This window comes from Centroberyx affinis, unplaced genomic scaffold, assembly GCF_046629955.1.
Source record: "Centroberyx affinis isolate AG114_WGS23_722 - 3 ecotype Tasmania unplaced genomic scaffold, CSIRO-AGI_Caff_v1 ptg002963l_1, whole genome shotgun sequence".
NCBI lineage: Eukaryota > Metazoa > Chordata > Actinopteri > Beryciformes > Berycidae > Centroberyx > Centroberyx affinis.
In genome coordinates this window covers 185711-256701 of record NW_027281075.1, presented here as the reverse complement: position 1 = coordinate 256701, position 70991 = coordinate 185711, and the positions used below count along the sequence as shown (strand labels likewise).

General features: G+C 43.6%; 4 protein-coding genes across 7 annotated transcripts; all 4 read right to left on the bottom strand.

Moving 5' to 3' along the window:
• Nucleotides 1–11241: 11241 nt before the first annotated feature.
• Nucleotides 11242–20239, bottom strand: inhbb (inhibin subunit beta B). The gene is made up of 3 exons (XM_071536952.1): nt 19662–20239; nt 19168–19521; nt 11242–13808 (listed from the first exon to the last, which is right to left on the bottom strand). The coding sequence occupies exons 1-3, from the start codon at nt 19726–19728 to the stop codon at nt 12979–12981; spliced, it is 1251 nt and encodes a 416-aa protein (XP_071393053.1). The 5' UTR covers nt 19729–20239; the 3' UTR covers nt 11242–12978.
• Nucleotides 20240–22658: 2419 nt separating this feature from the next.
• klhdc3l (kelch domain containing 3-like) lies at nt 22659–34781 on the bottom strand. 3 transcript variants are annotated; one of them, XM_071536956.1, is made up of 8 exons: nt 34736–34781; nt 30168–30360; nt 29267–29349; nt 28995–29073; nt 28419–28465; nt 27742–27862; nt 25678–25870; nt 22659–24298 (listed from the first exon to the last, which is right to left on the bottom strand). In XM_071536956.1, the coding sequence occupies exons 2-8, from the start codon at nt 30334–30336 to the stop codon at nt 23650–23652; spliced, it is 1341 nt and encodes a 446-aa protein (XP_071393057.1). In that variant the 5' UTR covers nt 30337–30360; nt 34736–34781; the 3' UTR covers nt 22659–23649. The 3 variants fall into 3 exon arrangements, with proteins under 3 accessions (XP_071393057.1, XP_071393058.1, XP_071393059.1); XM_071536957.1 differs by having other exon boundaries at nt 30168–30357; nt 34736–34775; XM_071536958.1 differs by having other exon boundaries at nt 23743–24293.
• A 2307-nt stretch (nt 34782–37088) lies between these two features.
• On the bottom strand, nt 37089–44883 carry slc10a2 (solute carrier family 10 member 2). Its single transcript, XM_071536953.1, has 8 exons — nt 44750–44883; nt 44422–44473; nt 42990–43510; nt 41931–42049; nt 41191–41279; nt 40443–40618; nt 39082–39239; nt 37089–37977 (listed from the first exon to the last, which is right to left on the bottom strand). The coding sequence occupies exons 3-8, from the start codon at nt 43382–43384 to the stop codon at nt 37784–37786; spliced, it is 1131 nt and encodes a 376-aa protein (XP_071393054.1). The 5' UTR covers nt 43385–43510; nt 44422–44473; nt 44750–44883; the 3' UTR covers nt 37089–37783.
• On the bottom strand, nt 44570–57969 carry gtpbp8 (GTP binding protein 8). 2 transcript variants are annotated; one of them, XM_071536954.1, is made up of 8 exons: nt 57847–57969; nt 57021–57225; nt 56745–56898; nt 55106–55204; nt 53993–54123; nt 53329–53428; nt 51117–51235; nt 44570–45188 (listed from the first exon to the last, which is right to left on the bottom strand). In XM_071536954.1, the coding sequence occupies exons 2-8, from the start codon at nt 57188–57190 to the stop codon at nt 45101–45103; spliced, it is 861 nt and encodes a 286-aa protein (XP_071393055.1). In that variant the 5' UTR covers nt 57191–57225; nt 57847–57969; the 3' UTR covers nt 44570–45100. The 2 variants fall into 2 exon arrangements, with proteins under 2 accessions (XP_071393055.1, XP_071393056.1); XM_071536955.1 differs by having other exon boundaries at nt 56745–56886.
• Between the last annotated feature and the right edge of the window lie 13022 nt (nt 57970–70991).

Here is a 70991-nt window from a genome sequence, read left to right as displayed (position 1 = left end):
CCGGTCAAAGTTTCCAGCAGTCACGCAAGGTTACATCAGCGGGTAATCATAGCCACTGAAACCAGCTCACATGCAGGGACAGCACACAGTCGCTGCAGTGGGAATCCACCGATGAAGCGGTCACCACTGTTTCCTACAGGTGTGATTAAGCCACAGCTGTCTGGGTTATGAGCATCCGGCTGGTGCCAAAGGCGGCACACCTGTGTCTTGTGTCAGTCGTGTGTCAGTCTTGCGTCTCTTTACAGACTATAACCTTATAAGGGCTGCCTGGCTTGTGGCCTTGTGGTTATGAGGCTTGAGGTCCAGCCGCCCCCCCCCCCCCCGCATGCGTGAGTTATGAAATGACTGTGTGTCTGTGAGTCGCTGCTGTGGCTTTTATTCATCCTTCTTTTAAACCCCTCCCTTTCCCCTCTGGTGACTTTTTACTCAAGTCCATCTGAAAGTAGTTTCCACATCGCAGCTTCACCCTTACTGGTGTGTGTGTGTGTGTGTGTGTACTGCCAGACAAATGTCTGTGGCCTTGCCTCAGCCAGCTGGGCCCAGAGATGAGGTGGAGCACCTGTACACTGACTCACACACACACACACTAGATTGTCTGGCCTTGGGATTACAACTGGCTGTCTTCTTGGAATGATCTGAAAGTCAGGAGTTACACCATGGGTTTGTGATGTGTTGTCAGAATAACTGTGAATGAAAACACTGTCACATTCTATCAGAGACAGTATCAGTAATGAGACAGCACAGATCTTACAATGTGCAGAACCACAGAAAACTAAACTGGGCTGACATGGGGTTTCCTAAAAGCATTTAAAGGAAAAATCCACCCACAGTTACTCTTACACTGTAGATATCATCAATTTATTATGTGATGAAGTGTTGCAATTTTAGTTTTTTTTGTGTTTTTTCATCCTGCCTAATCTACTTAATTACATCAGTTAGTGATTTCCTACATTTTCCAGAATATCTTTTGACAAACATCATTGAAGGGATGTGAACTTGGCAGAGTAATAGTGATAGAGGAGTGAGAGGTTTTCCAGTAAAAAAAAAAAAGTGAGACTTACGTGGAGAAATTGGTCTCTCTACCTCAATGGATTTCTCCCTGTATGATTGCTTGCTCTTGGTGCAAGATGGTGGCTCTAGAAAGAAGCCCTCGCTCTTTGATTCTGAGGGACTGACACCAAAACTTGACGTTTACCGCTGATGTTTTAGATCGTTGAAACATTTTCTGTTATCAAATTCCATTGTAGCCGCACTGGAAATATCCATTTCCGTTGGCCAGTTATCAGCAGGAATATAGAAAATACACCACCTAACAACAAAATAGGCCCAGAATCGCCGGTAGCTATTTTAATAATGTTTATAACCGTAATGTTTTATGGTGGATCTTATCTTTAATGTCAGGATCATCTCAGTTCCATTACACTGTAAGCCCATGAATGAAGATGGGCTCAGTGCCTTTGGGAAAATGGGCCCACACTCTGCTTGTGCTTAGCTGGACTGGTTTTGCATGAGAGGAGTGGAATGTTGAAAGGAAATCCTCAGTACCAAGACAGCACAGTACAGTCCGTACAGGTCCACCGATATGGTGTGAAAAGCAGAGGGTAATAACTCATCGCTGCTGCTAAATATGTTGACGATACCCACGTTACCATGTGTGGATTTTCTGTTTAATCCCCAAGGCTTTACTACCGCTCGGTTCGACTTAAACACAACCCTTCCCTGTTATTGGAAGGGATTCCGTATCGAGCCGATCCACAGATAGAGCTACAGTTACCGCTGATCCCGCTGGTGTTGGGAAAGCATGCAAAGCATCTGGCTCAGTCCCTGCGAGAGCCCTATTACTCATGGTCGATAATCCTGCCGGTCCTATAAGGAACATCCAGATGAAACACACCCAGAAAACAGAGGGGAGGGGAGGGGAGGAGAAGAGAGGAGAGGAGAGGGCAGGACGGGACAGGAAAGGACAGGAAAGGACAGTAGAGGACATAAGGAAGGAGGGGGAAGGGGAGAGGAGAGGAGAGGAGAGGAGAGGGGGAAAAGGCAAGAGGTGCTGAGGGAAAGGAGAGGGGATGAAAGGTGGATGGATGGGAGAAGAGAAAAGAAAGGAGAGGGAGGGAGATGAGCACTGATAAGAAGAAGAAGTATTTGGCTTCTCCTTATTTTGATTCTATGACTTCTGGACCAACACTTGAGAGAAAAAAACTTGACTTTTTTTTTGTTTTTTGTTTGAGATAAAAGTGGAAAGCAGATGTGTGTGTTCTTTAACTGAAGGAGCAGAGACAAGCGTACAGTATCAGCCAAAAAAGCGATAGCGGGGTACTTGACCTGCTCTTCACCTGCAAAGAGAGAGAGAGAGAGAGGACATTTCATCATGACCACCTGTTTTTAAGGAAAGCTATTCTTGAGACGATTGCACCGCCTGCCTCACTCACCCACTCAGATCTCATAAGGTCCTCGAGATAAGGAGCCAAATGAGCGAACCCTTATTAAAATAGAACGGTGACTCTGGTCCACTTTGCCCCCTTGCGCCACCCGACTCCGGAGGCCCAATCTAATCAGGTCACTGCGGCTCGCTCGGCGCTGCGGGACGGGGGGGGGGGGGGGGCACTCCAGCCTTACCTCAGCTGATACGCATGTGGTCAAGAGAAGGAAGTGGCTGAGATAATTGAGGCGTTGCTCAACGAGACAGGCATGAGGTAAGGCAGCAGGAATCTCTCGCAGGGCATTACCTCAGCCTGCAGGCCTACGAGCGGCTGCTACGGTGGCTGTCTGGAAAAAAAAAGAAAAAAGAAAAACAATGAAAATAACCCACAACTCTGGAGGCGGCACCTATTTTAGGCAGCCGTCCCCGGTTCATCATCGTCGTCATTGTCTGTTGTGGCAGGAGAAAACACCATGTGACGACAATATCGCATTATGAGGCTGGAAAGTTTCACAGGTAATTAAAGGCCCATGCCTGTTCTTGTTCGAGCAGAGAGTGTGTGTCAATTTGTAAAGTGATTTCATGCTGGGTTTGTCTCCAAGAAGCTGAAATGGATAGCAGATTCATTCGGGAGAACGTGTTTGCAGGCTTAGACGCCGCGTTTGTGTTTTTTTTCGCACGCGTCCCTGTCCTCACCCTGCTGTCCCCCCCCCCCCCCCCCCGAAGGCAATAATCTTTTTCTTCTTAAAACAGTAACCTGTGCGGTCCCCTGGCACGGCCACAAGGAATGTTCAGAATGCACCTGAAAATGTCAACAATAAAAGTATTTAGGAGACATTAAATCGCGCACAATGGCTGCCGAGCACAACAGATGCCTTTGTTGTGTGTTCTCTCTCGACTCGCAACTGCGGTGTGGCATGGGCAAGGATCCCATTCCTCCGCTGTAATCTGAGATAAAAAAAAAAAAAAAAATGAAATGTAAGGGAAAAAAAAAAAAAAAAAACTTTTGAGGGTGGATAACTTCAGATGGTATCTCGCCCTCTGCATCATCCGAGCCATCAGAGGGAATCAAAGGCTGTGTGTGGCACACTCAGGGCGCCGCAAAATTAATCTCGATCTGAGCGATATATCCACAAGCCCGGGCCGCGTGTCCACACCCAAAGGGGAACCCCACCCCCGGGCCATCTACCACCCTCTTTGCCTCTGCTGCTTTTTGCCTCTGTTCCCTCTGCAGTGGCTCACAATGGCAGCGAGACGAGCAGGCATGCCGATAAATCTCGCTCGACGTAATGCCCTCTCCCTGAGAAGCTATTTGAGCCTGTCCCATCTGATAGCAGTCAAAAGTAAACGTTCCACCGTCATTGTTCATCACCCAGAGATATGAGGGATTTGTTGTTGTTATTTTTTTTTTCCTTCCTCACCTCTCTTTCTTTTTCTTTTTCTTTTTTTTTCCCCCCTCCTTGGCAGCCGGCGCCAGGCATGTATTTGGAAGAGCGGAGCATTGTTTTCTTTCACTCTGTCAGGGAGGCTGTTTAAATCTGAAGTGTTTTAGTGTTAAGGAGCTAGCTGGTACACACACACACACACACACACACACACATACATAGTGTATAGTGTTAAGGGGCTAGACAGTGTAAAAACACACAACTGCACATTCACACACAGATTAAAACACATCTCCCTGGCGTCACCAAGAGAGCCTCGGGCAGGTTGTTTTTGTATTATTTAATGATGTGTTATCCGCTTCTTTTGCTATATATATTCCAGACCAATAGGACTTTCCCATGAGGTCATACACACACACACACACACTCCCTGGCACACACACGGAAGGAGATGTCGGTGCCCTGACAGACAGCCACAGTGATCTCCTCGACCGCAGCCTGTCGACATCGCAGGGTGAAATTATCCCGGGACAAGTAGTGTTTTCTGAATGTTCCCTGCTTGAAAGAGAACCAAAAAAAAAAAAACCTTGAGTCCAGGATGACGGGGTGACGCCCCCTTCTAGATGTGGCACTCCATTATGCCCTCATGCCCTAAAAACGGTCTTCGTCTCGTCACCGTCTCTGGGTTTGCCTCTCTTTATAGTGGTCACTATCGCCTCATGCCACCGCGCTAACCGCCAACCACCTAATCGGCTCCTCCCCCCCCCCCCCTCAGATATGCTTTCTCTCTAAACAAAGCTCCTTCTCTTCCTTTGATGAGTGAGTTTTTCTGAATCTTCTTCACTTGACTCAAGCCTCCCCACCCCCCCCACCCCTTCCCTCTGTCCCCCCCTTCCCCTGCATATTTTGGTGTTGTGTTTTTCGGTATGCTCATGAAAAGGCCCGCAAAGACAGGACAATGGGGCACCTGCCAGAATAATGAGCCCTCAGAGAGAAAACGCAGCTGGGGCCCGAGAGTCACACAGGAACGCCGATGATGGGCCCCGCTTTAAAGTGGTCAGAGATGATCCTCAGCCACACCTTAGATCCCCCTGGCTGGAATTCCCCCTCTGACACACACACACACACACACGCACACACACACTCCTATGCTCACCCTGCCCAAGGACACACAGTTGCACACACATGTACGAGGCCTTCACTTTTTTTTTTTTTCCCTGTGCTGTGTTTTTCACAAAGCGGAGGAGTTGTATTTGTCTTTCCTTGAGGCTGTTCAATAGTAATGGGGTGGTGTGGGTGGGGGGTGGGGGGGGGTGGTGGGGTTAGTCTGTTCATTCACACACGCTGCCACCGTCACCGGCAGGCTATCAGTTAGCCGGCTATCGCATGCACCGCGTCACTTGAATGCGGACAGAAACTATGCTCCTAGGAAACAAAAGCCAGACTGTTTACATTCTGGTTCTACATTTAACTCCCAAGAGTGCACAGGACATTAGTCACCAGGATGCCTTTCCCTTTTAAAGGTTGTGAAAAAAAAAAAAAAAAAAAAAAAATTCCCTCATCATTCCAGAATACTGCCGTTGAGCTAAATTTAGCAGTGGCCGGTCAACAGGTCCGGGGGGGGGGGGGGCTAACAACAACAAGATGTCCAAAGCCGTGGCTAACGTGGAGCATATTGAGAGGAGGGAGCAGAGGTGTGGGGTGGGGGGTGGGGGGGAGACAGGCCAAAACGCATAACTTTTGCTACGTTTATGCCTAGCGTCCGCACTACTCCTGCGTTTCCGAACCCCCAAAACGGAGACTTTTGAAAAACGCTGCTGACCCCGTTTTAGTTGGAAAACTCCGGACGGGCGGAAACAGAGACTTTTGAAAACGATAACGCAGACGCCCACGCTCGCTTCCTGATTGGGTCTTATTGGTCACGACGTGTCTTTCCCTGAATCCCTGAGAGTAGTGAAGTATTACCCTTAATTTCAATCAGGTAGACTACTTATCATTCATTCATTCATTCATGCTTTCTCTTTACCCAATCAGAGTTGGTGAACACTTTCCCTCTTTTTCCAGAGAACCAATCAGAGTTAGCCGTCACTTCCCTCTCTTTTTCAAAGAGCCAATCGTCTAAAGTGATGGGAGTATATACACGTCACCTTCTATGCTATTGCCCTTCTCTCAGATCTATGCCGTATGTTGCTGTCATTCCAGTCGCTGTGCTTACCTTCGCCCCTCCACCACCCCATCACCACCAATGTCCAGGCTCCAGAGGAACTCCACAGAGGGACATCCTAACTCCTACGTCTATCCCGGATGTACTCCTAACTTCACGAATGGGAGGAGTTCCTCCATGGAGCTTACGCCAAAGTTTACATCTTGTTTCATGTCATGAATAAACTTTTTCATTCGAGCATTCATCCTAGTCTCTCCTGATTGAAGACAAGGACGGAGATCGTTTTTGTTTTAAAATGAAAACATATTATTGTGGATGTGGCCAGAGGGGGCTGCTAGGTATAGATCCACAAGGCACCTTCACACCAAGCATGTTTGGAGCAGTTTATTCAAACTGTGGAGTATTTATTACTCCATTAGTTTGGTTCTGACTGGGCAGGTGAGAAAAATGCCATTCAAACTAGAGTGGCACCAAATAACAGCAGCAAGACCAAGAAAATGCGAGTCTCAATTCCCAATTACTCAAGGTTTTATAGGTATAAGGAGATGGATTTTGATGCTTGGAAAGCCGAGCTTAACAAAATGAACCGCGCACACTGAGTCAAGCTGCAGTCTGGACTGATGCTCATATTCAGCTATTTCTTCATTTGTTCTTAACTGGCATGAACTCCCTATAAGGTGAATTACGTCCATCATCAAGTCGATCATGCTTAGCTAAAGTTACTTCAACAACTTTCAACTTTATTGTCGTGTCTTAAAATACACTGAAATACTTGTGCTCTGGCTCTCTCTGCCTTAACACAAAGGGCACACCATCACAAAACCAACAAAAAAGAGAAAGACACTACAGACCTACATAGACTATGTATGCAATGCACTCGTATGTATACATTACACAATATGCAGCACACGATAACATTACGTGTTATACAACAATAGTGTGCGGTGCATATGGATGCGTCAGCTGTTCAGCAACCTGACTGCCTGTGGAAAGAAACTGTTACTGAGACGGGTGGAGTGTGATTTGATGCTCCGGTAACGTGTTTTTAGATGGAAGGAGCGAGAACAGAACATGAGCGGGGTGGCTGGTGTCCTTAATGATGTTTTGGGCTTTCCTTTTGCGGCGAGTGGTGTAGATGTTATGAAGTTGTGGTAGTTCTGTGCCAATGATTTTTGCTGCTGTCTTTCCAGTCCTTTGTAGCACTCTGCAGTCCTGAGCAGTCAGGTTGCCAAAGCACACAGTGATACAGCCTGTCAGAACACTCTCTATGGTACAGCGATAAAAGTTCACAAGAGCTTTGGTACTCATGCCAAAACTCTTGAGATGCCTCAGTCTCTGCTGTGCTTTCTTGAGGATGCAATTGGTGTTAAGAGACCATGTGATAGTGTCTGCGATGTGTATACCAAGAAATCTAAAACTATCAACAATTTCAACAGATGACTCATTGATGGAAATAGGAATGTGATTTTCTCTGATCTTTCTGAAGTCAACAATGATTTCTTCTGTCTTATTGACATTTAGAGAGAGGTTGTTGTCATGGCACCATATGGTTAGATCTTCCACTTCTCTCAGGCAAGTGGAACTGGAATCAGATTTGTTTTGAATCCCCTGCTGCCCTGCCCCTGCTGACAGGACAACAGGTTAGCAAAACATCTGTCCAATAAACAAGATGGTTGTGAGTCCATGTGACTTCTGTTTACAAGCCCTGGTTCACTCGTAATTGGGCAGTGTGAACCTAAACAAACCAAATACAAAAATGCAAAGTGTTCCCACTATGTTTCGGACCAAAGAAGGTGTGATTGCACCCTTTGTCACCAGCCACCCCTCCACCCCTTCACACCTCCAACCATACCTCCATCCATTCCCAGCGGTTTATACTGGACTGTCTGTGGCTCTTTCACAGCCAGGGTCGCGGCACTCTGGCGAGGGGGGGGCACCAAGAGTGGAGGTGATCCTCAGGCCAGCACTAGCCACCGTGGTGTTCACACAAACGAGGGCTTTGTGGCCCCTGAGTGTGCCTTCAGTGCTCTGGGAGTCAGGAGGTCAAGATGGTGGAAGGCGGGGTGAGGGGGGGGGTTTAGGGACTGAGGGGGGAGGGTGGTGTAGTTTGGGGGTGGAGGGCAGAGGAGTGGCTGAGTTTGGCGACAAGGCTGCAGTTGTTTTGCCAAGCAGGGGGGGAACAACCCCGACATTATGGCATTGTGAACACACACACACACACACACATACACACACACACACACACACGCGCCCAACATTCAGGAGAAAGAAAGTCAAAGAGAAAACAGAATTATGGATCAGGTAACAACACTCAGAGCCACTGCTAATGCTATTTTCATAATGCTGCTCACTTGTAAAGCCAAAAGTCAATGTTGGTGCCGGTGTCAATCAACTTGAATCTGTCTGTCAACTAGTAATAATAATAATAATAATTATAATAATAAGCAAGCTGTTGCTGTTGAGGCAAAAGTCGATATACGTGCATGTTTTAATCCTAGTTCCTTTAAGGGTTCAAGCAGATTTGTAAATACTGACCACAAGATTTAATCCTATGCTGAGAAATCAATAACACAGCCACTCCTCCACTATTATCTTGGTAAATGGATTAGTCCCTTAAAAGTTCGAATGTGCCGACCAATATGTATTCTTCATTTTGCTTTCTCTCCTCACCCAACAGAACGCCGAAAAGGATGAAAGAGAGAGAAAACAAAGTGCAGGGGATACAGAGCGCAGCCATTAAGAATGATTGGATTAATGAAGTTTCTGCTCATTAGTGCTCACAAATATGCTTTCAAGCTGTAAAGCCTTTTACTCCTCCAGTAATCCCCCTGTGAGCGAGTGCTTGCCGGGGCCTCGGTGCACGTTGCTCCGGAGGTCAAAATGTCACTTCGGGTTGTAGGGAGAAGTAAACAGGGGCGGAATAAGCCTCCTGTCTTAGGGGCAGCGGCATAAATCCTTAGAATAAGAGTGCCTCTATACATGATCTCAAGAAGCTGAAACAAAGGGTCAGCCCTAAGTCACGGTTAATAGAAATCCTGTTGTCTTAGTTAAGTCAACTCAGTTGTTAGCTGATGCTTGGGATCATGAGTTAAAAAAACAAAAGAGCATCGGTGGGGTCAAATACTATTTTAAAAAAAGAAACAAAAAAATACAAAAACTCAATGGATAAGGAATCTGTCTTTTTCACATTTTTGTCAAAGTCTATTCACGTCCAGGAGATATTTCCCCAGAACTCCAGAAGTTCCGAAAAGCAAATCTGTGGAAGTCGGCGGTGGATACCCGAATGAAAGATTGAAAGAACTGATTATCAGACGATCTATCATCAAAATGTGCAGTATAGGCTACATTCCTCCAGGCTGCATGGCTAATGCTAGCTATCTGAAGCAGAGGAATGCCTGGCCCGGGGCGATGAATAGTCATAAATTCATTAGTGAATGCGGACCAGGCTGAATTGGATGGATGAATGTTATTGCGGCGATAAACCAGTTGACCCCGTCAACTTGGCAGCTGTCATGACCTCAACCTGTGGCAGTATTAGAGCGAGGAGGGCTGAGGGACAATATTTGTTTAAGCTGATAACTAGGGGTTGTAGAGGTTGTGTGCGTGTGTGTGTGTGTGTGCATTCATGTTTGTGTTTAGTGTGTTCTTTATAGTGCGTGACGTGGTTGTGCGTGTGCGTGTGTGTGTGTGTGTGAGCTTGTATTTGTATTTGTATTTGAGAAAGAGCACGTGTGAGAGAGCATGTGTATATCTTTGTAAGATAAGACTGCATGCAAGTAAGCATAAGTGGTGGATGTGTGTGTGTGTGTGTGTGTTTGAGTCCAGAATACAGTGATAGAGTCTTGTGTGTATGAGTTTTTTGAGTGCAAATACACAGACATGGGTGTACGTATGTGCTTCTGCGTGAGCGTGCGAGTGTGTGTGAGAGTGCAGCCGGGCTCAGCGGCACACTGCATGGCCTACAGCGCTGGCTAAGCATCATTAACATTCCAGCTGTGGAGGTTTGGCCGGCGTTGTGAAGCATGACAAGACAGCTACTCATCTCTCCCTGCCACTCACAGTCAGCGCAGACTGTCATCCGGCTGTAAGGTCCAGGCTCCACCGAGGAGATTCAAAAACAACGGTGAAGTGCCTCATTCACTTATCACGTTAAATTTGACACATCGTCTGTCTTCCTGTCTGCCTGCCTGTCAGCCGACCGGTCTGTCTGTCACTCTGTATCTCTGCCATGGAGTGCACACACACACACACACACACACACACATATACAGGCACAACCGTATATTGATTTGTTTTGCTCTTCTTTCCTCCTTGGAGGGGAGTTTTGCTGCTGCTGCTGCTGCTGACTCATCCATCCAGCTGAAGGAAAGTGTTATTCGCAGCAGCCCCTCCCTAACATGCTATTTCCCCAGCAGGCAAACACATCTCATTGCACTCCTTGGCAGATCCTAATAGATACATTTAGGGTAATTATGTTGGTGATGTTTTTTTTTTTGGTTTTTTTTACAAGAACACGTGGCGTGTTTTGATCCGTGTTGCATGGAGAAACCTCAGAAACACTGCATGTCCCCAGTCAGCGGAAGGTGTCGGCACAAGCAGGCATTTAGTTGGGCAGGCCTTGTGCTGTTTGCACAAAGTATTGACACATTACTCCTGACATTTTGGCAACTCTAAACCTAGCTTGAGAAACAGCAACACTGTGATAAGGCTTGCAGAGGGAATCTGCTCTGATGTAACAGGGATTGTTTGGCTGCAGACATGCACCGCAGGAACGCCGCTGGTTTCCCAACACGACGCACACACACGCACGAATCCATGCATACTGACACATCAGCGTTTGCATGTGCACACATGCACATTGACACGTGCACGGGCGTGCGCTCAGGCATACGCATACAAACACGCACAAACACACAGGGCCGGCGTCAGCAGGCACCGTAGCCAAGAGGAATCAAGCTGGTATGTGCAGCTCTGTATGTGGGCATGTCGCTATGGATGCCAGTGGAGCTGTTAATCATAGTTGTAATTACTGCGCTCCACCTTAAGAGAGACAGTTAGTCTTGACAGACAACGAGAGATGTTTTATGTTTCAACCAGTATGGACGAAGACTGGAGTGTGTGTGTGTGTGTGCGCCTTTGTTTTAGTACCCAACTATTTCAGCCCCACCTTTTTGTTTAGAAAGAGATCTCAACTCCAGCTATTTTTCATCTGAAACACAGACAAGAGCGAAACAACACGGTGCAGAGTAAGAATTTATTTTAAAGTTACAAAATATTTAAGAAAACATCTTATTTTACATAAACTGTACAGATGACATTTATTTGACTAAATGATTCTGAAACAGGAACTAAAAATAACTTTCTTATTAAATAGAAAACTGAAAAAAAATAGAATTAAAGATGAAAAATGAAGTGTTCCACTTGCGTATTGTACAAAACAGAGAAAGAAAATAGAGCTAAGAAATGGAATCATATATCGTACCCTGATACAGTGGTAGGCCTTTTGCAAATGATCAAAACAGTATTGTACACAGTAACATGATGGCCTTGCCATCTTAGTATAATAGCTAAAATATTGGCCTCTTTGGTTCCATTAATTAGGTAAAATACATTTGAAACAAAATTCAATTTACTTCTATAAAAATAACTTTTCAATGGCAGTTTTTGTTTCACTAATCCCGCAACTTTTCAGTGCAAACATCACGACAATCATTCGCTTTGGAAAGGAAGCGAAAGATCACATTTCAAGTATTGATAAAGAGTCGAGGACTAAAGAGAGAAAGGGAGATAGAGAGAGAGAGAGAGAGAGAGCAAGAGAGAGATAGAAAAAGAGGGAGAGAGAGAGAGAATTCAGTCTGATAGAGCATGTAGAGTATGGGTATAGGTTACTATACATTGCATAGCTCATGTGGCACTTATTTAGCGATAGGACAGGACACTCAGTACCCCTTGGAAGGCATTTCATTATGCAAGTGCTATTCTGGGTGTGCATTTCAACAGTTTCTGCAAGTGCTGCACCGCACTGTGGCGACCCGCTGGGCCGAAGAACAAGAGTCTCCCCGTCCTCAGGCCCACTTCTACTGATCGAGTAGGGAGCGGCCTTGGAGGGGGGTTTGGAGGGGGGTTTGGGGTCGGGGGGGAGCAGTTCTCTCTCCGTTGTTCCCAGGATAAGTGAAGTGCACAAGTGAAGTGCACTTAGAAAGGTCCATCTTCACCTGGTTGTCGTGGTAACGGGGGCCTGCAGCACTCTTGACAGGCAGGACGTTGAGGTTGAGGCCCAGAGTCAACAGCATGAATGACGACGGCAACAACAGCAGCAGCTTTGCACCGTTGGAAGGTATAATCCTGCAAGGCATTAAGCGCTGCTGATCTAATTCCACCAGAGAGGATAGTCACAGACAGTGTCTGTCAGGACAGTAGGGAAGTGCTGGTGTTCTGAATTGTATAAGCTGATGAATTGTCAGTGCTTTATAAAAACAAAAGTCTGTCTTGTGCTAAAGTACTTAAGAGGGGTTGGAGGAACGGGGTTGGGAGTGTGGGGTGAAGCCAATAATGTCATTGGCTGATCCTGTCACTTTCCTTAAGCGCTTTTAATCTTCATTCAAGAGGAGATGATGTGCCATTATTTTTTGACTAGAAATGGCAGAAACTAGAGCAAAGTATCATTTGGTGATAACCATTCCCTTCTCTTCCCATAGCTCCTGACCAGTTCAGTTTCATCATATGGAATGGACAAAACTGGGAGAGCAAGCAGGTCGCTCAGTCTGATAAATACACACACTCGCGCACACACACACACACACACACACACACACGTGCAAACACGTGCACACGCATGCACACACGTACACAACACTGATACATGTGTTTGCTGGATTGTACCGGTTTGTGTTCCTTTCACATAAGTATAGATATATTGTATATGTGTACCGTACAAAAACGCCTGTTTGTACAAAAGGCCTTTTTGACAGTTCCAAGTTCAAAGTGGATGAAGGGTCGGTGGGGCCTCAGGCACAGCCGCACTCCTCCACGATCATGTTGGGCACGTCCCTCTTGACGATGTTGTACTCGTCATCGAAGTAGAGCATGGACATGGTGCTGAGCTTGGTGGGGATGCAGCAGGAGTTGACAGAGCCGGGACTCATCCCCCTCATGCGGTACTGGTTGACTACCGCTGTGTGGAAGGAGGAAGCCGAGCCCGGCACGCCCGCCATGTAGGCCGGGCAGCTGCCCTCGCAATAGTTGCCGTAGTAGCCGGCCGGCGCAATGATCCAGTCATTCCAGCCGATGAGGCGGAAGTCTATGTAAAACTGCTGGCGGCAGCAAAGGCCCCCGCTGCTGCCGTCACACTCCAGCCCCCTCTTGCGAATGCGGTGCTTCCCCTCCGCCTGCCGCGCCCGCACCACCAGGAAGGGCCGGTGGGACGGGTCGCCCGGGTCCACCAACACCGGAGCCACGCCGGCCGTGTCGCAGCCCTCGCAGCGGACCTCCAGGTCCTGCCGCCGGCTGCCCTTCCCGAACACGGCCCGCACCGCCTCTGACAGGGGGAAGGTGTGCCAGCCGCTGCGTTTCAGATCCACCCGCTTCTCCACCAGCGCCCAGCGGCCTGCGCCTCCTCCTCCTCCGCCGCCGCCGCCGCCTCCTGCGCCTCCCTCCGCTCCGGTCCCGGCCTCCTGGTAGTGGATCTTCACTGTCACCTTCCGCCGCAGGCCTTTCTCAGGCCCGGCCGGCAGCACGCGGAAGTAGAGCCACAGGTTGGCCTGGGACACGTACAGGTTCTGGTTGCCCTCGTTGGAGATGAGGAAGTACAGGCTGGACTTGGACGATACTTGCTCATCTGTTGGAAACACATAGAACACATAGAGGAAAGGTTTATTTTGTGGTGCCGTCATCCACCGTGTTTATAGAGCGCTGCCCAATAAGTGTGGAAACAGGAGAACAGAAGTTACATTTACAAGATGATAAGTGAGTCATGTATTTTGAACAGGTGAAATACTTCAAAAGTTCCTTTTGAAGCCAGAATAGATGCCAGCTGAATAGATGCCAGGTTAGCATTCTGGAGAGTTATTTGTTTCAAGAGAAGTGGCTCAAAGCTGAATTCTCTGTCTCTCTCTCTCTCTTTCACATATACACACACTCACACACACATGCACACACACACACACACGTACACACACAGAGAAACACGCACACATGTGCATGCATGCATGCTGACAAACACAAAGGCTGCCCCGAGAAGGGAGCAGCCCCGTCTTTAAAGAGCTGTTTTCCTCTCTTTTTCTCTGTTCTCCCTCCACCACCGTGTCAGGTGACCTCTGCGGCAGCTCCTGATAGGCTGACTGTGACAGGCCAGTGCTGGGATCGGGCCCAGTTGGCCTCAGGTCCAGTTTTGAAGTGACAGGGCCAAAGAGAGAGAGAGAGAGAGAGAGAGAGAGAGAGAGAGAGAGAGAGAGAGAGAGAGAGGAAGAAGAAGAAGGAGAGGAGGGATAGAAAGGAGGAAGGATGGCGGTGGAAAAGGTGGGAGGGTGGTGGACACAGCCGAGGCCCCGGGGGGTTCATTGAGTTCGCTGTTAGGGCTGCAAACCCCCCCCCCGCCCCCTCTCCTCCCTCCACCCTGAACACCCTGAGAGTGACAGCACAAAGCCCCCTGTGAGGCACTGGGAGACAGCCGCGCTGCAGCCCGGGCATTGAAACGCGTGGCCTTCCAGCGAGAAGCATGATGAGGCAAAAATAAAAGCCATTTACATGACACTGGCCACTTTCTAAAACAGCACAATAAAGAGATCCCGGGCGTCTAAAGGCGGCGATGGGCTCTCCTTGGCTGTATCTTTTTTTTTTTTTTTTTTTTCTTATTTTTAAGCCTAATGATGTCTTCCAAATTACCCCGAGGTAACTTGAAAGGTTTCTACGCCGGGAGATTTAGTGCGATGTGCTCCAGCAGAGCAGCAGCTTTTGAAAGCGGCTAAATTACTTTGTTTGCCGACTGATTAGTGTGTGTCGTGTCAACAGCTGGCCACCAAAGACGCCCCCCCCCCCCCCCCCCCCCCACCCTCTTTAAGGCGCCTCACGCCTCTTCCTCCTGTAAACCGTGGCTTTACATTCACACACGGACCTGTTCAGACCAGCTCTCCTCTCTATAGTATGTCAGCTGGGAGCTCAAGCACCACGCACACACATTTGCATCCATCCATAGCCACACACCCATCCCCACGGTAACCAATACATCAAATACCAGTCTTACTCAATACCAAAGCCTCTGGGGTAAAGTATCAAATGCGCAGAGGGTAGATATTGAAATCCATCTGAAGCGAACAACATAAAGACAACAGTTGAACAGCAGTTTTTGCCAGGGACTGCTGTCAAGGCCCCCGGGGCTACAAGTACCTAACCTCGCCTCATTTACCACCGTGCCTCTTTGCTTGCCTCGACAGCTCAGGACTACAAAAAAAAAAAAAAAAAAGTGGGATCACACACCAGCGTGCTCGGGGTGACAGTGTGTCGAGCTGACAGGGAGTGAAGACCGAGCATATAAGGTTCACGCTGAATCTTAATGCTCCGCTGTTGTTTGATTGGTAAAACCCCGTCTCTGCCTCTGTATGTTTCTTTATTCGGTGCTTTGTTCCCATCCAAGACATCCCTATCGCCAAATCATGTACAGTTAATACGCTTGATTCGAAACTGATTCTGGGTTTGACAGTTTTGGCATCTCAACACATGGGTAATTCTCTTGTAACGCCGGTGATGCTTTTATAGCTGTCATGACTAATTTTCACAACAGAAAAGACGGTGACATAATTCAAAAGCCCCACACACGCCTCTCGCTCATGTTTCTGGCAGCTTGTTAGGAACCGCACAGTAATGGAATTGATAACGCATAAAGCAGTGGATTCGTCTTTTTTTTTTTTTTTTTTTTTTTACCAATTAACTGTTACTAAATGGAAACAGGAGCAGAGCAGCTTCAGCAGCAGAGGTAATGAATTATGAATCTAGTTTTAAGCTGTCACAGAACAGCAGAACAGAAAGACACTGATGAAATTTAGGGTGAAACTATTAGCCCAGTCAGACTTACACAACTATAATACAGTTCTAAGTATCTTGAACTATAGAAATAATTGTATGACCCCACCATACACTCTACCCAGCTTCTTCCTGGGGATATAAGGTATAAGAGTCATTTGTAGGGCCTGACATGGCTAAGCAAGAATTACTCAGTATTGATTGATTTCCTCCAACTGCATTTCTGCAGCTCTCGGCAACAGAGATGATCTGTCTTTGCTTCGTATAGAGAGAGTCTATAACAACAAGCCGCAAGACCTATTTCCACTGTGGTCTTTTCAGCACAAATTGTCTTTTTTGATCCCGAGCTGGCCCCGACACGCCTCGCCTGACCCCGCAGTGGAAAAGCATAGCTACTGAGTACCGGTATAGGCGAGGCGGGACACCTGGGTGGGCTTGTGCGGATAAAGGGCTGCTCCAGCGTGTCCCCACCTGCGCCACCAACGCTGCCGAGCAAGTCGGGGGGGAAAGCGGCCGTGGAGGCAGGCAGGCAGGCAGGCAGGGAAGCAGGGAGGGAGGGAGGCAGGGAGTGAGGCAGGCAGGCAGCTCCAGAGCTCATTACTCAAAGCCGTTGTCGACAAGACCACACGCCGCGGAGGGGGGGCGAGGGTGCGGCAAGGTACGGGCTGGAGCGCTTCTGCTGCTCCGACACACACAGCAGGCATCCCTCAGGCCGCAGGATCAGCACTCCAGGAATTCCACATAGGGCGAGGAGGTGAGGGAGGGAGAGAGGGAGGGAGGGAGGTGGAGAAGATGGGAGGGGTGGTGGTGGTGCTGGTGGTGGGGGGGCACAGAACAGGCAAGGGCCGAGCCGCTGGACTTTTGGCCCCGGGGAGTAAAAGCCGCTTCAGTGGAGGCGTCTGTGTTTGCGGTCGTGCTTAAAGCTTTTTTTTAATAACGGTTTTTATAAAACATTTATAGGATTCACGAGCTATACAGCGGCAGCCAGGCCCATTGAGCGCTGAAACACACACTTGTGAAGCGAATGTGGAAAATGTCTGGAGCGGGTCCAGGGAGCGCCATGACTGACAGCTCCTCATGAAAGACTTGTGTCCCGAAGTAAACCTGCCAACCCGATCCTCTGGAGGGTACCGGGGGCCCGGAGTTAATGACATCCAATAATGAAGTCTTAATTCCGCGTCTTGGACCAGCCGCCGCGAGTTCACCGGGTCCGAACGGCTATAGCGGCAATCGAGATGCACGGATCTAAAAAACTTCTCCCTTCGAACCCCTCTCTCTTTCTCCCTCCCTCCCTCCCTCGCTCGCCGCCCCCCCCCCCCGTTCTCCGCTCCGCTCCTGTGGATACGGGACACCGAATCCCCCTCGGCGAGGACCCACGGGACCATGTCAGGGGAGAAGGGAGATTGGCATCGTTCCCTCTCACCTGCCCGTGGGCCGCTTGGCAGACCCGTCCCCTCTGCTGCACCCGCCGCAACCGGAGATAAGACGCCAGCTCCCCTGGCTGACAAGCACACAGTTAACCCCCCGTGCTGAGGGGGAGGACAACACAACACACAACACAACACAACACAACACAAACACACACACAGCAGACACACACCCTACCTCATCCTATCCCTTTGGCCTGGCTTGCTGCTGGCTAAACATATACCACCCCCACGCCCCCCCCCTCCCCCCCTCCCCTCCTGGACTGTGACAACAACAATTCAGGTTCCCTCATGCTCGGGGACAAGCTCCCCTGGCTTTCGGGCGCTTTCTGGAGGCCTTGTCCCCGAGCCATGCCCCGGCTGGCAGCCTCGGATCTGGGGGGCGTGAGCCAGCTGGCCAGGAGGCAGAGAGGGGGTCTAGGGAGCAGGGACCCGAGCCAGCTCCATGGTACAATGCCGCACAAAGGCTCAAAGGTGTTGGGAAGAATGGAAGTAAAGAAAAAAAAAAAAAAAAAAAAAAAAAAAGAAGCGAAGAAGCAAAGAAGCCCAGCGAACCTTTATAATGACAAAAGCATTCTTTAGAAAACTGCGATATGGGCACGCGCGCACACCAGCGTGCGCACGGATACACAGAGATACAGACACACACACACACACACACATACATACATATATACACACACACACACACACACACTATCACCCCACCTCCCCACACCCCTCCACACACACACACACACCCCAAACCCGCAAGGACTCAAATGTCTCATGCATTATTCTGAGCAATTTCTTTTGTTTTCTCTGCTGTTTTTGTTCTTAATGTTGACATGTTGGGTTTAGCAGGAACGCATAGTGCTCTCATAATAATTGCCTGGCTTTTGTTCCCCTGTCATGAGGGTGCTCAGATCATTCCCATTGGAAGGCAAGAGCTAGCAGCCCATTCAGGCTAATTGTACCAGCAGGGCCAATGGGAGCGGACAAGAGGTTTTTTGGGTTTTTTTTTTTTTTAAACGCATCCTATTTTTGTGTCTTTAATTGTATGCTTTTCTCACAGCACTAACTGACAATTATTGGATTCTGTCAAGCAGATGATTTTAGGTGTGAGTGTGTAGGCCTGTGTGTGTGTGTGTGTATGTGTGTGTGTATAGGGGGGGGTGCATGAGAGAGAGAGAGAGAGAGAGAGGGAGAGAGAGAGGAAAAGGGTGTTCTCTTTGGACTTCTGAGAATTAGTTAGATACACATTCTTAGAGGAAGGGATAAATGGCCAATTGAGGGACTTTGTCCTTTCTTAAAAGAGGGCTTTATACATTGGAGTATTGAGTGTGAGCACAGCTTTAGTGATGAAATTGGATTCAGAGGTTCTTTTTATCCCCTAGACAACACATAGGGGTAATTCAAGGACTCTTTCTTTCAATTTAATTTCTTTCTGATTTTCAACGGGGGGGTGGAGGACAGGCGGAATTAGCACGCACCCCAAGCCACACCACTATAGCTTCGGGCAGAGCAGAAATGTGATGTAATAAGATGATTGATATCTCAAGACAGTGGAAATGATGACTACACCGCATCCAATTTGTTTGGGGCTTCTGAACGACAGCTCTGTCTATTTTGTAGCTGTTTCTGTGTGATAATGACGCGATAAGCGCCAAAAAACATGAATGAGCTTCTTTTTCACTGTAGTACATGAACTCAGAGGCGGACGGGTTCATCAAGGGTCGAGTGAGATGCGTGCAATTAATTATTGATTATTACCTGATTCGGCGAAACTGATAATCTCCGAGGTCTCCTCTTGGACTTCGTTGTTGTAGGCGGCCTGCCCGTCAAAGTTGGGGATCTCGACTCGTCCGTCCTCTCGCACTTTCCCGGCGTGCAGCCTCCTCAGCGCCGTCACCATCGCAGCCTTCGGGATGGGATGGGTGATGTTGGGTCTCTCCCTCATTTGCAGCCGGTTCAGTATGTGCCTCTTCACCGCCTCCAAGAAGTCGATGTCCACCCGCTCCGACTGATCCGGCGCCCTGAGGCCGCAGGACGCGCACGACTCCTGGGACGAGGGCTGAGTCTCTGTCCCGGTCGCCGAGATACAGCGCACGGAGAGCATGCAGGCAACTAAACAAGACAATGTCAGACTGTATCTGCTCATTTTTTCTTAGCTTGAGACTAGAGTCCAAAACGCTCTGGAGGAAGGAATAAAGAATATATTGAAAGCGCAGCGTAAAGTTAAAGCTACTTTTAATTTACAAGTTTACCAAGTTCCCGGTTACCATCCAGCCCTGCTCCATAAGTGATACGCCTCGGGATATCCAAGAAGTCCATGCAATCTTTGTATTCCCAAGGACGCGAGGTTACAACGACGCTGCTACAAATTTAAGGCTAAACAACTCCAGTCATGCATTCAACTTGTTATCCAGTCATGCGTCTTTACCCCGAAAGATAGCCTATAAGTTCATCTCTTTGATTGCGAGACGTACTTCCAGGAGTGTTGATTGTTGACGCGTTGTCTGTCATACCATGTACCGAAACGTGATCTACCAAAACAAACGAGGACAAATAGACTGCCTCACCGATACTTGTCTAAATAAACCCCTCCAAATGTCCAAAAGACGTTCAGACCGCTTTGTTCCCATTCAAACAACAGCTTTCATGCAAAAACTTGGGGTGGGGGGATCCAGTTCGTCAGCTGCAGTCCCTTGTAGGAACAACTGCACGCGCTCGGTGACTCCCGTGTCTTTTGTCTGTGCGTCTGGGTACCGTCTCCGGTGCGCCCGGCTGTGGATGGACAGCTCCGTGCGTCCTGGAAGATGCTGCTCGATTGAGACCCTTTTCTCCCTTTGCAATCACGACAACAGGGGCTCCGCGCACCCAAAGTTTTTATACAGGAGTCCAAACCACGTGGGGATTTCCACCAACTGGACGCAAGGGATTAGCAGAGTACTATACGTCTCCAGATCCACGACTCCCCCGATAGCTGATGGAACAAGGGTTTATTATTATGGTAACAGAGAAGTGAGCTGGGAGAGGTTGCATAATATTATTTTTGCATTAGACTATTGGTCTTATTCCGTCAAGCATCATCTTAGAAGATCATCTTTAAAGATCACAGGTTTTAAGATAGTTCACATCAAGGCGGTGTTAAAAGGGGTTTGTGTAGTTGTGATTGATAAGACGTCAATAGTTACAGACTACAGATCTTAAAGCTGGGACCTATGTTGCGATTTAAGATGTGATTTAGATTAATATTATAGATTTTTGCCCATTCATGGCCATTTTAGGCTGCTGAATGCAGTCATGCATTCAAGTGATGGATAACTTTCAAATAAGAAAAGAGAATTATTTAATTTCTACCTTTCTGCCACGTGATAGTCAACTTATAGTCAAATGTATAACAAAATTAAAAAAATAAAAATAAAAAAACTGGATAAATGAATGAATAAAAGTTAGTTCCTATAGTCTAGTTGGCCTAGTTCCTCAATGCCACTCATAATGCAGATCAGACAGAAAATAAAACGAATGGCGCCATCTCGCGACGAACTCCCTATATTACATAATGCAGCCGAATGAGTCCTCTGATACCAATAAACTAAAGGCGATGCTAATTTCAGTTGATCTAATATTATGTTGCCCAATGGCTCTGCTGCTGAAACCTAATCCAACAAGATTTAATTCTGCAAGAAATCTGAAATCACTCCATATGTCAAAATCACCCCATGTGAAAGAGAACAAAGCCTGTAGTAATCCTGTAATTAATCTTAGGATATTACATGAATGTCGCAGCAAAACTATAAACTATATATAATATCCTATAGGAATATTATAAGGATATTATTGATACCATAGGAGATCAAAACAGACAAAAACAACAAAACAAACAAAATACAATTATGTCACTATAAACTCACTATTGAGTACCACAGACACAAGTGTCTTCGGAATATTCTAGGTATATTATAGAACTATTATAGCGATATAGGCCTATAGGTGACAAAGAATGTCATAAAGTCCAATAAGTTCACTATCATTTCACTATTGTGTGCCACAGACAGTTCTTATAGAAATACCTTAAGTTGAGTAAAGTAGGCTTTCAAACATCAGCAGAATGCCTAAACAGCATGTTGGGGAACAGAAATGTAGGTCAGTAGGCCAATCGAAATGAGGCATTAGGGCAGGCGGGTAACCTGCTGCATCACTGCCAATTAGTTTACTTTCCTGCAGGTAGACGGTCACATGGGGACAACACATGCACGGGAAGGTTAGGTCGACACAACTGGGATAGAAATGAGAAAAAAAAAAAAGTATGTTTAGAGTGTAATTGAAAATGCCAGTTTATTTCCAGTGTTAACTTTCATTTGATAAGATAATTAATTTCCCCAACCAGGCAGATTTAAATCATAGAAACATTTCTCGGAGGCAGAGGTGTATGGAAAGAGATTAGAGCCAAAATTGTATTTGACTTGCATAATTGTGAATTTGTTGTGCTCATATTGAACAGTTGAATTTAAAAAATTGTTGAACAAATCAGTTCAAAAATTGAATTTGTAAGGCAAAATTTGAAATTGAATGCAATGACTTCAAATTGAATGTGATTATTATTGATTTTCACATTTAGCTATAATTTAAAATTTTGTTCTGTTGACTTCAAATTCAGTTTTCTTAATTCAGATTCAGCTTCCTGGGATTCACATCCAGGCTCAAGGGACTTGTTTTCCCTGAGTGTTGACTGGAAGGCAGCCTCCTCACATTCTTCATTAGCCAACCACCAGCCATGTAACGTGGCACAGTGACTTGTTCATCTCCACAGCCTTTATTGTTGAAGCTATGAATTCATAACTGTATACAACTGTATAGGAAGACAACCTGCAGTAGAGTTCTGGCGCCATCGTGTGGAATTGAGGCTATATTGCCGTTTCCACATTCTACATTAAAGGGATTTTTCAGTGTTTCCCAGATTTGGTTGCTGGTGGAACCGAGTTATTTCACAGATATTAGCAAGAATTTAAGACATTGACCAAAGCTTATCAAAGCATACATACATACATGTTCATTTATGGAAGATACATAGATATGACAGGATGCTCACAGGAGGTTCGGTGAGTTAGATTTTTCCATTGTTTTAATGTAAATCTGTATACAAATGGAGTGTAGTATACACTGCAAATTGTGCTCCAACATGATATATACTGTACACACACACACACACACACACACACACACACACACACAGACAGGCCTGTTTCACAATTCCACACACTACTGCTTCAAAAGCCTCCATTCAGTGGACAAGTAATCCCTCTTCAGTCAGGTGAGGTAAAAGGAGTGCACAAATAGCTTTATTATTTATGTTTACTAATAGATAATTCTCTGATGCTAATTTGACACAAATTCAAAATTCAACAACCAGCATACGGCTAATAAAATGGTTAGACTTTTCAACTGCAGTTAAGTACATGAAACATAACTGTGGTCGATTAGATTCAGAAAGTCCTGTATAAATTCAATAATTTCATAACTACAAGTGTGCTTGCTGATATTTTCCCTTTGGGTATCGTTTATTAAAAGTGGAGGAAGGAAACATGCGGTTAATTTAAAAACACGTGGCACAAAAACTCAAAATAATAAAAAAAAATAATAATAACAGTATCAAAAATAATGTCTTGGTGCTACATGTTTTAAACAACATGCTTAAACATCATTAAAATAGATATTCTGAGTCTCAGAATGTCAGTAATAAATTTGTGAGATCTATACAGGAAAGCAGTGCAGTCAAGTTAACATATTCACATTCCATATACTATAGGTAAGAGTTGGGCTGTTCTTCATGTTGGTTAGGTTACGGTGCTGTAATTACAGTCAAAATAATGATTACAGATAAAATGACAAAGGTCTAATAAGGCAGAGGTTTCAGTACTTTTAAAATGCATCTTTATGTCCTTCCTAATTTGCAGTTTGCCACCATACTGTATGTAGATTGACAAAAATAATCAGTACACTAGCTGCACCAGGAGTGTAAAGAAGTTTGCATTTCAGTAGTATTAAAACATATCCATAACCTGGACGCAGCTAATTATGTTTAGCCTAAATTCCATATTCATTATAGTAATTCAATCATGTGTAAACTATATCTGTCTTGACCGTGTCTTTGAGAGGTTTATCATCGTGGAGTGAAGTGGGTTTTTGTGAAATTGACAACGCAACGCAAATGTTTGCTTCACATTTTAGTGGAGGAAATGTGAACTTGTCTCATGAGTCCGTCATGGTCATCTGCCACACGGAGAGGGGCGAGTGTCTGGTCAGAGGTTTCCCCCCCAGCACCAGCAGCAGATCGGGCAGGTGCTGGGCGATGTCCTCCTCCTCCTCCGTGTCGAGCAGGTCCTCCTCCTCCTCCTCGCCGCTCCACCGCTTACTGAAGGCCTGGTTCTCAAAGGTCAGACAGTTCCCGAGCCGCTGGGCGTCTTTCCCCGTCAGGCCCCTGTTACCGCGGTCCCCCGGCGAAAACTCGCCGAGCGTCCTGCCGCCGCGGCCCCCGTCCGGGCTGAACGTCTCCAGCTCTATACCGCCCTCTGACCCCAGGAAACCGAGCGGCGAGGGGAAGCACTTGTTCTTGAAGGGCCTGAGTCTGCCGTCCAGCAGCCTGGGTTTGAGTCCCGAGCCGGAGCAGGGGCCGGCGGTCCCGGGACGGTAGCTGGGGCCCAGCCCGGCGCAGCAGTGGTGGATCCTGGGGGGGGCGGTGGAGCCGGGGAGCGTGGCCAGCCGCTCCCAGGCCTGCGAGGTGAAGCTGTACCTCCACAGGCAGTTCACGGGCGAGTTCTGGCTCTCGCCTCCCCCGAACAGGAGCATGCTGTCCTTGTAGGCCACGGCTGAGTGGCCCACCAGTCTGGAGGGACCTGACCTGCGGAAAACACCCATAGGTGGTATCAGCAGGAAGGAACACAGAAAACAATGCCTATTGTGTGTTTTGGCGTTTTGTGTTTTCATCCATGAAATCTCCCGCTGTGACACTGAATATCCTTAAAGCGATAGTTGAACACATATATTCATACAGCAGTGAATGAGGAGGAGGAGGTTGAATACTTCTGCATATATTAGGTAAATGAGTCTGACGGCTACAGACACTACCAGTCAAAAGTTTGGACCCACCTGATTGAATGTTCTATGTTTCTCATTCTCTTAAAGCCATTTTGATCTAAAGGCTTCTGCTTAAATGCTTGAAATGTGTTTCTTAGACAAATATAAATAGTGAAGTTGATCCTATGTATGGATTTCTTTCCAAAGCCTTTGCCTTTCCATCAAGACAAAGGGCGGCTACTTTAAATAATCTAAAATATAAGATAGATTTGATTTGTTTAGCACTTTTTTGGTCACTGCATAAGTCAATTTGTGTTATTTCAACGTCTTTACTATTATTTGAAACTGTGAAAAATTGTAAAAATAAAGAAAAATGCTTGTGTCCGAACTTCTGACTGGTAGTGCAGATATACATCTACATCTACATCTAGGCAGTTTTTAATCTCCTGTTGAAGCTGTACTGAACTGCCACACAGCCAATTGAGACAGCAAGTTTAAGTTTGCTGCATTTTGTGTGCTATTTCATTGTGGTGCAACTGATGAAACAGTATGCCGAGTACAGCGAGACTCTTTACAACTCTTTTGTTTGGGCAGCCAGCTTTAGGGTGCCAGAGCTGAGCAAAATTAATTGAAATACTGTTTCCGGTATTTGGACTTTGCTTTATTTTTTTTTAACCTTTATTTATCAGGGGAAACCCAGGGAACTGCGGAGTACAACTACAGCCTCCTACTGTTGAGCAGCTCAACAGAATTGAAAATTGAATTGGAATGACAGAAAACAGAATTGAATTCCATTAAATTCCACTTTTAAGAGAGACTGTCTTGACTTGCTAAACATTACAAATCAAACATTATGAATCAAATAAAAGACAGTTAAACAAATCAAATACATTCAGTCATAATGTATGTGTTATGATTACATGTTTTGCCCCTGAACCTGTACCTTTAACATTTTATAAAATTTAGTATTGATAAAATATAACACTAATCTCAGATGTTTGTTAAGAAAAAACAAAAAAAAAAGGAATTTCGCAGAATTTACACAGAATTAAATTCAACTTCCTGAAATTCAAATTCAATTCCCGTTCTGTTACCTGTAGGTTTTTTTTTCCAATTCCAATTCCTCAGTTGAACTGGAATTGATGAGTTCATTCATGAACTGACCTAAACAAGGCGAACTCAGCGACAAAAAGCCGCACTCACATGGTTTTGAGGCTGCTCCAGGTGCGGCTGCTGGAGTTCCACCTCCAGAAGTCTCTCTGCTCCCGTAAGCCTCTCAAGCCCCCGAACAGGTACATACAGTCCAGGTGGGCCGTGGCAGAGTGGCTGTGTCTGGGTCCCGGGCCCAGAGAGGCCTGCTGGGAGCCGCCGTCCAGCAGGGACCAGGCCATGGTGTCTGACATGCATGGAAACACACACAAGTGGTCTATAGTCGTCGCTATCGAGGTCTAAATGCACATATCCTTTACATTAGTCAACTGTCAATCAACTGTAACACCAGAGGAACGCAGGTGACGACTGATCTTCAAGCTTAAATCATTATTTATTTAACAGAAAAGCCGCACCACACCCAACGTTTCGACCAGGTCTTCTTCAGTGGTGTGCTGCACAGTTAAATAAATTACAATGTAAGCTTGAAGGTCAGCCGTCATCTGCGTGTGCCATCCCCTGATGTTTTCTATACACACACAAATATTTTAAACATGTTGAACAATTTTTATCCAGGTACAGTGCACATCCGAAAGTTTTAAGGCAGTGAGTAGCGAGACTGCCTTTCAACTTCAAGCCACCCACTAGAGCTGCAACGATTAATCGATTAATCAATTAGTTCTCAACTATTAAATTAATCGCCAACTATTTTGATAATCAATTAATCGGTTTGGATAATTTTTTAAGAAAAATAAGTCAAAATTCTCTGATTCCAGCTTCTTAAATGTGAATATTTTCTGGTTTCTTTACTCCTCTATGACAGTAAACTGAATATCTTTGGGTTGTGGACAAAACAAGACATTTGAGGACGTCATCTTGGGCTTTGGGAAACACTGGTCTATAAAATGTCAGAAAATTGTGAAAAATGTCGATCAAACAACTAATAGATTAATCGAGAAAACAACTGACAGATTAATCGACAATGATTAATCGTTAGTTGCAGCCCTACCACCCACTATTGTTTTTCTGATGCTAAACATCAAAAATGTACGCATGTACTCAAATACTTAGCGATGGGAATGAACTTGTAAGTGAACTGATGTTACATAGATGTATGGAGCCCATTCACAAACAGCGTACAGATCCATGCATGCGACCCTCTGGAAACACTTTGCAAAACAGAACACCCCCCCCCCCCCCCCCTTCCTCCTCACCCGCTGTGCACAATCAACTTGGGGGTGTTTTCTGTTGAATTGCCTGCCCAGCTCCGACAATTCAATTTCACTTCCACTTGATGTTACCTAGTGTGACGTCACCTCCAGTCATTAAATTAAAGTCATTAAGCATGTGCACAGAGGACTCCCTACACAACAGAGCCTGTTTGTTATCAGAGGGGGGGACTGCATCAGAGGCCAAGTGTGTGTGTTTTGTCTTCATTAGAAGTGGTTTGATAGCTGATGTTGGTGCGCTCTCAGAGGGAGCAGTGATGAGATGAAACATCAACCAGTTAAGGCAGTTTCCCTGGTTGGTGGTTGGTCACTATAAGGACGCTCAGTGTGCCTGAGTAAATTAGTGAGGAATTTCATCTCACTCAGTTGACACATGACGTTCTCCATGTCAATCCAGGTGTGTGACACAAGATCTGTCTCTTTCAATCTCTGTGCTTAAAGGAAAAATCCACCTCCAAATGCTCTTACTCTGTTAGATATCATCAATTTGTGATGTTCAGTGCTTTCCAGGAGTTAGTTTGTGATGAAGTCTTGTTTATTTTTTTATCTGATTTATTTTTTTGGTGAACCCACTTTCCCTCAACCTGCCTCGTCTACTTCTACTTCTACTCCCTGTATGACTGTTGAACATCGGTGCAAAATGGCCGCTCTAGAAAGAAGCCCTCGCTCTTTGATTCTGAGGGACTGACACCAAAACCTGACATTTACCGCTGATGTTTTAGTTAGCTGAAAAATGTTTTGCTGTCAAACTCCAATGTAGCTGCCCTGGAAATATCCGGACGTGATGTGACGTCAGTTACATTTGGCCAGTTAACGGAAAATTACGGAAATAAGAAAAAAAAAACAACAACACACATTTATATTTAAATGATAGCAAGTTTAAACTCACCATAATTCAAACTCCAAAACTCCTGCGAGGATCCTCTCATGTCAACGTATCCTCCATAAACGAACATGGCAGAGCCAAACACCACGGCACTATGTCCCTTTCTGTTGGTTGGCATTTGGGTCTACACACACACACACACACACACACACACAGACAAACAGAAATGTCCATGAGAGTTCACAATCCATTAGGTAACAGACCCTCGGACCCTACTATCACTATCATTTTACCAGCTATATCTAATACCGACAACTCTGAACAAGCATATATGGAGATACTACTGTTACTCTCACCTTAATTTTTACATTTTAGTCTGTGAATGTCTTAATATTTGTCTTGTGTGTGAAGAAAATCCTCCATTTAATCACTACGAGGATGTAATCACTATATTGTGTTATATCAATCTGTGATAGATAATAACTAAACAGATTTATTCATATGAAAACATTGCACATTATTACTTTAACACAGTATCCTGATCCTTTTATGTTTTATGTTGTCCTCAGTGGGTATGTGTGTGTGTGTGTGTGTGTGTGCGCGTGCGTGTGTTTGTTTGTGCAGGTACATGTGTGTGCAATTATTTGGACAGACGCTTGGCAAGAGGAGAGAGAGAGCAGAGTGGTTTCATAATATCTATTATTACTTCGAATTATTCTGGTATGCAGGGCATTCTGTACCTGGGGGGAGCTCTTCTTTCCCTGCCAGTGCACCCATTTCTGCTTCGCTGAAACACACACAACAAAAGACAATGAAAACAGAGGTTAGGCAAAAAAAAAAAAAAGCGAGCGTGCAAGGCGCGAGGACCAGGCCAGCCAAAGCTGAGAAACACAGGATCCGACATGTTGGACCTGTAGCAGCAGGAAGCCTGTCCTGTTAGTATCTCAGGGTTCAAACATTTTAACTAATGATGTTTTGGGTTTTTTTCCATGACTTATTGGTCAATTTCCACAGCTAATATTTGTCAGCATAAAAGTTCAAATGATAAATTGTTTGCTGACTTTAAAGCACCAGGTTTTGGCTTGTTACAGCTGTCATTTGGGACAATAAAGAAAGTGGATTCCACAATATTCAAATTCCATGAACTCGTTCCCAGGTTTTCAGCGTGCCTGGGAACGGCGTTATCTAATCTTTTCACAACAGTTCGGAGGTGTTGCAGTGTGATCGACATGCAAGGACAGGTTTTGTCTGTCTGCCCGGAGCAGCCCGACATTTGCTGACAATATTGGTTGTACCACCTACACAGTAAAACTTACCAATGTGAAATACCCAGAGGGGACATCTCCATTCTGTGTATGCAGAATCCAGCATTCCTCCAAACACATACAGAAAGCCCTGAAAAGGTCAAAACTGTCCATATATATTCCATATAGTCCATATACTGTATATTCTTGATATACTGTACCAAACTGTAATGTGGAACAAGATAAGGGCTAAATAAGAAAATGCATATACTGTATTTCTCTGTCTCTAAAATTTATAACAGACAAAAACAGGATTAAACACACTGATATCGATGGGTTTGTACCTCATGAGCCACCATAGAGTGTTCCTCGAGTTCCTCTGGTGCCGCTTCACCGGTGCAGACCAACTCCGTCCACTCGTTACGCACTGCAGCATCAAGCACACAAGTGTCAGAATAGCAAAAGTGCCTTTGATTGCCCGGGCATCAAAAGACAACACACAGTGAAACAGTTCCCCCTCCTCTGCTAGGTTACCAATCCAGAGGCATAAACCTCCTTGATCCAGTGGAGAAAGGACAAAATCTTTCAACTCCGCTGCTGCTGAAACTCTTTATTTTATTCGTCATCTTCCTAACTTTTCACCCTTTTCTGGCTTTTAGAAACCACCCATAAGTTCTTATTTTATAGGTGCATTAGGTGATCTGTGACATTTATCGGCCTCTATCTGTAACAGTAAGAATTGCAACAATAACGATAGAAAAGATCTCCCCCTACACAAGTCTCTAGCACAGTCCCCACCCTTCCCATCCCCTTACTGTAAAAGTTACATTTTCACAGTAGAGAGGAGTAAACTAGCTAATTAGAGCTGAGATCCAACAGAAAAACGTCTAGTGAAGAGGTGATATATCATGATAAATATTAGAATAATAATGTTACTCTGTCATTTGTGTTTTTGGCTTGAGAACAATTCATCGGCCGCTCTCTTGTAGCACTGTCCTCCACTGTTAAGCAGCTGAAAATGTGAGTAAGTGTGTGTGTGTGTGTGTTGAAATTCCAATGGGTGGGGAGTTTTTGTTCCAAAACAGACTACAGGCCGGAAAGTGAGTTTTGAAAGCCCAGAAATCCCAGTCATCATCGTTGAATCATTGGTATTGATCAACATTCCTATCATCCCTGCAGATGACGCATATTTTTTTTTACTTATTGGCCCTTGGATTACACAGAAGCTGTGTGTGTAGCTCTTACCAACGCTGTACCTCCAGAAGTCCCTAAGGCAGTGGGTGTCCCTGCCTCCCAGGACGTAGACGTCCCCATCGTAGGTGCAGCAGGCATGCTTGTAGCGGTCACACGGCGACTGGCTGCCCTGGGGGAGCCAAGTCCACAGGCAGGGACTCTTCTGACTCATAGCTGGCATCCTCTGCCGTCACGGGACCATCTTCTGAGAGAAGCAAAGAGTATGCAGAAGAACGGGTAGAAGAAAAGTCAAATAATGCACCTGCACTGTAACTGTACCTGCAAACGAGGTGATTCTGATTCTGAAACAACGGCTGCAAGCCACTTTTGTGTCGTTGCACACACAAAAAGAGGAATAAAGCCTTATGCAAGAGAAAACGACACGTTGATTGAAGAGAAACCAGTGTTCTCTCTGTAAACCTCGAACCTCTATACACCACAAGTCAGGTGTTTTGTGACGTTACCCCACCCCGGAACAGGAAGGGTTCCCGGAAAGATGAAAAGCTTTCCCGGCTGAGGAGGTTCTTCCATCTTCTGCCAAGTCTGATGACACCTGATAACCCCCCCCCCCCCCCCCCCCCCCCCCCCCCCCAACAAAGACAATGCTACAGATTCAGCTCACGGTGTGCTGGCTAATTATGTCGCAAACATATGGCATGCCAAGCCAGTGTGTGTTACCAGGAAATAGTGCTAGTTGTTATGGCTGTAGAGAGCTTGTCTCCTCTGGGGGTTCAGCTGAGACTCTCTGGGCCGCAGAGCGCCTGACTGCTGCTATAGGACCTGCAGTCAGGAGGCCAGAGATAGACTGTGAAGTCTGGCTCTGGGAAAAATCCCTCCAGTCACTAAACGCGCTTGTGTGGTGTAAAGTTGGTAATTTCTACTACAATCATGATTACTTAATAATTTGGGGAACAAAAATTATATTACTACACTTTTGGCAGGCACTTATACAGCGGACACTCTAGATGAAATTAAATGTTATATGATATGACACTATTATACCATTCTTACTTGTGGAAACAAAAATCTCAATGTACGATTATATATGATTGTGCAGTCCTACTAATAATGCTATTTATGTAATTTCAAATTCATTACTGCAACACACACCACACTAATACCTTGATATTTGGACATTTCGCTGTCACACTACAAACAACTTTCTATTTTTCTCTGTAATTTATCCTTAATCAATGGCAGTTTTCGGGGGAAAGCTACAATGAAAATATAGTTTATCATCCTGCAAACTAATTTACATGGAAAATATCACCCCGTTTTAGGGATTTCCTCTTTGTTTATTAGCACGACTATTAAAATTTCAGGAGACTGTACTGTAGATTTACACCTGATAATAACAACTCCAATTCAAATCTCAAAATAAAGAATGTGAAAGTGTATATATTTGATTGCATCCCAACCCCAGCAAGTGAAAATGAAACCGATGATTCACTTCAACAACCTTTCACAATATTCCTGAAGATAAGTGCCCCTTTAACCAGTTTAACACTAATGCTTTGGCTCTTTCTCTTTGGTCGAGTCAAATCAAGTCCATTTTATTTGTGTAGCACATTTCATACACAGGCGAGCTCAATGTGCTTCACTTTAAAAGACATGAATAGTGACAATAAACAGATAAGGAAATACAATAGGCATATATAAAATACACTCCACATAAATAAAATACCCTTTCAGCCACATATACAACACACACACACACACACACACACACACATAAAATACAAATAAAACAATATTGGTGATAGCAACAATGTCAACACATTCATTTTCCACACTGCATCTTCTGTCACCAAGGGGATAAACTTTTCCACAATGACGCACTGACCATCAGCTGTTACACAAGTCGCTGAAAGTTTTCCCTTCCCTTCACCTTGACCCGCCTCTCTACTCCATCTTATCAAGCGGTCACATGAGCAAACAGCTCTGAGGTCACCACCAGCGTTCACCATTGTACCAACACACCTCGCTCTGCCTTGTCCAAACACCTGGTCCTAACTCGAATAAACAGGGATCTTCTCTTGTTTGCTATTTCAGATGATAGATGAAGGATTTAGATATATTTCATTGATACGACAACAGTTTTAAGGGATGAGGGCAGCGTAACACGAACAAAACAACAGGAAATTATATGGCAGCAAACAGGGATCTCCACCGGAAACGAATGTGTAGAAGAATGTAAGAAGTGTTGCTTGCTTTTGTGTGATATCTAGAAAATAAACAGTTGTATGAGTATCAGAAGTGAAAGGACCCAGGCTATGGAAGAGGGGCTTACTTTAAAGTACATGAATATGTCAAATTCACATGACAAATCTGGTGGCCTATCTGCAGTTTACCTGAATGAATGAAGGTCTGGATGTATGAATGAATGAATGAGAAAATCACTATAGCCTAATATTTGTAGAATATTCCAATAAAGGGCTTTCAGGTGACTTAACGTGCTCTCTGGCGGCCATGTTGGAGGTCTCCAGCTCTTGGACAGCAGGCTGTGAACAGCTGGCTGGTGTTTCTAAACATACAACTTCGCAATCAACAGAATTCAATAGACATGGTTAATTTCTGTGCTGTTTTTGATGGGGAAAGGATCATTTCATCACTGATAGGCCTACATTTGATCGATTTTGTTTAGATAATCTCAGCTTGTTAGCTAACGTTAGCTAACCATCTGCTCAGCTAACTGTCGCTGTCTTGCTGTAGGCCACACACATCTGATTTGCACACTAGCTAGTAGAAGCTAGCATTAGCAGTGACTAGTAGTTGCATGTTAACATTAACACTGGTTGCTCGCCTGCTGGCTAGTTAGCTAGCCAACAAAACCAAAAACCAACAGTTTGTTCAGGTTGACTGAGCTGACTCTTCTCATGCCAACTACAATTCATACTTTGGAGTAGAAAAGGCCTAAAAAAAAAGACAGTTCCTGTGTCACAGTAAATTTGGAAATAGCCTAAATCTATCTTATCAGACTATTCACTTTTACTTAGAACAGTAATGAATTGACTTATGCCCAATATACATGCATCTTCCTCAGGTAGCTTATCTGTTTTTCTCACTAACTGAACAAAAATATAAACGCAACACTTTTGTTTTTGCTCCCATTTTTCATGAGTTGAAATAAAAGATTTAAGACTTTTTCTATGCACACAAAAGGCTTATTTCTCTCAAATTTTGTTCACAAATGTGTTTAAATCCGTGTTAGTGAGCACTTCTCCTTTGCCAAGATAATCCATCCACCTGACAGGTGTGGCATATCAAGATGCTGATTAAACAGCATGATTATTGCACAGGTGTGATGTCACACGTTTTGACTGCAGGAATGTCCACCAGAGCTCATGTTGCAGCATGATAATGCATGTTGTTGCAGGCTCCTATCACCTGTGCAATAATCATGCTGTTTACTCAGCATCTTGATATGCCACACCTGTCAGGTGGATGGATTATCTTGGCAAAGGAGAAGTGCTCACTAACACGGATTTAAACAAACTTGTGAACAAAATTTGAGAGAAATAAGCCTTTTGTGTGCATAGAAAAAGTCTTAAATCTTTTATTTCAACTCATGAAAAATGGGAGCAAAAACAAAAGCGTTTATATTTTGCCATATTTGTGTACAGGCAGTCCTCCAGTAGACCTCCATGATGGCGCCAGCTATGGGAATTTGTGTGGTACTCAATGACCTATGGTATCACTTTAATATTTCTATGACTTATGACCTATGGTGTGTGTGTGTGTGTGTGTTTTTTTTTTATTATTTTTTTTATCTCCTATGGTATTAAATCATGTTCCTATTCCTGGAATATCGCCAATAGGCCTGTGTAGCCTACTTTCAGCTGTCTTTAAAAAGGATGTGTCACTTTGAACACATCTGTGGACATTTTTTTTTTTACAGTCTACTTTTCAACATTGACACAATGTTATTAACATATCTCGTGTTAAAAATGCACATAAACACATAATAAACACATAATTTTAAGACTGCATCTGTCTGAAGTGTTACTAGTATGGTACTACATGATGATACCAATGTCTTACCATTAATAATGATGATTAATGTGTGGCTGTCTCCTAAACGATCTCCTATCTATCTCCTGTGATAGCCGAATCTTAGTACAGTGTGAATGAAGTTATTTTGGTTTAGTCCAAGCATCATTGTTGTGTAGTGAAGACCCTGCCAGCCTGAGGCATTCACTGTGAATGGCATGACATCCCCTTTGAAAAGAATGCGACCCGTTAATTCACGGTTCAGTCTCCCACGGCAACAACAACAGAGTGTTTCGATATTTTATGTATCAAAACAAAGTAGGCCTAGGTTAGTTTAATCTGTAAATGCCTTATTCTGATAAAGAGTAAGCCGATCGACAGAGGAAAAGTTATAAAAGACGAGTTGTTGCTCAATATCGTGAAGCGGGAGGGGAGATGAACTTTTTTTTTTTTTTTAAGAGATCTCCTCTTACAGATTGTTTTCGATCCAAAACGAAAACAAAGTCTTTGAGCACTGGAATAGTAGCCCAAGGCGTTTCATTTCTGAAGAAAACTGAAATTAAATTTATGTAGAAGGATTGATTACTTACAGAGGGAGATTCCTGACCGCTCCTCTTCGTCTGATTCTGTTGTCTCTGCTGTAGTATAGACTTTTGCTGCGTTCAAGTGCTCCTCGTAAACTCCTGTTTCCGAGTTTGGGATGTCGTAAGAACGAGTTCAAGTCGGTGGGAAACAAATGGCAGGGGTGGAAAGAGTACAGAAATATCCTACTCAAGCAGAAGTACTTTTAGTTTGCTGAATTTTACCTAACCAAAAGTAATTGGTGTAAAAAGTAACTCATTTAAAATGTACTCAGAGTAGAACTTACAACAAAACAAAACAAAACAAAACAATCTTACTGCATGTGGTCTTTCACATACTCGAACTGAAGAGAACTTTGAACTGCATTCTTTTAATTATATATATATATAAAAAGTTCTAAAATAAAGTGAATAAAAGTAAAGGCAGATTACACTGCACTTTGCTGATTCACCATTCACTATTGCAGTGATTCTCAACCTTTTTCATATCAACGACCACATCTGATGAGATTTTGTCTCTCGGGCCTAAATCTGAGAATATTTTTATTGTTAGACAGGATTTTATCCAGAATTCCAAAACAATAATATGCATTCTTCTACATTCTCTAATTGTGTTCACTTCTTGTAAATAAAATAATGGTGAAGTTAAACAATTCATCAATTTGCTGGGGACCCCCTGGAACCCCCTCAAGGACCCCTGGTGGTCCCTGCACCCCACTACGTAATGTAATTGATGTTTTAATTGATTTATTAGCCAAAAGTTGCTGTATATGCATGATAGCTAAAAGCTGAGAGTAATAATAGAAACATATAACAATGCTAATTATTTACACAGAATGCTTATAATAATACACTTAACTTTTACCATCGATTGTTGATATGACTAACAAGATTTTTTTGTATTATCCACAAGTACTATCTAATCACTATTTAATAACATGAAAGAAGGATAATACCATCTGCTCATTCTGTGATTCAGTACCTGAAACTGTATTACATGTATATTAGAAGTACTCTTATGTGAAAAGCCTATGGCAGTATATGCAAATTTACTTGCTAATATGTATCACGATTTGTCTTGTAATGTTTGGATCAACAACATCAATGAAGGAGAGGAGAAGCAATTTTACTTCATGAATTTGACTATTCTTTTGTCCAAATTTCACATAAATACAGCAAATGTAAACACTCCAATCGGAAACCTCTCTTTATTATTGTTTTTGTCTACGAATTTGTGCAGTACATTCTCACTGTTAATACCACAAACAATAAGAAAGCTTACTGTAAACTGTAAACATTTACAGTATATTCTTTACAAAGTGTATAATTATATGCACATATGCGGGAAACTTTGCAGTTATTGTCTGTCTCTACCATAGATGTAAATAATATAATTATATATATTTATGATCTGGTTTGTTTTTTTCCAGGCTACCTGGATACTTCATGTATACTTAATGTATTCTTGTGCCAAAAAAAAAAGAAAATCCCCATTTCTGAGTCGTATTTACTGAGAGTTCCGTAATTTCCAACAGCAAGTGAAGGCAGCACTAGAGCACACATCAGATAAGAGGAGGAGCCAAGTGTGTGGCATGCAGCAGGAAGGAAGGGTGTGTAGGATCAGCTCTCCCCTCAGCTGGCTCCTATCACCAGCAGCTGAACTCACTCATCATCACATGACAGCACTTCATGTACGGATCGACATGATTTATCTGCCATGATTTGGACTTTCAACGGCTGTAAGAATAAAGCATGTGATTATTTTATGATGGGGTGACCTTGTACTAGGCCTAAGTGGTCTGTAAATGTTAACATTTTACCACAATATATCCTAGATGGACAAAAAAACAAAAAACAAATCGATGATTGCCAGTTTTTCCAGAAAGACATAAAAGCCGGAGGGCCGAGACAAAATCATTTGAGTAATTCAGATATTCCTGTCCCTGCGTATTATACTCACATACTATCTACATTATCTATCTATCTATCTATCTATCTATCTATCTATCTATCTATCTATCTATCTATGGCATGGCTGTTCTATAACACTGTATGTATAATAGTTGAAGGCCTATCTTTTGTCATTTCTAAGATCAAGTAAATACAACATAAAGGCATGGTTTAAAAATGTTAATACGTTTATTGAGTTGGCTACTGGTACTCACATTCATATCAAAATATCAATCATTACAACAAAAGCTACAATAGTGTAAGTTATTCAAACAGAAATACAAAGTTTCAGCAGGAATATTTCTAAAACATGCAGATGAATAGGAAAGTAAAGTACAATGTTACATCCATGAAAAGTCAAGAAAATGTCTTACATCATTCTACGTTTCATTATTGATCAGTTAGATCTAGTTCATTCTCTGCAAAGTTCTTTGAGTCACGCTTGTGATAAAGGGTTATATAAATAAATAAAGTTGAAGCTCAAGAAAACGTGAACCTTTAATGAACTGAAAGTAAATTAATAGGCAGGCAATGACTTTGACATATTCTAGTCTTGTGGAAGCATATATAAATTAATATGAAAAATGGCTATAAATTAACTAAAATATACAAAAGCTGTATGTCACGTGTGTCCAATACAACAGACTAATAAATCAGTTAAGGTATGAGTATGGATCATAAATATGCAGGATTATTTCCTGGTTTTTGACTTCCATAAGCATGAGCTTATCTGTTGCAAAGCAGAGAATCAGTTGCGTTCAGAAACACTGAGCATTTCACAAAATCTCAGCTTCTCCTGCCACAAACTGCGGGCCTCCTCCTCTGCATCTTTTATGTCTGTTCATTTACGAGCGTATGAGGTTTGAAACAAAATACCGAAAGAGCACAGAACTCACACAACATGAGATAGGTTCCTAGTTCCCATTTTTGTTTTACACAAGGAGCGACGTCACTGAAACTTCTCCCAGTAGTAGTAGGACCTGTAGTGCACACCTCGGGACTGCAGGGGGGGCGCTGTGTGTTTGAGTTTTGACTTGGGTTGACAGTGGTTTCGCTGTGTTTTCCCCGCTGCTGACGGTGCAGTCTGTGCTTTGCGGGCCAGGTGACTCACAGCTGGGTGTTCTTGTTCTTCCCCTTCTCCTTCTCTTCGGTGTTGCCGTTCTCGTCGCGCTCGAAGCCGACGTTGTCCAGGGCGCAGAACCTCTCTTTAGGCGGCTCGGCGTCACCGGCCTCCACCGACGGATACTCGCTGTCCGCCTCAGACAAACCCCGACCACACCACTTTTTATACAGCTGGTACCCTGTAGGGGAGGAAGCATGGCGTCATTAACTGTCATGAGTCAACTCCGCATGACTCTTTTTAAAGTCACGCTGAAATTATTATTATTTTTTTTTTTGTTAGTTGCCAGTATTTTTGGATTGAAACTGCCAATATATATGTAAAGCCAATATTTTGTACCGATATTCAAAATCTTTAAATATTTCTCGCCAATACTATTAAAATGGAAGGATACTCTTTCTCCAACTTTTAGCCACTGGATTAAAGATCTTTTGTATCATCTAACATTAGAAAAAAATGTGTTACTCTATAAGGGAATGTTCCCTTCGATTTTATGACATATGGCAACCTGTACTGAACTGCATAGAGAAGATAGATGCTTCTCAGATTTCAACCATTAATAACCCATGAATCAACCACTTCCTCCCTTAGAAATACTTTTAATTTTCACTTTATTTGATCTGTTTATATATATTATTTTTTTAATAAATGTGTATATGTATATGTGTATATATGTGTATGTATACGTATATATGTATATATATATATATATATATTTTTTTTTTATTATTTATATGTATTTTTTTAATTTTATTTTATTATTCTATTTATTTTCGCCTGAGTTCCAATTTATATATGTCTTGATATATTCTCTCAGTGTACATCTAGTATATATTATAAATTGTATTACTAGTCTGGTTTTGCTTAACTACTATTGACTAAAGATGAAACAATGGTGCAATAGGGGTGGGGCTCTGTTGGAGAATGACTGGGTGGGGGGCAGGGTGAATATATTGTAAAATTGTATTGCCATTTATATACCATTTGTAAAATAAAAAGACTTTGAACAAAAAAATATTTCTCGACAAAAAAACAAACAAAAAAAATAGAAATATTTAGCGTTTCCCCGAGATTTTTATTCTTTTCAGGGTGGGAAAGCCTCTGAAACAGCATTTAGACCATCATGGGACACTAAAACTCTCCACTGAAACTCCTATTGATGAAATCTTTTAGCAGCTGGGTGAGGCGCGTTTCATTCACTGTGACCTGATGCCTTCAGGCTACTTGGCGAGGAAAAACTGTGGAAATTCCCATTCCCTGGCCGCCTCGCTGTTAAAACTCTCACCTCCCACGGATATGAGGCACATCACGAGCTGGAAGATGCTGTAGATGAGGGGGAACGAGAACATGATGTCCAGCTCAGCGGGGGAGAAGGACAGCTGGACGATGGTGCTGCACAGCTGGCCGTTCTGGAAGCCCGTCTCCAGCGCGATGGTGCGACACCTGAACGCAACAGTCCAAGAGAAACAAGTGCTTAATGAAGTTTGACAACTTTGTAGCTTTATTAGTACATGTGCTTAGAGTTCCAGCTGTTCTTCAACTGACTACATCGATGCCATGCCTTTTTTTTGGCAGCATTAAACAAATTAAAACGCGGCAATGACAGATAATTATGATTGTATTTATTTTCTATTGCAGTGTACCATGCATATCATGCCAATAGCAATAGACCTGGTGTAAGTGTAGATGTTTTTAAAAAAGGAAAATGGTGAGTCTTCGATCTTGTTATCATATCACTGGTAGGTATCTCTCTTGTCAGACAGAAACAAACATAACTTGATGTAAGGCTGTAATCCCATCTGTGCTTAAACTGGAAAACTAGCTGTCCTATGCACACAGGTATTCTTGGTACTTCAGAAGAACGCCAATATACCAAGACTGATGAGAATACCAGTATAGCAACAATACCACCTCCTTTCATTCTGAGAAACTAGATGCTACGTTTGAGGCTTGAAGCTTGACACACACTTCTGACACTTTTACCTGCAAACGCTGTACTGACAAGAAGTTAAATGAACCACTAAATCTGAAGCTTAGTCATCTGTTTCTGAAGTGACTATCTCATTAGAAGTTTAAGCCTGACTACAAGTGATTGTATTCCACTAGATGGAGCCAGATAGTCTGACAGCATCAAGAAGTCTCTACTCGACACATTTACTTTACTTGTTTGTGTAAATTCATTTCAGTCATCCAGGTAGTAAGATGTCCAAAATAAAAACATATATAAACATAATCCACTGGACTCAAAATGAAGAGTTGAAGATGTTTCACCACTCAAGCGACACTGATGAACTGATGAAGCCTCTCGGATGAGTGGTGAAACGTCTTCAACTCATCATTTTAAGTCCAGTGGATTTTGTTTTTAGATATTTTTTGGGACATTTCCTTTACTTGTGCTGAGATTTCAGAAATCAATGATTTACTCAACCCACCCACTATAAGCATCCCAACACAGGTACAATAAGCAAATACACTACCAGTCAAGTTTGGACACACCTGATTGAATGTCATTATCTTAAAGCCTTTAGGCTAATGCTTAAATGATTGAAATTTCTTTTAGATAAATATAAATAGTCTAAAACTGTCTACACTGGTAGTGTACACATACCGCAGCTAACATTAGCACTTATAATACTGTCATCCTACCTGTACCAAGGTTGACCCACGAAGCGGGCCAGGAGTAAGCCCAGGCTGAAGCCGATGAAGGGGTAGATGGTTCCGATGATCCAGAGGGCGGGAGCGATGTTCCAGGACGACTGGTACAGAACCCCCCCCACCACCGCTATGACGATGATGAGAAGAAAGCCTACGATGGAGCCCACCTGCCCGCAAGGAAGGACATTATGAACATACACCACCAGTCAAAAGTTTGGACACACCACATTTGTCTTTACTTTTACTACTTTCCACATTTTAAATAATAGTAAAGACATCAGAACTATGAAATGGCACAAATGGAATTATGTAGTGACCAAAAAAGTGTTAAACAAATCAAAACTATCTTATATTTTAGTTTATTTAAAGTAGCCGCCCTTTGCCTTGATGGAAAGGCAAAAGCTTTGGAAAGAAATTCATACATAGGATCAACTTCACTATTTATATTTATCTAAGAAACACATTTCAAGCATTTAAGCAGAAGCCTTTAGATTAAAATGGCTTTAAGAGAATGAAAAACACAGTACATCCAATCAGGTGTGTCCAAACTTCTGACTGGTAGTGTACACATAAACACATTGTGAAACCCAGTCCAGGCTTTTTCATTGGATAAAGCCATGTAAAACTTGAACGTTAAAACCAGAGTCTATTACATGAGACTTCTTTGTGAAAGGTGTGTGTGTGTGTGTGTGTGTGTAAAACTGCTACATGAATGCAAGAGTGTGCAGAGTATTCCTACCCTGAGGATCTTTTTGGCCACCAGGGGCCACTTGTGTTTGACGCACATTCCCAGAGCAACTGGAACGAGGATGGCCACCAGAGTGATACCTAAGGGTCCAGAGAAACAGGTCATTTAATGTTAGGCATTAAAGCAATCTGTAAAAGTCATTGTCATTGTTGGTATTGCAATGCGAATGCACAACTAAGTGCAAAGTGCATTTCTACAACATCCAGTTGATGATATACCTGCACAACGTGATGCATTCATACTGTCTGGATCTTTCTTTCTGGTCAACATGCACACTGAGTTGAGCTTGCGGTCTCTATTTTACCCATTTATCTATTTTATATGATAATAAAAACCTTGTAAGTATAGTACTTCTGAAAAAAGAACTACAAAGTGCTTATACAATACAATAAAACAATAAGAGTGAAAGCCCCTATAAAAGAATATAACTATAAAAATGTCAGACATGAATTGAAAGCCGGTTTAGCGAACAAGCAAATATAATGAATATAAAACACTGTGCATTATATAAATGCCTGTAAAAGTGTTAGTTAAGAAGTGAGGATTAAGAGGATGGCACTGTTTATTACCCGAACACATTTTAATGCAGTGCTTGAAACACTATTCACAGTGTTTTAGCTTCTTCCAGATGTTGTCAGTTCTACAGGCCAACAATAATAAAGGATTTTTGGATTTTTTGGGTGTGTGTCCACTTTCTGCAGTCAGTTCTATCTAGTCAGGGCTATACTGACCGATACTGTCGTAGGGGATCTGGATGGTGTCAGAGGAGGTCCAGACGGAGGTGTAGATGAGCAGGCAGAGAGGCATCATCCCCAGGGCCAGGATGGAGGAGCAGGTTGTCATACTGATACTGAGGAGGGGAGATGATAGGCGATAATAATTAAAAACTGCCATTGCTGCTTTGTGTCTAAAGCTGCATATGCCCTCCCTTCTGTTATGTGGCATGAATATATTTTAGGAGCATATTATGCTGGTAAATTGGCAGCATTGTACAACATCAAAAACTCATGAGAGACATGTGCATACCAACAATGATTGGGTGCAGGAAGATGAAAGTGGAGAAAAAAATGTAACATCATTGTTAAATGTCGTGTAAAAAAAAATATTTAGTGACATTAAATAGGTGTCTGTCTGGGTGAATCAAAAACACCATGAACTCTAAGAAATAAGGAACTATATGTATGTAACTATATGTATGTTTTGTCCCTACAAGTGTATCTGTATCTGTGCAGACCAAATCACAACTGATTCAATGTAGGACCATTTTTCTGAAAGATTATATAGAGTATATTCAATATGTCCAGATGATAGCTATGATATATTTGTCTGCTGTCAAACTGTATTCTAATTATCAAATGTCTAAATAAGTTATTTTTTTCCACAGAAAATTGGAGAATATATTAGTGAAAACACTGATATCTGCGTCTATCAGTGAAAGCTCGGATATCACAATGGTTCATGTCTACATACTGTATGCTTTTATAGATATAGTAAGTGAAATGTAACATTAGGCTAAAAAAAATTACTAAATCAGCCTGCTCACCCGTCATCCCAGCAACCAACTGTACAAAAAGCCTGAAAATTCACAGTCTTAGGGGTATGATGATGAATTTCCAGGATTTTTTTCAAACTTTCTCATGACTTTTTGTTTCTCCATTTTTAAAAACCTGGAAATTGCCAAAATTCCATTCTCCCATCCCAATTTCATACTTTCCAGACCTGTGTAGGAACCCTGCACCGACCGTCACAGCTAATCAGCAAGCAAGACAGCCACCCAGTCAGCTTCCTACCTGAGGTCCATGTCTCCATCCAGCCAGTAGCAGATGATGTTGGAGCTGGAGCCTCCGGGACAGCAGCCCATGATGATGATGACGATGGCCTGAATGGGCAGAACTTGGAAGACCAGCGCCAGGGCGAAGGCTGTGAAAGGCATGATGCCGAACTGGCAGAGGAAGCCGATGATGATGCCCCAGGGCCTCCTGATGTGGCCTAACAGCTTTTTGGCATCCACGGTGCAGCCCATGGCGAACATGACCATACCGAGCATGAGGGTGAGCACGGTGCTCAACACCAGGCTCAGTGTAGCGTTGAAATCATCGGGGACGAAGAGGCAGTTTGCGCCGGAGCAGACTGTGGCACTGGAGAGGCAGGCAGCAGGCACAGTTGTCGCCGTTAATGTGGACATTGTGGAGAAAGTAATGGGAAAACGAGGAAGAGAATGAACTACTCCCAGTTTGGGAGAAGATTGGGAAGATCCTTAGGGTGGTAAATCTTAGATTCCAAGTGACTTCTCCAGCTTCTCCTCCTCCTCCTGTAACCAACAGGACAAGAGCCACAGTGAGAACAACTGTCTCTCCCACTGCTCTTTATGTCTACCCTGCTATAGCCAAATAGAATTGGGAGGGAAAACTTCAGGTAAAAAAATAAATCAAAAATTAACCAATACTTAATGTTTTTTATGAGGTCATTGTCCAAAAGCAACTGCATATAAAGAAGAATGTCATTTCAACTTTGAGTATAATAAATGTGATTGCGCCATGTCCATCTTTTATTGCCCTTTGGGCCTTAAAACTTTATTGGAGTCCTCCAGGCTCAGCTATGCAGCATCATCATCCTAGTAGTGCCTCTAAGTAGGGAAGATGCCTACTGCTCCTCAGGAGAGGGCACACCCTGGGTGCACAAGGTCATCTGTGGACGTCACCATACATGCCACCAGTGGGAACAGTCACATTGAAGAGGAAAAGGATTATAAAATGTCTTCATTTGGGGCCATTATAAAGTGCTACACCTGAAATACTTTAAGATACCAAAGTTAGCCAAAAGCGATCAGTTAGTTAAAAAAGTTAAAAATGACTACAGAAATTTTGCTTGCACACATCCACTGCTTAGAAAAGAAAATGCTGAGAACAAAAATGGTTGTAGGTCTAAAAATGCAACATTAAAGTGTAGTTCTACAAAAATGCCTTTTTTAATCTCCTCCATTTGTAACACCTGCAGGATCAGAGGTCAGCCACACAAATCTATGTGTGGCATTTTTGTAGAACTACACTTTAATGTTGCATATTTAGACCTACAACCATTTTTGTTCTCAGCATCTATGGTATATTCTCTTATGTAACAATTCTCAATAAATCAAAAGGATGTAATACACTGCAGGCTCCATAATAAATCCCTACTGCCCAACAACAAAAGAAAAGTTACAAAACTCTCCGTGATTCTTACCCTTAATTCCTTCCCAGTGCGGCCATTACCTTTCTGTGGATCTGCCTCCTTTCTGGAAGGATAAATGTTTAACATTTAAGTTGTAGTATAACCAACTGTCACCAACAACAGAGTGTGTTTTACATTTTATTAGAAAATAAAACCCTTTATGCGCAGCAATAACGCTTTGTTTACAGTCTGCAGAATGAATAATATTTGGGAAACTGAATACAAATGATTTGATCAATTTGACATTTATTAAGCAAAGGGACACACAGACAGCAAGCTTTCATTTTCTCCTAGTTTCCTTCCCATATTACACATAAGAAACCTTGACCTAACTACTCACCAAGTGTCAGTGTTTTTTTTGTAGATATATTTTAAGACTTGTCCTTTATGGGAGGGTTGGAGGTCGTGCACCAGATTCAGTTCAAAGTCAAAATGTTGCAAGGACATGGCATGAACCTTATCCCACTGAACCATCTATCCAGGTGGCCCAGGCCCTGTGCTTCTTCATGGCCCAAAAGATCATCACACACATACAGTATAGAAAAAGATATCCCAAAACTCCATCCTCACATGGATGCGGATGTCCATAAAGAGTTGTCAAGTCTTTAGAGCTGTCCTTTTGAGTTTTTTCTGAAAAGAGTCCTATCTCAAAAAGTGATGCATGACTACCTCCACCAAGTCCAGGTCCCAGTCAGTGAGAAGTGTCTGACAACTGGATGTTTCCTGTTACGTGGGCAATGAAGCATCTCAGAAGGTAGATCCCCAAAAATTGGAGGGAGCTGTTGCAGAGAAAGGAGACAATAGACACTGGAGTGACAATAGAGAAAATGCATTTCTTTCATATGTTTCTATAATCATCAAATTCACTAAATCATGTCTTGGCAGAGAGTGTTTGTTGTTATTCTTAAAAAGGCATGCGTACTGTTGATGCACACTGGGAAAACTGTTATTGAAGTTAAAGGTGCTATGTGTAGCTTCCCTAAATATCAATACACCATTGTCAAATTAATTGGTACCTTGGTATAATTATCGAAAATGGTTGAGATGATTGGTAGCCTCTACTGTATGTCACACACAGGTTTTGCTAGTGCTTCTCGACATTAAGACCACATTTCCCATCAACTTACCTTCCTGTCACAAAGAGGATGTTGCTAATTTCCCCGCCTCCCCCTCCCTGGCGTCGCTCCATATGCATTTGCTTTAAAGAGGTTTTCTCTTTCCCTTGACTGAAGAGATTTTTTCCCCATCGGTAATGTCACGGTGAGAAACTTTTTTAAGCTTTAGCCCTGTTTGCACTGGAAGAACAGTGCCCACTTCCTGCTTTGTGCCGTAAAGCAAAGCAATACTTTGTGTGGTAAAGAAATACAGAAGATTTCCGGGTGAAATCCTGGCACGCAATGGAAAATGCAGTGTAGAGGCTGACAATCTTCTCAGGGGTGGTCTCATTTGTTTACAATAATTATACTAATGTCTCGAAATGAATTGTGTAATGATTTATTGATGTTAAAATGCTACACGCGGCACCTTTAAAGCCTACATAAGTCACATCACATAAGGCTCATAAATTGTAAAGGGGAGTGTGCAGCGTTGTATTCATTCTGAAGGAGCCCCCCGGTGTCAGGTCTGTGAATCTGTGCTGTGTGTGGAAGGGGAGAGGTGAAACGGCTGTGGTAGCTCTTCTTATCTTTTATCTGTCCCATCAGCCTTTATCTTTATCTTTATCTATCCCTCTGACTTGTCCTTCATTCAGGCCACAGTAAATTCTAAGTATCTTTTTGTTCCTGGTATGTGAGTGAGTGCAAGAGGGTGTGTGTGTGTGTGTCCATTATCTTATCTGATCTGATTGCAGATAACCATCTGATCTGACTGGCTAACTTCACACCCTGTTCTTCCTCCACTGTCAGATCAGGAAATAAAGAGAATGGGACTTTCAGTAATAGCAGCACCATAACCCATCCGTGAAACTTGACAATGGGGATATTTTATAGAGGTAATAACTGCGTTGGAAAAAAAAAACATTAAATAACCTCCAATTTGTTGTGTAATCTTTCCACTATCTGAGTTAAAGAACACTGACTTTTTGGAAATTGTCCCGTTGGTCAATTTATCTTTTATGTGATGAGAGAATAGGCATAAAAAAAAATCAAACAACAACTCTGGATTACTAAACTGACTACCAGCACTTAAAGTAATAGTTCACCCAAAAATGAAAATTCTGTCATCATCTACTCACCCTCATGCCAAATGAAACACAGGTGAAATTTGTTAGTCCATATAACACACAGGGAGGCTGCAGCACAACTTGGTAGCAGCCTTCTCCAAAACAACTGAAGTCAATGGGGACCTGTTCTTTAGAGTTCCAAAACAAAAACAGCCAAACAATCACACTATGAATAGAAAGACCTATAAACCATTATTTGTTGCAAATCAATCAGCTGTAGTTAAGATTTGCACTAAATGATGGTGTAAATATACTGTAGGTCGTTTTGGAACTCTGAAGAACTGGTCCCCACTGACTTCAGTTGTTTTGGAGAAGGCTGCTATGGAGTTGTGCTGGCAACCTCCCTGTGTGTTATATGGACAAACTTCACCTGTGTTTCAACTGGCATGAGGGGGAGGAGATGATGACAGAATTTTCATTTTTGGGTGAACTATTCCTTTAACATACTGCATGCTAACGCATTAGCATGGGCACAGGACAGAGATTTCTACCAGACGCAAGAGATGAGTTTGGTGGTACTCCTGTTGTAACATGTAAAATGTAAGTTGACTAACGAGACAATTTCCCCAAAAGTCAGTGTCCTCTTTTAAGACACAACACTATAAAGTTAAAATTCCCAGGATCAGAACTGTTTTTGATGAAAAGGCATTTGATTATTTTGCACCCTGGTCCTGGAACAATCTCCAGTCAAAGCTCAAGCTTGACCATTGTATTCCCCTAAATCAGTTCAAACTAATTATCCACAGTCTTATGCAAGATGTGTGCTCCTGTTTCTGATCTAAATTGTGATCTTTGTACATATTTTACTGTTTTTGTATTTTCTACTGTATTGTATGTTTTAATTGTGTAACCCCCTGCTGCCATTTCTGGGCCAGGTCTGCACTGGAAAAGAGGCAAAAAGGCAAAATAAATATAAACCTATGTAAGATTAAGTGTATCAATACTGCCATCATCATACCTCATTTCCTATGAGGTATGAGACCTTCATCAAGAATATAGGAGGGCTTTCATTCAAAAACGCCCCTTTATCCATTTTGAGGGAAAAAAAAAACAACTTAAAATTCATCATTCAATATAAAGAAATATAAAAATATAGATGATTCCATCCTCAAAAATGTTGCTATTTTCTAGGCAATGTTCTTGAAATATATATTATAAACAGTCAATGACTTAATTGCATTTTGTGTCAAAATGAATTTTACTTTCATGCAAGCAATCACTTCATCAGAGTAGGCATCACTTTTTTTACGAAGAGGATTAGGGCCATGCGAAAAATGTATTTGAGCTCCGAGATTAATCTCAGGCTGGTGTTTTTTTAATGCATTGCTTACTGTCAATAAATGTAGCAATGATTTTATTTTGCTAACAAGTCTCGTCCATGTAGCCGATGCCCAATAAAGCCATGTCCCACCAGCCATAGAACTCCATTGTATTAAAAAAAACTACTAAAAACACGTCAAAGAGCCATGCCGTTGCTCTGACAGCATATTTCATCATTGCGATGCACCGGGCCAGCTGACTTTTTACGGCTGTAAACACATTGTCGATCTCAGGAAAGTAGTTCCGTAGCACCAAAAATAGTCCCCGTCATAATGAAGAATTTGTTCCCATTTTAATTTGATTTGGTAACTACAGGCTGAATTTTCATGGTAACAGTTAGTAATTTTTAAAATTGAAACTATGTCTTTGTGAGCTGTAGTTAAAGGTTTTTAGCTTACAATTGCAGCCAATGACTTTCGGGTTGAAGGCTAAAAAGGGTACCTGGGCAGTCGGAAAGTAACAGGAGTAGAGCAAACGCATTGTTGATTTTGTTATTTTCATAGGATTTGTTGACGATAAGAAATGTATTTAAAAACACCAGCCGTATCCTTTAATCTCAGAATTGTGACTTTAAACTCAGAACTCAAATATTTTTGTGGCCCTAGTCCTCTTCTGTACGTTTTCCTAAAGGGTGATTATCTCAGCTTGTGGAGTGAAACTCTTGATATGTTGAAGGAAGTAAAGTGCCAGTAGTAGCCTGCACATTAAAGTTAACAGGTTGTTCACAAGGTTCCAGCGGCATCACAGACCAGAGATCAGAGACGACCTTGGTCCTGACATGTGACTCAGTGACAGGGCGTGTAGTTCAGCTTGTCCTACAATCCTGTGACTCATCTATTCTTGTCTCAGTTAGGCACGCAGCGTTATGTTGACATGTGCGTCAACATATATATATTTTGTACAACAAAGACTTTACAGAGACCTCATAACATAAACTTCAAGTAACAATGATTACTGAAAAAATTCCAATGTATGCAGTAAAATGCTCTTTGGATACAAGGCTTGATCATCACACAAAGGGAAAAAGGAGAATTGTGCACTCCAAAAGACCAAGACACTCTTACTTGTATATTAAAAATGCCTTTATTATCTAGGCATGTCCAACAAGGAGGATAAAATTATAAAAGTAAGGATGTCTAACCCATGCGTAGCGGCTTACCTTGTCTTCATCATCATCATCATAAATAAGAGTGCCTTTGTCTTTTGGAGTGCACAATTCTGCTTTACTTCCCTTGTTTAACAGTGATTACCAGTTTAAAATTATGTTATAATTCCATTAAAGGGTCATTAAATCTATGACCTCTTTCGATCTCTATTGGCAACCAGTAGGAACTGCAACGACATCGATTGAACTTGTCTACTCCTACACAAGTCCCTGGTCCAGCCCTCCCTCCACCCGTTGACCCCTACGGTGCTATAATGGACATAAACAATAAAGTCACAATTTTACAACCGAGATGAGTAAGCTAGCTAATTAGACCAGAGATCCAGCAGAAACATGTAGTGAAGTAAGAAGTTATAATTCACAACGCAAAATACTGTAATAATAACCTTGTCTAAGCCTTGTCATTTGCTTTTTTGGCCTGAGAACGAGGCTTTTTAGCCTTTGTAGATGTAATGTGTTGCTCCACTGGTCGCTCGCTCGTAGCAAAGTCCTCCATCATTGAGCAGTCAAAAATGCCAGTCGGTGGTGGGCAGAGTTTTTGTTCCAAAACAGCATATGGGCTGGAAATTAAGTTTTGAAAGCCAGAAATCTCAGCGCCTGGCGAAGTAATCATGCTATGGGGCAGTAAAACCTTCACTTTATGCACCTTTAACAAAACTGAGACAATACAAATATTTCTTAGGACACTGGTACCGCAACAGCGGGGCGGCGAATGTCTGTCACTCACTGACTGACTGACTGAGTGATCAAGTTACACCATTGGTCGGCCGTGGCACGTGGCACATCATAGGATCACAGAGCCAGAAAGTTAAGTTTCGTTTTCTCCGCCATCTTGTTTCTCCGCCGAGATCGGGAGCCCGTTTCTCCCACACAGTAAGCAGGCTGACCAATATCATGCATATATATATATATAAGTAGAATATATACAATTATATCATATCGCCATTTATTTCGATGAATAAGCGCAAGCTCAGTCCACCTGACAGCCCTCTGTTCTGTCGGCGGAGAGAGAGACACAAACAAGCATGGAGGTTTCATCACGCTGAGGGCTTGCTGCCGACCTTCCCGAAGTTTCCCGGGGCCACGGTTCCGGCCGGTGCCGATAGCTGGGCGCCGATTTGTTCCCGGTGATCCTGCCGAGATTTCGGCACCGATGGGTACCAGAGCGACTGCCGCTTGGATCGGGAGGATCAATGCGGGCCGTGGGCGCGGTGGAGAGGACAGCGGCGGAGAGAGGAGACGGGACGCGCTGGAACGGAGATCAGTGTGGATGTATGGACTATTATTCTGTATTAGCAGTCTACAACGGAGTTAGTTACACCATTGGTCGGCCGTGGCACGTGGCACACTCATACACGGTCCAGCCATATACTAGGCTTTGACCTAGTCTTGTTTTACATTTACATTTTGGCGTTAAATGCATATTCTTCACTTCTCACTATCCCCCTGCCTCCCCTTGCCCCCCACAATAACTAGACTAACGTGCCAACAGCTTTTGTGTGTTTTGTGGGCGCTAAAATGAAATAAAACCTATGGATTACATGACTGAAATGTACCTACCCCTAATAAATATTTTATTCCAAATGATAAGACTTAAACAACTTAAACAACAACAATTGTTTTGACTTGCTTGAAGCACCAGATGGGGGGATTTTAACGCATCAAGACAATTATGTCTGGTAACAGTCACTGAGAAGCATATTAAATTGACTTTCAAATGCTTTTTTGTGATTATCTCAACTTTCTTGCACTCACTGTATATGGCAAACCTCGCACATCTGGCACCTATGTAGGCTAAAGAGTATCTGCAAATATTTGACTCAAGTCTGGCTGGTTGTTCATGTAGCAGCTGAGATATTTATGACTGTGAGTGAAAGGGTCGGTAAGAGAAAGAGGTGAGAGACATAAAGACAAGAAAGAAAGAAAAGGAGAGGGGAGGAAAGAATAAGAGGAGCAGACATAAGAAAGAAAGTCGAGTGAAACGGAGAAGATGTGTCTCACCTGACCAGAAGCGGCTGGGGGAAGCAGCTAGTGGTTTGTGTTTTGACCACTTCCTGGAGATTCAACAGATTCGTCAACAGCGTGCCTTGCCTGCACTTGTCAATCTTTGTCACCACCATCTGCACAACAACGGTAATGTCATTCACACATGCTACAATTTCACTTTCTTGTACAATACATACAATACATAGATTCAGGCTGAAACAACAAAAAATGCCAGAAATATTTTAGTCAACAGTCAGCATAACAAACATTAATTCATCTATCACATACAATTAGAATAGTCTCTTTCTCAGTAAATTGCATTGTGATTCCATTATTGCTGTATTAGATTATTTAACTAATCCACAAACTGATTCATTGACCCCTTTCTGGTCGAGTCACAGCAAGCAACAATTGTTATTAATACAATCACATTTCTTTGATCATGTGAAGCTGAAAGTTTGCATCAGTTTGAGCATCGTTGCATCATTATGGATATGCAGGAAAAATAAAAACAGCAGACATATTCTGACATCTGCAGGCCAGTTAAGTATACTGCAGGCAAACCTCAGGGTTCCCACACAGTTTCAATTTAAAAATTCCGTACTTCTTTCCAGGCCTGGAATTCCTTGATTTGATTTTAAGATTTCGGTGTTCAGGATGCTTTACACAGATAGGCGTCCTGCCCCTACTAAATGAGATTTTTCTTCACAGGGCAGTTATTTGAGATACTGAATATTTGAGATGATGAATGTTGAATGCACTATGTTTTTCATTCTCTTAAAGCCATTTTGATCTAAAGGCTTCTGCTTAAATGCTTGAAATTTGTTTCTTAGACAAATATAAATATTGAAGTTGATCCTATATATGAATTTCTTTCCAAAGCCTTTGCCTTTCCATCAAGGCAAAGGGCGGCTACTTAAAAGAATCTAAAATATAAGATAGATTTCATTTAACACTTTTTTGTGTTATTTCATAGTTTTGATGTCTTTACTATTATTCTAAAATGTGGAAAATAGTAAAAATAAAGAAAAAAGTAGTGTGTCCAAACTTTTGACTGGTAGTGTATATTGGGACAGTACAGCAATATTTGTCCAAACTTTCCAAACAAAACCTGGAAATTGCCTAAATCTTTTTCCATACATTTCCAGACCTTAATGTCTAGGAACCCCGAATGAATGCTGAAAATGAATGCAGCCAATTGAATGGTCTCCTAAAGGCGAAATCTGTCAATCCTTCACTGAGCATCTATTCACATTTGTCCAGCAAAAAACATTTTACAATTTCCAGTCTGGAATATTAGAGGCGTTTTCAGCTGGCATGCTTTCTTTGCCTTTCAGCACTTAAAGTTAATCTTTGTTAAAAGCTCTATTGTCACAGTCTTAGCGATGGTCAAAGTGTTTAATAACCTAAGAGCATGAATAATTGACTGCGGAGGGCCTTCAGAGTCGGCGGGTGCTTCATTATAATGTCACAGCTGTGGCGTTTTAGAGGGGACTGCAGTTTTTAAATAGCTGAGTGGGAGCGTTCAGCATTAATTTGGTGTGGACATAATGATGAGGATTTGTAAGGAGATGGGGGGAAAATGAAAAATACTCAAGAGTACAGCTGAAAGAAAATAGACTTAGATGTTATAATTCATGAAAAGACCGAGAGGAAGGGGCGTGTTGGCTCGCAAGTCACAAATAGCTGGAAGAAAATACACTTTAAATCAAACAGTGATGCACGCAATAATAATAAGTGACAATACTCAAATGATACTTACTTACATACTAAATATATACTATACATAGGAGGGGGAGAGTTGGAAGTCTGCCTGCCTTTACTGTTTTTATTCATTATTTCAACAATGGGAAAGAAGCAACAGAGCAAGAGTAGGAGAGAGAAAGCTTGGTGGGATTTGACCCCAGACCAGCAGGCGCACATAAATGAAAATTCACTTTAATTCTTCAATATACAGGCTTTTCCCACTCAGTATAAATAAAGCGTAGAACCTCAACACTATGCTCCAAAAGCACTCTTCTTAATTAAAAGACAACGTTTCAACCCATGAAGGTTATAAAAGTGATTTTGGAGCATAATGTGCAGCTTCTACACTTTTTCCCTTCATTTTTCTCTTCAGCACAGAACTTAAGCAGATGTTAAAATTAGTTCTATGTTCTTTTCCCACTCAGTAGCCATGGTGTTATTATCCATGAGAACAGTAGTAGGGGAGGAAGGAGTCTCCTACCACATAGGGACGTCTGATCTCCTCACACATCTCCAGGGCGATCAGGTCAGCCGTCTGCAGACCAATGCTGCCGTCCACCAATAGGAATGTCCGCACCAGGCTGAAACAACCAACGAAGAAGAAACATCAGGCAAATGGTATATTACAACAGACCAGGGCAAAATGTGACCGATTTGAGTTTTCAAGCACTTCCGTAGCCTTAAAATTGGGAACGCGACAACTTATCAACAAAAAGGAATGCTCTTCATGTTTGCAAAAAAAAGTCTAGCTGCATATCTGTAAAGTTTCTAAAAACATAGGACCTATTTTGAAAGGAGTTAGGGCCTTTAAAATTTTTACACAAACATGATCTGTAATTATAGCGCCCCTCTCAGGCCAACTGAGGTAAAATAATGGATTAATTTTTCTCCTACAGGCCCACTGATTATCGTTTTTCATGGCTCAACCTGTTGCAAAAACACACAAAAAAACCCTCATACACACAACCTGAGATAATGAACACATATCTTTGCAGATGCCTAGTAATAATACTAATACTACTGCTGCTACTATGAATACTACTACTGGCACCTGCAAGGATCAAGCATATGATAAATAGACATTTATCATATAAAGCATCACTGAGTGTTAGTGTCTCGCTCTAGAACCACAGTGAACGTCTCACTTCTTCCTCATGTCCAGGTAGGGCTCCACCATGTCCACAAAGTCTCTGGGTGCTTTGTGTCCGTAGCCTGGCATGTCCACGATGGTGAACGCCTTGCCCACTCTGAAGAAGTTCATCTTCTTCGTGTGACCCTGAGGTGGAAACAGGAAGAGTGAGTGCCACAAAATCCAAGGAGATGTGGAGGGAAAAAACAGAGCTGACAGCTGAAAAAGACAAATCATATGAGCCTGAACAAATTCGAAACACCTAAAATTGGGACGATTTTGTCTTTTTAATCAAAATCATTGACATTAGCCAGTCAGTGCCGACTGCCTCTATGAACATATAATATATTCATAATAATCATATGGATATGATGCAGCGTGTTTGATTGTTTTGATTGATTAACTGATTAACGCTACACTGAAACACTGAATACTTGTTGTCATTTTTGGGGGAGTTTTTTGGCATGAACATGGTCAAATTTAAAGATACTGAATATTGACACAAAATATCAGCTGTAAGCAGCATCAATCCACAAACACTGGTATCAGTACCAGCCTTCCAAATCCCATGTCGGTGGAACCATGCCTAAAATAAAAGATGGCTTGTAGATAGGTGCTCTGATGAAGGCTTTATGCCGAAACGTGTTAGCCTGATGTAGCCAAATAAAAAAACACTGGTAAACTGAGACCACTGTTTTTGGATTACTGGAGTGCCGCTATCCCATGTTCCCCATTGGTTTTCTTCATGTTTTAGTGACAGCAGAGCATCCAGCCAAAAGGGCCAAAAGAGGAAGTGCACCTGCTCTACATTTCAAATGGCTTGTAGATTATCAGCAAACCTGTTCTACGCCTGACTGAAGGTGAAGAGTTTCATTCCCACATGAGATATCCAGCAACTGACAAAACTGACACCCACTCTCACTTCGGAACATTACTGGACAAATTAGGTGTCTTATCAGTTTCATTTCATTTCATATCAGAATTTTAGGATGCAGTCACTCACTGGTATATTTGAAATATTGAGCAGTGAACATCAGCTAGTATTTTTTTTTTTTTTAAATTGCAAAATGGACAAACAGCACTTTGGAATAAAACCCTTGAGATTGACACATGGGTTACGACTACTCACTGGCGTTTTGGAGACTCGGACTTCTACCTCAGGAGTCAGGGAGAACAGAGCTTTGATGAGAGACGACTTGCCCACATTGCTTCTGCCAATGAAACACACCTGGGAACACACACACACACACACACACACACACACACACACACACACACACACACCAAGACAGGGATATTATCCATAGAGACTCAAGCTGTAAATTCCTATATTCTGCAGTATTGTAAAGTACTGCGATTGACGTTTTTTGTGTTTGTGAGTGAATGTCTTGACGGCAACCGACTGATGTATATACTTAGTTTTCTCGAGAAAAATGTCCTCAGCGTCCATGAAGGTTTCATTCATTCAAAGGACATTTTAACAATGGGAGATCGTCACTCTGCTGCAGTAATCATTTTCAACTGAAGGCTATGACGGACGCCGTCCTGTAGCAGCGGCGTTATGATTGCCTGCTACAGTTTTGCTGCTGCTGTACCGGCGACCGCCAAGTCCCAAGGGACACGGGCTGGGCTCATCCATCTCCCAGACACAAGACAGACGGATGGGCGCTCTGGCTGCCAGTAAGCTACGAATACATCATCCCTCTGACAGAGCGGAGAGGGTGAGCAGTCACTAACGCGGCATGCCAAAGAGAGAGACCCCCGTCGTCCTATCAACACAACGCTCCATTCCGAGCCCGCCGGCGAACGCTATTGTCTCTAAGGTTATAAATCTGTTCATTTATTACAGTGTCAACTCGCACTTAATTATGTATGAGGCTGCGGGAGGGAATAGAGACATTATTCTGAATTTTTCACAGACTGAGCCTCTGCGTTACAGGTCCAGGAGGGGCGATAACTGCACAACTTCTATCGGTTTATATGTTCAACTCACTCACTCATACACACACTTTCTCTTTCTTCTCCAACACTGACACATACAAACATTAGCTCAGTCAATCTCTGCACTAGACGACTTTAATGCCAATTCTAAGCCTGACTGGACCGTCCTGATGACTCCAGACCTGAACCGCCTTAAAGGAATAGTTCACCCAAAAATGAAAATTCTGTCATCATCTCCTCACCCTCATGCCAAATGAAACACAGGTGAAATTTGTTAGTCCATATAACACACAGGGAAGTTGCCAGCACAACTTGGTAGCGGCCTTCTCCAAAACAACTGAAGTCAATGGGGACCTGTTCTTTAGAGTTCCAAAACAAAAACAGCCAAACAATCACACTGTGAATAGAAAGACCTATACACCATTATTTGTTGCAAATCAATCAGCTGTAGTTCAGATTTGCACTAAATGATGGTGTAAATATACTGTAGGTCTTTTTGGAACTCTGAAGAACTGGTCCCCACTGACTTCAGTTGTTTTGGAGAAGGCTGCTATGGAGCTGTGCTGCAGCCTCCCTGTGTGTTATATGGACAAACTTCACCTGTGTTTCAACTGGCATGAGGGTGAGGAGATGATGACAGAATTTTCATTTTTGGGTGAACTATTCCTTTAACACCTTTCCAACAGGACGGCAAGCAGACCAGTTGTTTAGCCTGAACTGCCCTCGTCGGCTATGATATGAACAGTTTTGTAGTCTTAACACACCTTCACACACCTTCACACACCGTTGTGTTACAGTGTAAATCTCCCCCATTCTCTTGCACTGACCTCTGGCTGTTTCAGTGCGGGCACGTGGTCCATCCTCTCTGCGGAGGTGTAGTAATCAATCTTGTGAGACGGCGAAGGGCAGAAGAGCTTCTCTGCTTTGACCATGTTCTCCAGACTGGGATGAAACAGCTGGAACTGCATTCTGTCCACAGACCTGCAAATTGGGTCCATTTAATTCAAAACTCAAATTCATGTCGTTTCATAGCAATACAAAAACATGGAACCTAAAGGGTCTAAAATCGTAAAAATGAGTCAAATACAACACGATCACTAGACCTGTCCAGGTATCTCTCCAGCTCACTGAAGGGGTAAAGTAGGCCTTGCAGTTTCTTCGGAGGAAGCAGCGAGGCTTTCTGGAGCGAGGCCAGTTTGTAGGCGCCGCGCCGGGACACAGCGCAGACCCGAGTCCCGGGCTGCAGCCCCAGTCTCAGCCTCAGAGGAAACATCTTTCTCCCCCTGCAGACTTCAGACCTGCCTGCGCCTGATAAAAGAAGGAAAGGTCAGAGAGTGTAATTGCTTACCAGCAGCATGCAAAATGAACTGGCTAGCTGCCTCATTCTGCAGCTTTTCACTGGAGTCGTTTCCAAGTTTCTTTCTTTTTAAGCTGAACTGAATGTAACTGCTAAGTAAGATAACAAATCCTCTAAAAACCTCCAAAAACCTCTAAACCTTACAAATGCCCACTCTATAATTAAAAACAAATCGAATTCTTTTTTTTTTATATCTAAAAAAAATCCATAATGACTTGGCTTTTGAAAATACAAGCTATTTCAGCAAAAAAAGTAGCGTGTAAATTATCAACTGCTAATTACCTGGGTCAAATTAACTGACAAGAAGACATGAAAGACAGTAAGAACAGCTAGATTAATATTTTTAAAGTTTCACATCGACTTCCAGCTTACTCTTACACAGAAATCTCCTCATTTTATAAACGAATAATGAGCTAACGTTGTTATCGCTGATATTGTGGCTGGACAGTTAGCAGTTAGGGTCCTTGGGTAAGGTGAAGCTGGCAAGCTAACAAAACACTGCCATACAATTAATATTAACGATTAAAATCCACGACATACATCTCGAAATCCGTGTTAATTTTATGACTTACATAAGTGCCAACAATTTCATTTCTTGTTCATGAATGAATGAAGTATCGTTTGGTTAGAAATGACCGTTATTCACTGCCATTTGACAAGTTTTCTTCCAGTACCCTCCATGATGCCAGGTGCAGCGCTCAAAAGAGTCCCGCTGAAACAACTACACTCTGCTATGGATCCGCTGCACATGTTTAATGGTTTCATCACAGACTACGGCAACGATTATTATTTCTCTAGAACTCAGTGTTTGTTTGTTTTTTTCTATAGAATATAACCTGTAATAGCTGAAAATATTGTTGATAATTTACATTACTTGAAAAAAGATTATTTGACCAGATAGTAGCCTCTATAAAATTAATTAGATAGCCTAATTATTTGACTTACTGTATAATAAAATGGCAAATCAAAACACAAAAGAGACACACTTTTAGGATAAATGCAACTCTAGAAGCCAATAATATAATAGGGGTCCATTTATTTCAGTCTAGATCTGAAACTACCTATTGCCCTGGCTGAGGATCTTACAGGCTCATTGGCGGTTAAAAGGCAGTGTTACATGCAGCAGCCAGACCTGGCCAAGCCTTTACATTTGTTCAGTTAAATCTTAAAGTCACAATGAAATGAAAAATGACTTTTTCACCGAGTTAGCTACTTCTCCATATTGTAATATTCGGCTATCCTATATTTAAACAATAAAAAATTAACTGTAATTATTTTCTTGTATTATTATATCAAAATCCAAATATTTTTACTTCCTGGAAAGCAACATATACTCCTCCCATTATATAATGGGAGGAGTAACTGTTGAAGTGACATGAGTGGCAGCATGGGACGGCAGTACAGTATTTTTGGTATTCAACCCCAAAAACTATGGTTGCATCCTGGTGGACGAATTGTGTTCCTTTTATGGAATCCGAACTTTGTGACAGTTAGATTATACTCAAAATATTTTTGAGCTTCTTAACACTTTTGAACATTCCCTAGCAGGCTATGTCCTGCCACAACATCCTGTTTCATCTGAAAAAATGTCATTACGGGAGCAAGACATGCTTGTGACTTTAAACTCCACCCAAAGACAAAACTCAACATAAAATCCGTGTAGGCGGGCTAAAACAAGGGTGATGCAATTACATCTCTATCCTTGTGCTAGTATAATATTGCACGGGTCACTGGGGCATAATTTACGAGCGCTAATCCTTTATTTTTTTGGATTCGACTACATTCTTCACGTTGATGCATGGCCGCCCAAAGATACAGAAACATTCTTGCGATCCTAGCTGCTCTTGGGTGGAAACTTCCCCCTATTCGCTAGGCAAGGTGCAGTCATCGCTGCCACATACATCCTCCGTCACCCCCTCGGTGGGGATTACGGAGGATTATTATACTGACGTTTATGTATAGCGAGCCAAACACACGTCTTCATAAATTCGGTTATAGGAGGTGGCAGTGATAAGAGAGACTCCAGGCTGCTCTCCCCCTCTGCATTCTTTTACATCGAGTCTCCCAGGAGGAAATGGAAGTTTCATTAATGGCCGTGTTCATGTAGTGGCGGTCAAGTTTCACAGGCTTATGAACACAAATTGGTTAGCCTCCTGCTCATATAGTCTCCCCAAAGTGCAGTTTCCACATTCCTCCATATGGGAGGAAGAGATCACTTATCTGTCGGGCTGTGATTCCGTTTCCAGGCACACAAGACACACAGTTTCTATTTGAAAATGTAGAATGTTTTGCACACTTCGGGGATCTAATTTGAAGTTCCGGCCTTCAGAATGAATCATCGTGATCCACTCCCATAATTTGGTGGCTCGTCTCTGTCCACATGGCGGCAGTGCAGGCTGCTGAACGCCTCTCTCTCTCTCTCTCTCTCTCTCTCTCTCTCTCTCTCTCCCCACTCAGGCTGTCATGCTCAAAATCCCCCTTCACCACCTTGTGCAGATCCTCCCTCTGTGCTCCTTTTTTTGGTTTTACGACCTGATGAAATTCATAATATGTTCGCCGGGCAAATTAATTCAGAGATACCCCATTACTGCTCTCATATTCTCCCCCATCCATTTGGTAGTGCAGTCTGTTATTCTCACATGCCAGGCGGTAATGTGTGTCACTTTTTCATTCATCACCCATTTAAGGGAATGTGAGGATTACATATGTATCCGGTGCGTCATTAAAAGACTGTTGCCTGTATTCAGCGGATAATTCCATGTGTAATTAATTTATCCCTCCCTCTCTCTCCTTTATTACATGTGTATCTAGTGTATTATTAAATGAGCACTGCACATGTGTTCGGCAGTTAATTCAATATGTAATCGATTAGCCTCAACTGAAGTAAGAGTAAAAGCAGGCTCCTTGAATTACTTGGCAAATGAAATAGTGTAAGCTGCATTACTTCACCATTTCATTATTTCACAGGATGATGAGACGAGCGCTCTCTGAATCACATTCCAGCAGGAATTACCAGCAGGGACAGCTGATGGGGCGCTTTATAGACGGGCGTTATTAGCCGCAGAATGACCGGCGGCCATTTATATGGCTTTTAACACAATAGAGCATCGGGCGAATTCATTAAACCTCACCAAAACCACACATTCCCAGGGTTTTAAAGAGGCACTTACTGGGGAAACAAGACAGTGAGGAATATATGGCGGCGGGAGGGATGGATGGAGGGACGATGGCAGGAGGAGAGAGGAGGGGAGGAGAGGAGGGAGGGAGGGAGGGAGGGAGGCCGCGGCCACTCTCATGCCTCTGTCACCCCATCCTTCACTGTGAGCCAGAGGATCAAATGCCAGACCAATCAATCGTCCGCCAAGCAGACATCTATAGCACGGGCCATGATGGCATTTAACTCCCCAGGGTGCGTATCAATAAAATAAAAAAGAAATCATAAAAAATGGATTGTCCCCAAACAACCTGCCCACCCACACCATCGAGCCGGCCTCGCCTCCATCGTCTCCATCTCTCTTTTCGCTTTCTCTCTCTCTCTCTCGCTACCTAATCTGGCCTTTGTCCTTTCTGATGCTTATATATCCGTCTCTCCCTCTCTCTGTCTGTCGCGATTCTTTCATTGTGTTTGATTGATGAGCTACAGACAGGCCCGGCGCTGTTTTCGAGCCGCTCAGAAGGCCTGTGGTCGTCTTTGACAATGCGGCTCGGGGGGGGAAAAGTCCAGCTGCAATGGCGACCAACCACCCACACACACACCCATACTCTTTGAAAACTGATGACGCTTTAATCTGACACTGAATCATCATGGAGTTTGACCCCCGGTGGCCTTGCCAGACCCATTACCACATTCATTTGCATGTTAACCACCGAGGCAAAGCCCATCCCCCCTATAGCTCCCGCCGGGATGTGACAGGGGCACAATGGGACGCGCGCCGCCAGCATACCAAAGCTCGCCCCGCTCCCCCGCTATTGTTTGGCCAGGAGGATGAAGTACGGAGCAGTTTATCAAGTCAAGAGGTCAAGCCATCAATACGCCTCTTACAAATGTGGACGGCTGTCACATACACCCGCCATGAAGGGAGAAGACAGCTAGAGATTAACGTGGGTTGTATTCTTTATCTCGTTCTTTCTTTGCGTCTCCCCATCTGGCTGGAAGCTGTCTCAGGCCTAACACCTGTAGCAAAAACCCCTTAAACCAGAGGTTCTCAACCTTTTTCATATCAAGGACCCCTAATTTAGTCCACATTAGGGTCACGGACCCCCATTTGATGAGATTTTATCTCTGGGACCCAAATCTGAGAATATTTTTATTGTCAGATATGATTTTGTCCAGAATTCCATGACTATCTGTATTGTAGGTAGAGAGATGACAGAGAAACTATGATCCAAATAGTCAGTCTTCTATATTCTCTAATTGTTCTTGTAAATGAAATAATGAAGTTTAACAATTCATCAATTTGCTGGGGACCCCCTGGAATGCCCTCAAGGACCCCTGGTGGTCCCCGGACCCCACGTTGAGAACCACTGCCTTAATCTACCGGTGTCAGCGCACCCAGAGACGTCGCAGGACTTGAGATCTCCGCCGCTCGAAGCATATGCTGCATCACTGAATCGTGCCAGAACCCCCCCCCAGTGTTTCCCCTCCCCGTCTCCCCTCTCATGGCTCCCTCTGTCTCGGTTAAGCAAACAGACAAATCAGAGGAAAGGCTGCCCTCTCTCCTTCGGAAAAAAAACAAAAAAAAAAAACAAGGTGCAGCACAAGCCCTGTTCCAAGTGGGGTGAATTACCCGGCTACATCCTGCAAATCAATAATATTCACACTCCTCATCGAACTGGAGCTAAAATTGAGCTGAGATAAATTGAACTTAACTGAGCCAGCACCACGAATTTGATAGGAACTTCAAAAAAGTATAAATCATGAACTAATATGAGCTGCGGAGCTATTTAAGATCCTGCCGAGCCGCCGGCTGTGTCTTTCCTTGTTCTCGTGTCACTTTCTCTAAGCATCTGCCATGAATACAGCATAAATATTTTGGCAGGTGGTGTTTGGAGGATATTAGAGCACAAGCGCCGAGCGCTCAGGGATATCGATTTTGCTTTAGCTGCCAAGAGCCATGGCTCTACTGGCATCGATACATCGGGGAGAGGAGGGCGGATGAGAGGAATGACCTTGAGCCGGGAAGCAAATTTGATAAATAAGCCCCGGGAAGGAAATGCAGGGGCGAAACAAAACGCTGAAGACGTCAGGCTGCAGCCACTTAGGGGTGACACTGTGAGACTGTGAGGGGAACAACAGAGATCAAGGTGATGGATTTGCGGAGGAGTGTTTGCTCACTGATGTTTGAAACAATCCCTCTTGCTTCCGATTGCTATCGATTCGGTAGCGGTATTCCATTTGGGGAAGCCACCTGAGCGTCTGCTCGGTGGAAAGCTGAGGGTGAGGCGGCATCATGAAAACCATGACTTCTTTTCCTGTGCGATTGCCTCCTTGGGGCCGACCCCGTGTTTAGATTCCTGGAGCGATTTAGCTAATCTGCTTATTTCAGAGAGTTTGTTGATGCTGCAGACTTCTTTTGGGTCAAGGGGAAACGGAGTCTAACTGATGTCGACATGCTCCGAGAATAAATAACACCTGAAACAACAAGCGCAAACTTGATCTTTCTTTTGCCAGGTCGTATGAAAATGTATCCAAGACCAATTAAAAACCACGGGACGCCATCCTGCAGAAGCAACACTGGAAACTCTCAGCTGCTGTAAAAAGAAAAAAGGGTGCTTACTGATAAATATGGTAATGCTGATAGGCCCAAGTCCAACAAAACCATCAACTTGTTTATTCATCTGATGCAGTCATGTGGAAATGAAGTGTGAGAGCACAGTTGTACTCCTCCGCTGGTTATCAGCACAGCGCTCTGTTGTGCAACTTAGTGGAGGTAACCTTCAGATTTATTAGGTCGTGTTTTAGGATCTGCGCTGCTCCCCACCCCTACAACACCATTACCACCGCCAGCACCTCGCTTTCTCTGCCCTCTATCTTTTCCCCGCTCTATTCTTCGTCTGTCACACACACACACACAGACACACACACACACAGACACACACAAACACACACACAACTCACAATCCTCAATCCTCCGCCCGCCTCTCTTTCTGTCTCTGTCTTTCATTCCACAGAGATGATTTATTTTGTCTCTCCCCTCTCCTCCTCCGGTCCTCGGCGGCCCTCGGGGGTCAACGCCGAGCTCCATCACTCTGTCTGGGAGTCTTAATCCCCACACTGGAGACGCCCGTGCCAATACAGGAGAATAACAGATTAAAAAACACAGCCAAAGCCCTGAGCCTCTCACTCTCACTCTCACTCTCTCCCTTTCTTCCTCTCTCTCTATCTCTCTCTCTCTCTCCCTCTTCAAAACGGATAAAGGGAAAAACAAACGCGGGGGGTGGGGGGGGGGGGGGGAAGCTACCGGAGTTGAGAGGCAAGTCGTCAACCCGGCGATGACACAGAGAAGTTTCCAGCGAGGCGGTTAATGAAGGCGCTTGGAGTTATAACGGCGGAGCCCCGCGAGGTGACACGACTGCAGGCGTGAAGGTTCCCACTGCGGCGGAAGGGTCTAAGAAGGAAGACGCGTGGCTGACCCCAAACATATAAGTAGCAGAACATAAAAATAATAAAACCTGAGGCGCCGTTGTCACGAAACTGAAAATAATGACTGTTTCAGCTATAGGAGGTCACCGGCAGATTTTCCACTTCACCAGCGAAGCAGGGAGAGAAGTAGAGGGAGGTTGGGGCTGTTTTTATATAAAGGGAAACACAGAGAAAGGTAAAGGGAGAATCTGGGGGGATCTGATGGTCTTCCAAGCATAGAAGTGCAGATATGAGACTCGCTTACTTCTGTGCTAGGGTAACAGAAAGCAAAAGCGGGGTTAGGTAGGTGGGGGGGGGGGGGGGCTAATCCTATATGAAGAGAGGAAAAAAACTGAGAAAATGGTTAAGAAAGTCTGTGGCCTCCAGGGGTCCCATATTATGCACAAAGAATCCCAGAGCAGCATGATGCCAGACTAGCGGTCCGGGACCAGTTTAGCCAGCGAGTCGTGCTGATATTTGCATCGCTACGCGACCCAGCCCAGTGATCCCAGACCAGAATCTTTAACAATGCGGAACCGGTCCTTTCATTCGGATGGGAGGCACTCCTGTCCCTTGTTGTGGGAGAGGGACGAAGAGAAGGAGGGGGGAGGAGGGGGGGAGGGGGAGATAATGGCTGTGTCGGTTTCACACTGCTCTTCTCATAAAAGCTGAGCCAGGAGGAAGCTGAGAGGGATGGGGAGTGTGTTTGTGTGTGTGTGTATGCAAGATTGTACATGCTCAAGTGTGTGTGTAGGGTTAGATAAACATATCGGATTGCCAATATATCGGGTCGATATTTGCCTTTTATTAAATATCAGATATCGGTCAGTCAGTGTCATACACTGCCAGTGTGATGGAGGTTCCTCTCTGACCACAGATACAAAAAAAATCTGTAAAACCGACAATTAAATCTTTATTTCTTTGCACAAATGATTTACTATTTAAGTTTTTTCTTCATTTAAAGGCTTAATGTATTGAGTATAGAGTTTGCTCTACCATTGAATAGGTGAGGTAGGTCTCCCTGCCTTAAAGAGCTGCTAACCCTTCAAAGAATTTCATTAGTCTGGGTTTCAATCTTTCAATGACAATGGAGAGTTTTAGTGTCCTATGATGGTCTAAATGCTGTCTGGAGTCTTTCCCACCCTGACAAGAATACAACTCTGGGGGGGAAACGGTGGAAATACTTTTCTTTTTTTTTTGACAAGAAAAAGGTCAAATTTAAAGATACTGAATATCAGCACACAATATCAGTATCGGCATCAGCCTTCAAAAACCCATATCAGCCAAATCCTAGTCTGCATCTGTCTGTGTGTGTGTGTGTGTGTGTGTGTGTGCGTGCTGAGAGGCTCATTGTTCACTCCTCCACACCTCTGTGACTCTTTGAGAGGATGAGAGGGGTGTGGGTGGGGGGGGGGGGGGGGGCGACTCCTGCTGACCAGGACCGCAACAGTTATGTCCCACCCACCCCCCCACCCCCCTCCTCCCTCTGTTCCTGGGCCCCTAACAGGGTCTGAGGCCCTGACAATAGGGCCCTCCTCCTCCTCCTCTCCCATGGCTGCAGCGCTGCCAGTATGGAGACACGCTGCTGGCTCATTGTGACTCGCTGGACTCTGACAGCACAGCTACACACACACCTACCCCCCCCCACCCACCCACACACCCACACACACACACACACACACACACACACACACACACACACACAGACACACACACTGGGCCGCCTGAGCTCCGTCTGCGTGGTGCACTGACGGCAGGTGGGGGCCTGGCTGGAGGGTGAGGTCATCTATATGGGGATGATGGAGAGGAAAGAGACAGGATGGGGGGGTGGGGTGGGGGTGGGGGTGACAGAGAGGCTGAGGTCATTGTCTGTGTGGACACTGGGTTAGACAGACCAAGGCGAGTTTATCTGCAGGAGTAAAGCGGATTAAGATGAGAGATGTGTTAAGAGAGGTAGGAGGAGGTAAACAGGCAGAGGTGGAGAAAAAGAGAGAGAGAGAGAGAGAGATAGGGAGGGATGGCGAGAGGGAAAAAAACAGGAGGGGGGGAGAACAAACCCGAGAGAGAGAGAGAGGGAGAGAGTGGGGGAGGGGGGGAGGTTCATGATAAGTTCATAACCACACAAGACAAACAACAAACAACCCATGGAGACTCTTTCTCCGCAACTGGCTTCATAGCGAGATGCACTGTGTTTGATTAGCCTGCACTCTCTCTCACCCCCAAATCTCTGTTTGTGTGTGTGTGTGTGTGTGTGTGTGTGTGTGTGTGCCACCCTCCTCCCGAGCGTGGAATCTGCTGCCAGTGTGTCTTTCTCTTAGAAAGTGGCAAAATGCTGCCCGCTGTCTTGTTAGAGCGGTGATCGATTGAGCAGGTCTGGCAGTCCTGAGCCCCCCTGCTCGGTTCATTTGTTATACATTTATAGTTCATAATCCATCTGCTCGCACCTCTTCACATTCCGTCTAATTTTTCATCCTCCTTTTGTATGAGAGGGGGCTCATTTTTCTATGCGGCTGTGATAGATTGTTTAGTGTCTGCTGTCTATAATTGGCCCTCGCCCAGATAGTGGGAAGGCTCACATGTGTTTATCATTACGGCTCGCGTCTAGGTGGAGATCTCTTTATCACGGCTCACAATGGATGTCTAAACTTCCAATGCAACTTTCAAATCAAAGGGCTAAATTGATTGATTGAGCCGTTCCTGAGCCTGTTTGGATCGTTGTAAAAGTAGAGGAGTGTTGTACAGCTGCTGCGTGATTGTAGTTTTCAGTAAGGCCTTCGGATAATGGACAACACGGCCTGTTTTAGGCAACTTTTCCCCTTATTTTTATTTAAAAGTGGAGTTTACCCCTTCTGCGTCCCACCAGCAGGTGTCAGTAGAGGACCATGTATGAGAGAGCGGAGGCTGAGTCATTCAGAGTTTACCATCTGTTGCTCTGCAAGAGGTCTTGGGAGACTCCAGACACAGGAGGTAGACCTAAATCTTGTTACTCAGCCTCTCTTCCCCCTTTGTATTCATCTCCACATTTCTCAGTCCTTTCTTTCTCGCTCACTTTCATATTAAGGGTTTATATTACAACAGAGCTCGAGCCAGGCCGAGGTTTAGAGGCCTTTCCAGCCTTTGGGTCAGGACCCATGTGGGATCCTTGGACACTGAAATGGGGTCTGCTGGAAAAAAATCCTGTATCAAACTTATTTTAATGATAGCTTAGCATTAATTTGAAATGAAAAACTGATTTCCAGCGGTTTATGGGCTGCACACAAGCCACTGTAAAACCACTCCGCCTGCCTACGAGTTCTTATTAACAGCTTGCAAGAGCAGCTTGGTTTCTCACCTTCTGAAAAATGAAACAACATACTTATCCCATAGGCCTTGCATAAACTACAGGACAATGTAAACCAACGTCGGTAATGTATTTCAAATGTTGCAGCCACAGGAATTCTCTAACCTCCATTTGGGGTTTGCCTGCCAAAAAAGGTTGTAAAGATCTGGGATTAGTGTTGACTATGGGGATGACCTATTTCCAGAAGAGAGATATTACTGGTATATAAAGAAATTGAACAGATTTAAGAACAACTGCTACTTCACCTAAGTTTTACTCAAAGCCAAGTGAGAGTAATTGTCTTGAACGTTATTCCAGCCAAAGATAAACTCACAAAAAAAAACAAGAAAGTACTTAGTTACATTTGAGACAAAACCTTCCCACCGAAAAATAACAGATTTCCTATTTTGCCTCGGTTCTTTGCAGATAATTTGATGGCTCATTATCAGCTAAAGGTTTGTGGATGAATTCTTTTTAGATCCTATCAACAACGCAACAGAATCAGTTATGGCACATTTAGTACAGAATGACTTATTTTTTTTTTACTGTAAATCCCAAATGCCATTGTATTCACTATGTTATGTTGTAATAGTAAGTAAAAGTAGGGTTAATCTTCCCAGAAAAGTAGTGTTCCTCTAAAAAGCTACTCAGTATACTAACTACAAGCCTCTGAATTTACCATGGGAGTTGTTAACTATAGGGAGAAGATTGATGGACATGTACTTCATCTCATCCTAACGTAAATAGGTTAAAGCAATAGCACATGTTACTGGTTAAGAATCAGAGTTTGGAAATCGCTTGTGGTTTCTGTGTATCCATATCAACCAAATTCCCTGGCGAAAACATATTTTTAGCTCAATTCAGCACAACACAAATTTAGAATGTCATTGAAGGAAAAGACTCCAGGCTTTGTTTGATTTACCAGCTCAGAGGAAGTAGTATCACACAACATCTACTCTTCCAGCATGAATTATTACTGTAGATCTAGTTATGTCCTGAAGTGTTTGTGCTCAAACCCAATATGCTGGCTGCAGTGTAGTGCAGTGCAGTATAATATACAGGCAAGCAGCTGGCTAAAACAGTCTGCAGGCTACAGTGGAGGGCAGCACATACAAGCCGCCACTGTGATTATGATCAGACAAAGGTGCTCCAAAAATAACAGTGTAATAGTGAGAGCTCTTTTCAGTGTCAGGCAGCAACCCATCCACAACCCCCTCAGTGGGTGTTGTAATCTGCATGGATGAGTGAGTCCTGCGTGTGTGTGTGTGTGTGTGTGTGAGGCAGAAAGAGACAGAGAGGAAGAGAGTCCTCAGAGTGAAGCGAGGGAGGTGTGTAATGAGAAAGAGGGAGCTGTTTAACGGAGGTGGAAGAGGACCGACTGTCTGATCTCTCTCTCTCTCTCTCTCTCTGTGCGTGGCAAACGGCGTATACGTTTCGGTGTCACCGTTTCCCCCCCTCTCTTTTGTCCTCATCCCGGAGGTGACGAGGGTCCTTTTTGGCCCGGGACACGGCCGGCCATGTTGGAATAAATCTGTCCTGATCGGCGGGGCAGGCGTATTCTGTAAACACCATTATCTCCTGAGCCCTGTCCTGGCATACTGCGCACGGGAGATGCCATGACAGCTAGCTACTGTATAGGAGCGAAGGGATTGGAAGGGAGGAGGCAAAGGACGGAGTGTGGGAGATAAACTGACAGAGGAAGAGTGACGCAAAGATGTGAGAGATGGATAATAACACAACGAGAACTCCTATGCTTTTGCCCTCTTTCAGCAACTTTGATTTCAAGATTTTACGTGCTTCCCGATAGCAAGCAAAGAAATGGTTAAAGCAGTGGGTTTGTGATTTCGACGCCTTGACCAGTTGGGGAAATCTGGGTGGGAAAAAGGGAACGAGTCAGGCTTTCCCTTCGCTCAGCAACTATACCGCCGAGGTGCAATCATTTATTTATATCATCGATCTGCGATGTTCACCGCGCTCCAGGAGTTATCTTGTGATTTAGTGTTGTAATTTACTTTTTTTTTGCCGTGCACGTGTTCTCGCAACCTGCCTCGTCGGCTTCTACTTCTAGTTGGTGATTTCCTGCATTTCCCAGAATGCCTTCTCACAACCCCCAGAGAACATGCCTGAACTTGTTGCTCTCGATGCGTAGGTTGAGAGCACTGGCGCTATTGATAGAGATCACAGAGAGAGCAAGGGAGGGTGTTTTTTTTCAGTTGAGAAAAAGTGAGTCACACCTCTTACTCATAACGCAACATGTCTTGATGCTGCATCGCATTCTGGTCTATTGAAACTTTTGGGTGGAGAAATTGGTCTCTCTGCCTCTTCTACGATGGATTTCTCCCTGTATGATTGTGGAACGTCTCTTGGTGCAAAATGGCAGCTCTAGAAAGAAGCCCTCGCTCTTTGATTTTGAGGGTCTGACACCAAAACCTGACATTTACTGTTAATGTTTTAGATAATTGAACATTTTACAGCTGTTAAACTCCATTGGAGCTGCACTGGAAATATCTCAAAGGAAAATACACCACCAAACAGCAAGATGGGCCCAGATATGTAAGGCACATTGCCAACTGCTGTTCTTTAATGGTGACAAAATGTTTTAGGGTGGTTTTCTCCTTTAATGGTCAACACTAGATGATTGTGGTTGCACTGGGCAGCTCCCAAGTACTAATATGTGTAAGTATGAAGCAGGGTGTTGCTGAGCAAAACCCTTCCCTGGATAAATACAAGTTTAAAAACATCAATGCATCAGGCGCAGTGGGCAGAAACACAGCTAAGCTAAAGCCAACCATGATGTTCTTTGTTCACAAAGACCTCAGTTATGGGAGTGAAGCACATTTTTCCCTCTAGCTGTATTGAATAGACGGGTGCTGCTTTCTGGGGCCCTGTCACTGCTCTGTGGCAGACACAGTCCAGGCGCAGCCTCAAAGCTGGTTTATTTGTTCTGTGCTCATAAATAGACCGGTTTCATCTTCACCCACGACAGGGAGCAAGGGTGTAATTCCCCATGTTATTTCATTACGCTACATTAGTAATACCTAATAGGTTTAGCAGATTGACAAGTAGGGGAGCCAAAAAAAAAGTGTGAAGGAGAGAGACAGATAGAGAGAGAGCCAAAGGTGGAGGGAGCAACTGACAGAGACAGATGTGGATGTGGAGAGAGAAAGAGAGAGAGCGAGAGTTAGAGGAATGAAAGAGCGACTGGCTAAATGAAAGGGACTCAGCAGCGGTTCGCTCCAAGCTCTGCGGTTGCGGGTGTCTGTCCAGGCTTAGCAGCCTGTGGATGAGAAGGGGCCACAGCCGCTAAGATCTGCTGCTGGCTTTGGCTGGCTCAGTCTGCCTCTTTTGGCGTGACGCTCCCATTCTCCCCCTCTATAAAAGGAGGGTGCTAGCTAACATCAGTGTGGCCACACTCCTGGTTCTTACGGCCCAGAACAACCCCTGGCTCTTGGGACTGCTTACTCATCTCCACTTGGCCCGACGCACCTCCCCCCCCCCCTTATTCCCAACAAGCTCCATTGGAAAAAGCAACACCCGCAACACATTTTCACGCTTAAAATCTCCCCTCAAAGCGTTTGAACCCCGATCCAACTGTATTTGTCATTTTTTCTTCCTCCTCCTCAGCTCACCATCATTGAAACACTATAGCCTGCGGGTGATTATGACATTAGTGTGGAAATTATGGTCATAAGAGATAAAAACCGAGAACTGTAATTAAGACTGAGGGTTTTTAACGACGACATGCACAGACATACATCGCAGACGGCTGTGAATTT

Excerpts from the sequence above, each read along its gene's own strand:
- slc10a2 (XM_071536953.1), bottom strand. The coding sequence starts at position 43,384 with ATGTCCACATTAACGGCGACAACTGTGCCTGCTGCCTGCCTCTCCAGT. Across the intron at positions 40,619-41,190 it reads TGGCCAAAAAGATCCTCAGG|GTGGGCTCCATCGTAGGCTT; the intron begins GTAGGAATACTC and ends CCTTGCGGGCAG. Across the intron at positions 39,240-40,442 it reads GTGGGTCAACCTTGGTACAG|GTGTCGCACCATCGCGCTGG; the intron begins GTAGGATGACAG and ends TGTTGCGTTCAG.
- inhbb (XM_071536952.1), bottom strand. The coding sequence starts at position 19,728 with ATGGACTTCTTGGATATCCCGAGGCGTATCACTTATGGAGCAGGGCTG. Across the intron at positions 19,522-19,661 it reads GGATGGTAACCGGGAACTTG|TTGCCTGCATGCTCTCCGTG; the intron begins GTAAACTTGTAA and ends TGTCTTGTTTAG. Across the intron at positions 13,809-19,167 it reads TATCAGTTTCGCCGAATCAG|ATGAGCAAGTATCGTCCAAG; the intron begins GTAATAATCAAT and ends TGTTTCCAACAG.
- gtpbp8 (XM_071536954.1), bottom strand. The coding sequence starts at position 57,190 with ATGTTTCCTCTGAGGCTGAGACTGGGGCTGCAGCCCGGGACTCGGGTC. Across the intron at positions 54,124-55,105 it reads TCCGAGTCTCCAAAACGCCA|GGTCACACGAAGAAGATGAA; the intron begins GTGAGTAGTCGT and ends TTTCCACCTCAG. Across the intron at positions 51,236-53,328 it reads AGATCAGACGTCCCTATGTG|ATGGTGGTGACAAAGATTGA; the intron begins GTAGGAGACTCC and ends GTTGTTGTGCAG.
- klhdc3l (XM_071536956.1), bottom strand. The coding sequence starts at position 30,336 with ATGCCAGCTATGAGTCAGAAGAGTCCCTGCCTGTGGACTTGGCTCCCC. Across the intron at positions 25,871-27,741 it reads GTTTTGGAGTTTGAATTATG|ACACCATGGCCTGGTCCCTG; the intron begins GTGAGTTTAAAC and ends CATGCATGTCAG. Across the intron at positions 24,299-25,677 it reads TGGAGCAGCCTCAAAACCAT|GTCAGGTCCCTCCAGACTGG; the intron begins GTGAGTGCGGCT and ends TGTTTTCCGCAG.